Raw genomic sequence first — 68,293 nt, 5'->3', positions numbered from 1 at the left:
TGATCTGTGCTGTTTGCTGCCCAAAGGCCCTTTGAACTCTTTGTCTCCCTGCTGAATGATGCTCAGTCCCCTGGGGGTTGAGCCAGACTGGCCCATTCTGTGTGACAAGCCTCAGGTGAATGATGCCTGGAGCTGGCAGTGCCTCCTGGAGTCCGGCTGCGAGCCCAGGGTGCTGAGAAGAGTCACAGCCCCTCTGCCAGGGTTTTATCACCACATCTTCCCATGGCTCTCTGCAAAGCTCCACAGACCCACAGCAGCATGGACAGCACCCAGCCTGGTGCCAGGGGAAGAGAGTTATAGCTCTTTTTGGGAAGGCTTGGCGAGGGCTGGAGGGGTGTATGACATCACAGCCTCCCCCTCCTGGGGCTGCAGGCTTGATTTTCAGCATCTTTCAGTGCATTTTAGGTTTTAGCTGATTGGGAATCAGCCCCATGCAGCAGCTTTGCTGAGGGACTTCTGGAAGAGTTTTTCCACTCTAGTCCAGCCCTTGGAAGCACAGAACTCAGCATTGCTTAGGATATCACCCCCAGGAAACAAATCTAAAGCTGCCCCAAAGCAGCAGGACTCTTGGATCAGTTTTCAGGCAGGGAAACGCTGGAGTGCTTCCTTTACTAGCTGAGATTTTCTTCCAGGCTGTTGAAGTTGTGCTGGACGTGTTCCCCTGCCTCCCAACAGCCCCCAAGCTGGTGACATCCAGCCAGCTCCTTGCCCCAGCTCCATCCAGCTCTGGCCCAAGGGCTCAGTGTTTCCAGAGTCTTCTGCACCCCAAAAATTGCAATTTAGCACGGACCACCATCAACACACACAAAGTAACCTAGTCTGCCAGCATATTAGGGTGTTGGAAAACAATAATCCAAGAAGGAAACACATTATCTGGCCTTGTTACTTTACAAAGTAATTTAAATTAATTTTTCCCTAGAGTGGTTAGGGAGCACTGCAACTTGCCCTTGTCTATTCTCTCCGGCTAATGAAGCTTTACCAGAGGCTGCTCGTGAATTCCTATTAAGACCTCATCTTAGAGGTTACAGGGCAAAGCAATTTCTGCTCCTGGGAAAAAATGCCTATGAATTTGTAATTGTAAGTCCATGTTTGATAGGGATTAGCATCTGAAAGGGGTAGAGTGGTGGGAAGCAGAGAAAACATTATTTCAATTAGCTGAAGAAAAGCAATTTAACATCTGATTACAGTTTACACTTTTAATTTTCTCCTATTTCTCCTATATTTTTTCCTAATTTTCTGGCATCTGAGGTAATTATTTCCTGAAACTTTCCACCCTCACCAAGCCAGCCACCTTTCCCTTCTCCTCCTTTTGTCCATCATAGTTGAGATTCACATGTCAGTGGTTGGTGAGCTGGGATTTTTCCTTTCCCTTCTTCTCTCTAGATTCACTGAATTTGGGGATGGTGTAGAGGATGCTGTATCAAAATCACACTGAAATGGGATGTGATATTTCTCTTCATGCCAAGGAGGTGAAAGATGAGGAGAAGGCTTTGCTTCACATCCAGACTCATGGTCAGGCTTGTGCCCAGCAGCTTGACATGGTGCCAGTGCAGACTCTCCTAGGTAGAGCCCCAATGCCTAAAGATTCTCTCTGTGCTCAGAAATTACTTCCAATTCCCTCTTTTCCTCCCACCCCTTGGCCTCAGCCTTGAGCTCAGCTGCACTCCATCTATTTTTTCGTGGCTCCTTGGTCTCCTATTTCCTAATGACGATGCAATCAGTTTTTGGGTGGGAGATTCCTCGTGAGGAGGCTTGTTGTTGTTTAAGGAAGATCATGAAATCCATCCCTAATGAAAGGGCAGGAGAAAACCCTTCCACCAAGTTACACTGAAGCCTGAGATTATCATTTTTATGGGCTTCCAATCTTTCCTGCCTCATGTCTTATCAGCAAATGCAGCTGGAGGCTTCAAAAACCCTCCCAGCTTGCTGCTGATTTTATGGGATGAAGATTAGAGATGATCGGATAGCAAATTATTCATTCCATTCGATATCTCTGGGCAGGAGGGAATATCCAGAGCAAAGTCAGCTCCTTTCTCCCTTTCTGAGCATCACACACTGGGAACCCTCCTATCTGCCACTCCAGCAACGCAGCAGAGCTTTCCCCCCACACTCAGAGGAGATTAGGGGTGCAATATTCCCTCTGAGCAGATGGAAGAGCCAGGGGGGATCACAAATGCAGGCTCATCCCCCAACAATGAGGCAAAGAAGAGGCAGGTGGGGTTTCCTCTTGTTTCAGGGATTTTTAGTTTGATTCCTCCCACCCCAGGGTGAGGCAGGGCAGATCATGTTGGCTTTCTCAGCCTGATTTTCCAAGGCTGTGTGGCCTGAGGCTGATGTGAACGTGCTGTCAGAGCTCCTGACATCAGGGACAGAGGATCAGGGACAGAGGAGAGACCCCAGAGCTGCCCTTGGATGAAAGAGCAACAACACAGAGAGGGGAGGGCATGAATGCTGCCCAGAAATCCATCCCAAAATCAACTGGTGTAAAAAATATCACCCAGAATGTCCCATGGAATACTCATGGGCCAATACAGAAATACAGCAGTGGTGCTGCTGAGCAGAGCTTAAGGGCAAAGGAAGGCCCTTGAATGGATGACTTTTGCCAAACCATGACTGGGGTTTTCAACAGCACATCAAAAGGAGAATATATGGCAGTTTAAAGGAGTTTTTAAAGGGGAGAAGTAGGGTACAGAGCTGTGATAGATGAAAACCCAGAGCAGGAGCTGGAGCTGCCTTTTTCTGCTGCCTTTCACCCACATTGTCACACTGAGCCAAGAAAATGCCCTTTTCACACTGGCTGTAGCCCTTGGTTCTCTCCTGGCAGCATCCAGAGCAGGCAGGATCTGAAAGAAAAGTGTCAACAGGAAAAGAGAGAACTCTGGCACAAGCCAAGAATATTTGGTTTGGATGGTAGATGTCAAAAGAAACAAGAAATTATAAATTTGATTTGTGGCTTTATTTATTTATTTATTTATTTATTTATTTATTTATTTGATTTTGTGAGGGTTTTTTGGTGTGGATTTTTTAATGTTTCTTACCAGCTATTGAAATGTAATAAATTTATAATTACTTTTCTATGAAAAATACAATCTCTTCTTTAGGGAATGCTCAGGTTTGCTCTCATATAGTATTTTTTTTTTTTATTTTTATGGCTCTGTCTGGGAGGCAGGGAGGAAATGGAGAGATTGAAAAAGGGAAGGAAGGAAGGAGGGAGGAAGGAAGTGAAGGAGGTGAAGAAGAAAGAAAAGAATTTCCATTAAAACACAGAGTTCCACAATGTTTTTCAAAGAGGAACTGGCATCTGTTCTTTGAAATGTATCATCCAGGAATGTTGCTTTGAGCAGATATTAATTTTTCCTGAAAGTAATGTATTTTTTTAGGGTAAATAATCACCATATTTTGGAGTATATGAGTGTGAATCTTGAAATTCCAATCCCTGCTTTGTGTAAAATCTGTTACACAGACAACTGCTCACATGGGTCCTTGAAAGAGCATTGAGCTGGCTCTGGCTCCACTTGGCTTTGACTAAATGCTGCCAGGGTAATTTGTCCTTCTGTGTCTTGGTTTCCCTGAGCTCTAAAATGGACCAGCAGGGCTTTGTCTCACCATGGCTGGGTGATGGTGGTGTCTTAAATGAGAGAGACAGCAAGATTCCCAGCACCCTGCAGCAGAAACACACAGTTATCATTGTTTGTTTATTTATAAACAAACATAGAGAGTTTAGACTAAAATACTTGATTTTTATATCAATAAATATAAATATAAATATAAATATAAATATAAATATAAATATAAATATAAATATAAATATAAATAGAAATAGAAATAGAAATAGAAATAGAAATAGAAATAGAAATAGAAATAGAAATAGAAATAGAAATAGAAATAGAAATAGAAATAGAAATATTTTAAAATTTTTTTATATGTAAAACATAGTTTGTTATTCAGGTCCCAAGCCATGGCCAGAATGGCAAAAGGAAAACCTGGCTGGCAAATAATTTGTTGAAATTTCAGACTTTGCCCCTGCAGGGAGGCTGCTGCAGTGGTTTGCAGCTTCTCACCCCCAGGCCAGACCCAGGGATATGCAACCAAGGAGGTGCCAGGGAGCTTTGTCACAAAAGCAGGTACCTAGCTGGGGGATAAACATGCTTTGGAGCACAGGGGAGCTTTGAGATAAGCACTGAGTGATTCCCTGGCCTCACCAGTGAGCCCAAAACTACTAAACCATTGCATTGCCTAAATTTCATGTAAGTGTTGGACCATGCAGTTGGTGAAGTGTTGTTTGCTCCTCGGGATGGAGCTGACAGCAAGACCACCGTGTGGGAGGCACAGAGCCCTGCCTCCATCCCAGGGCTGCTCTGTCATGTCCTATCACCCCAACACAGCACAGCACGTGGGTGGATCCTTGATTCCTCCGTGTCCTGGGGACATCAGCCCAAAGTCCCTGGAGCTGTGCTGGGCAGAGCCTGGGGTGATAACACAGCCCAGAGAGCGTGAGAAGGAAGCTCAGCCCCAGGTGTGACAGGGGAGGGGACAGCAATGGCAGAATGTCTCAGACCTTGAATTTCCCAGGGGCAGCAGCAGGACAGGCTTCTCTAGGACTTCTGATCTGCTGATAAAACCTTCTGCTCCAAACACCCAGGCTGCTTAGGCTGGGCTTTTGCAAAAAAAAGCAGCAGGCAGGCAGCAAACACGGCAAGCTCTGCTCGCTTTCCCAGATAATGTGGAAGCAGCTCTTGGGGAACACAAAGTTCACTCTCGCTTTTACTCATCCACGGCCATTCCTTTTCCTCTGAATAGTGATTAGCTTGTTTTACAGGGCCTAATTATGGGCCCCTGTTGTGACACTTCCTTGCTGGGTGCAGTAGGAAAGTCCCCGCCTCGCAGGTCTCACAAGAAAAAATCAGCAGAGCTGGCAGTGGGGTTATCCCACATTGCAGATGGGGACCTGGCTATGGAAAGGAATTTGGGAACGAGTTGGGAACTGGCCTTTGACCTTGTACAGCTCCAAGTCAGATGTGGTTTGTCTTCAGGATAAATGATTTTATTGTAAATGCAGAGTAAAAAGCTGAGATGAAGGAGGGCAGTTCTTCTGGTGGGTGTGCATTCCTGAGGGTGCTGCACATTCCTGGACATGAATCCCATGGGCATAAAGTGCTATTTGCTTCTCAGGACAGAGCACCCAGGCAGGGTCCCTGGAGGGGAAATCACCACACTCAGAGGCCAGGGGCTCAGATGCTGCTGAGGGGCCACAAAGATGCTGTGACACATGACAAGAAGAGTGACAATGGAACCCCTGGCTCACAATTTTATAACTTCCTTCAGGAGCAACCGAAGTTTCTCAGCTGTGAAGCCAAATATCTTTTATTTTTCCTGTGGGGTGGGTTTGCCAGCCATCCAAACCTGACATGGGCTGGAAAACTGCTTAACTCAGGACCTGCAACATTCTCTGTCCTGCAGCATCTGTGCAGCCTTTGTGAAGGGCAAGCCTTGCAGCCTGCTGCAGCTCTTGGGCTGTTTCTATCACTACTGGTGTTGAAGAGATTTTGGGCTCAGCCCTGATGACTCAATAAAATGAAGGCTGGGTTTGCTCTGCATTAAACAAGATGTGGGAGGTGAGACTGGGTCTGGTCTATTAATTGATGTTTAAAAGTCAGAAATGTCACAAAAAGTCACAAAAAGTCACAAAATTCACAAAAGAGTTTTGCTGGGTTGTTAGTGACACTTGTGGAAAAGAAAAAAGCGAGGAAGAGCAGGGAAGTGAGTGGGGGTCCCACAGGGTGGGAAGGAATGTCAGAGCTGGGGCATTGCTGGACTCCCTCTTTGGGAGGGGACTTGGGGGACACCACGCTCCCCAGCACCGCAGCTTCACTGGGCAAGAGTTTTACCCATCTGGGTCTTGTTTTTCCCTCCTGGGCCGATGCAAATATTTTGTGGCTGAGTTCCCTTCCACACCCTGCCTAAGGGGACTGTCAGGTTCAAGTCACCGTGCCCCAAATTCCCCTCCGGCTCCCGCGGGAGAAGGCGAGGAGGAAGAGGCGCCTCCTTCCGCAGCGGGATTTGAATGCGCAGGTGAGAGCATCGCCTCCCCGGTTAAGGTGTTTGATAATTGACCCGGCGCTCATTCCTGCGGCAGGGCGCCGTGCCCGAGCCAGCTCCCGCTCCGCTCCACCATGCCCGGCCGCTGCCTGCTGCTCCTGGCGCTGCTGCTGCAGCTGCAGCCTGCCCTCTGCCAGCAAGGTGAGTGTGCCCGCCACCCGGGAATAGCGCGGCGAGCTGAGCCCAGCCCCGGGCAGCCGGGAGCTGCTGGGGGACACCGATGGAAGAGCCTCTTGGGAGGGAAAATACACCCCAGCTCCTGCCTGAGCTCTGAGAGACAAGCTGAGCTTGGCTCTGGATGGATGGCTGCCCGCTGGGTTGAGGGGTTTTGCTGGAGCCAGGACACTGAGACTTTCTACCTGTTTTGCTGAAGGCTGAAACTGCCACCTGAGGTTTATCTGAGCTGCTCACACAGAGATAAACTGCTCTGATTTACCTCTGGCAGGACTGTGCACTGAGATGAGTGATCTGTTTTCTTAAGGCTTTTTTTTCTTTCTTTCTTTTTTCTCACTCTTATCCTTGAGCGAGTGTTGTTCTGGGTTGCTCCCTGAGCTCTCAGATCCTCCTGTTAATCTGTAATTTTGATCATTGCTGAGGAGAGGGAACAAATATTTTCCTCAGCAAATTGACCTCCTCTTTACCTCCCAAAGACTTAACAGAGAAACTTCCTGTGCTAGGGTATTATTTTTAGGAAACTCACTGAAGGGCTTCTCTAGTGCTAGAAATAATGAGGATTAATTAAAACTCATCTGGTGCTGCCAAAGTCCTGGAAAATTCCCTCCCCCTTTCTCCTCCTGATGCCCCAGCCCTGACCGCTCTTCCTGTGTTTGTTTACCAACTTGCTGAGGATTTAACAGTCTGGGATGTCCATTGTCAGCAGGGTTGAAAGTTTTGCTTTTGCTTGGAAAGAGTAAAAAAAAAAAAAAAAAAAAATCCTTTAATGAGGATCCAGAGCCTGGTACATCTTCCTTAGAGAGTGGAAAAGACAGGCCAGCCAAAGCTTTCTGAACACTCAAGATGTACTAAAAACCAGGTCTGTGTCTTCAAATTAGCTGTTGAGTATGGAAATGGAATTGCAACAAGTGCACAGGCTTTTTTTGGCACTGCACTTCCCCTGGTCCGGGCTGTAGCTGCAGATGTGTGGAGACACAGCTGCCAGGGCTGCAGGTTCCACACTGCTTAGCTTGGCTTTGGAGATCTTCGTGGGGAAAACCCCATCTTTGACATGTGGCAACGCAGGGAGGAGGTGGCAGAGCCTGAGGGAGAGGCTGACCCAGGAGGGGCATCCCCAGTGAAGCCTTTTTCCAGGAAGATATTCCTGTTTCTGCAGGTGAGACTCATCCTTTCAGCCACCCCTCTGGCAGGGCAGCAAGGTGTGCTCGTGGGGCTACTGCCAGGCAGTGCCCCAAGGGCTGGGACCCAAATATTTGCTCCCTGAATAGATCCTATCAAGCTCTTGCTTCTGCCTGATCCCCATTCCTCCTTTCTTATGCCCCTGCAAGTTTCATTTGCCATTCCCTTACCACCCTTATCACCCCTTGCAGCCTGGCCCTATGTGGCCTCTCAAAGCCAGCACCCCTTGATTTTGGTTTGGTGTTTTCCCTTTTGGCTGTGGATGCTCAGAAATCTGGTGGAAACAGCCACAGGAGTGAGATTTCACCTCAAAAACTTCCAGTACTTCCTGAGCACGGTTGCTCCAAGGAAGTTTGCTATCTCTTCTTATCTTCCCTCCTCCTTTGCTGGAAGAGCACAAAATGCAAATTTGGCAGTTTAAGTCATTGCTGACTTCATTCCCTGGTTGCCCTTGAGCTCCTTTAACCCCAGCAGAAACCTCACCAAGGGCTGGACCTGACCCCCACCCCGCTAGGCGTAGGCTGGAAACCTGGGTCTGAGAGGAAAAATAAACTACAACTAATAAATAAATGTGGCCAGCAGCCAGGGGCAGAGTGAGGGAGGATGAGCCAAAATTCAGCCAGGAGGCAATAGGTGTGTTTGGGGCTGTATTCACAGGGGGTGGGCAGCAGGGCAGGAGCATCCTTGGCCACCAGGTAGGGCAGCAGGGACCAGCCCCGGCTCTTCCCCACTGTCACCACCCCCAGCAGCCTGTGATACAATGGTATTTCAGTCCAAACATGCTGATACAATGGGAAATTTCCTTCTGAATTCCTCCTGCTTGAGTTTCTGCCCCGGGACCTTGCAGAAACATGACAAATGTCCCTGTGTGAGAGATGCTGCTCAGGCTGTTCTCACAGCCCCTTGCACGGGAGTGCCACTGCTTTCCAGACTGGCACTGCTGGTGAGTCAGCTGGACAGGCTGATCTCACTTCCAAGAGGAAAAATCTGATTTGGGGTTTGAGGTTTTGCTCTTGTTTTATTTATTATTTTTAAATAGAAGTCTCTTGCAATAAAGACTCAAGGAGCTGGGGGTGTTACCTAAGGACAGTCCCTCTCCCCAAAACCAGAGGGAGGAGAGGAGAGCTGCCAGCAGCAGAGCCAGTGTGAAGCTGGCTGTGGGTTAGGGGTTGGCACATGTGGAGCACACAGCCTTGTCTGACTACTGCTAGTAAAGATCATTTTTTGTTTGTAGCAGAGGCTTGTCTCCTGTGAGACAGAGGAAGCGTTCAGTGTGAAGTTGCTGAGGGAGACTGAAGCACCCACTGCTCATCCTGGAGCAGCTCAGCCCTGCAGGTGTCCCTGGCAGGGGCTGGGGCTGATCAGGGGCTGGCAGGTGCCACCCTCCACCTGCCCTGCACAGGAAACACGTAGTGTGCAAGGGTTTAGATCAGCAGATGAGGAAAAGTGGGGTCTGAGTAAACAGTAACTAAATCTCAAAGGAATGTGGCTGTATGGACAAGGTGTCCCTTAGTGCTGGTGTGACAGCACTTAAGGATGGGTTTGGTGATGTCTGAATGCTCCAAACTCCACTGGGAGGCAAGGAGCAGCCATCCCAGCAAGGGCTGGGACAAGGTTTCCTCCTCTCACCCGCTGCCCTTGCACCCTGCCCACATCCAGGAATTTGTCTCACAGCCTTCCCACCCGTGGCTGGATTCCTGCTTAGGTCTGGATACAGAAAATGAACTTGTCAGTCTGTTCCATCTCTGGGGGAAATGGGGACATCCCAGTCAATTCCCAGACCCCCACCCTCCACCCCAACGCTGCTTGGGCCCATGCCAGCCCTGCCTGGACTTTGTGCTGAGGTTGTTCCTCTGAATGCATCAGCCTTCAGTTTCTGTCATAAATTGTTCACTGCTCTGGAAACTTGTTGAATGGTGCATTTTACCAGAATCCACAATGACACCTTTTTGCTGTGAGAATGACAACCAAATTTTACACTCACCCTGTTATGGAACCCTTATTTTACCAGTTAGTACTTGGGAAATATCCTGGGAATGATGCCTGTGGTATCTGGGGGTGAAGAATAAGCAGTTTGCTGAAGCACCTCTGCCTTTCTTCCTTTGGCAAACATTCTCCTTCACTCCCTTCCTCCGTGTCCCCCAGCCTTTGTCCCCCATCACAGCCACCAAGGAGCCCCCCAAGGTGCATGTTTATCTATTTGTATGTGTATGTCAGTGAATATGGGGCCCCAAAGCTGCAAGGCACCACACTCCACATGCAAACACCAATGAAAACTCTGTTAATTGTACTTTATTTCACTGTTATCACCCAGGTAAGCCTGCCTGAATCAACAGCAACATGTTCTGCTCAGATTTGTGGGATCAAGCTCTCACCTGGACCTTGCTGAAGCTGGATGGGAGAAGCTCAGTGGAAAAAGCCTGAATTTCTAACACTTTCTCTTCTCTTCTTTCCCTGCAGCCCGGGGCAACCTGCAGCCATGGGCACAAGGTGTCATTGCAGTGGTCGTATTTCTAGTCCTGGTGGCCATTGCTTTCGTGGTCAACAGGTTCTGGTGCAAGGATAAAGTGTAAGTGTGGGAGGCTGCTCTGGGTTGGGCTTGGCTGCCTTGGCAGGCATCACTTCCAGCAACCTCTGTTGCCAGGGCTGGGAACACCGTGCTTGTTGTGCTGGGAGATGGGCTGGGAGAGCAAAGACTCCCTGTGCTCACCTCCCTGTCCTTTTGTCCCTGTCCTGGTCTCTGATCCCTGTTACTGATTGCTAGGTGTGAGCCTGCACCATGCAAGTGCTGCCATGAGAAAGCACTGTGCTGGGAATGGCAAAGCCACAGCATCGTGGCTCGTGCTCAGGGGGCTGGCCCAGCCTGGTTTTCTGTGCCTTTGGGGGTGCAGTTCCCATGTGCCTTGTATCTGTGGGATAATAAACCTGGCCCAGCTTTTTTTTGCAAAGCAGACAGAGCCAAGTCGTGAGAACACACTGAGAGGAGCTGGGGAAGGGAGGTAGCCAGGCACTGGCAGTACTCTCCACCTAGAGCCCATGGCACAGGCAAATGTGGTGTCTTTATCCATCTGAAAAAGGCTCTGTGGGATGGGTTACCTCTTGCCTGATGCTGGCCAAGCAGAGTCAGTGGCTGCTTCTCCTGCTCAGCTGAGCAAGGCCAACTGGCTAAGTTGCAGTAATGTGATTTTGACCCTGAGCCCAAAGGCAAGAGGGGATGAAGACCAAAAGCACCCCACATCTTTTTCCCAGTTCCTCTGCACTGGTGGGGTTGTTTTAGGCTGGAGTCTTCTTGTACCTGTGCTTTCCTGGAGCCTCTCCAGGCTGAGGAGGTGGGGAGCTGGTATGATGATCTCTGATGATCAGCAGGTCATCTTTAGCCCCAGATGCATTTTAAGTGGGTCCCTTTGGGATGCATTAATACAACGTGTATATATATTTATATGGTCTGATCTGCCACTGTAGTCTTTGTTTCCCAGAGAGGAACCTCTGTCATCAAACTGAAGGAGCCCCCAGCCCATGGAGTGGCAGGCAGGGATGGTGTTTCACTGCTGCTCACTGGGGCTGGCTGCCTGGCTGCCTTTTCCCAGCCTGGAGGCAGAGGATGCAGAGGAGGGCTGGAGGGGGGATGGTGCCTTGTTTTAATTAATCTGGCCTTTCTTCAGAAGAGAGGGAGTGAGGCTTGGCAGGCTGGAGCCCTGCCAGCTCTGTGCTGTCACTGTGACAGCAGCTATCAGCTCGAGCCACTGCCTGTTTATGCCAGGCTGTTCCTTGGAGAAGCCTCTGAAATTGCCCTTGGGCAGGTGCTGGAGGAGGCAGGGATGTGCAGAGGGTGGACCTGCACCCACCCTCTGCTGCTAAACCTCCCTGGCACTGCTCAGGCCACAGGCTTGCTCCAGAGCTGAGTCTTGGAGTCTGGCTGAGGTTGAACACCCCATCCCTGCCCAGTGGTTCCTTCTGCAAGTGATCCAGACTCACTTTTGAGGGAGAGCAGCTCGGCTTTGCTCACAGGGATGTGCACAAGGACAGCCCTCAGCACCAGCAGAGCCTTGACTGCTCTCTCTGTGTCCCTCAGGATACACAGGGGACTATTTGCCACAGATTACATAGAAATAGACTGGAAAAACCAGTTAGGAGGAGAAAACAATCCTGTGTATTGACAATGAGTCCTGCTGACTGCCAGCACTGGGAGTCACCGCTGCAGACAGGGGTTGGCACTTGGCACAGCCTCTGCAGACCTGAGGTGAGGGTGTTCCTGCTTGTCCTTGTCCTGCTGGGAAGGACAGAATCACATCCTGGTCCCTCATTGTCTCTGTAGTGTCATCACCAGCAAGAGGCTGCTCCCCTGCACGGCTCCTTTGTTGCTCTGCCTCAGCTCCTCTCTTCTTTGCCTCCAGGGAAAGTGTTGAGAACGTGGTGAGTGTGGAGGACAAGCCAGATGCTGTCACATCCAACGGCCATGAAGTGAGATATGTATCAGCTGCAGCTGACTTCAGGTGAAGGACCTGCTCAGACTCCTCCCCATGGCTCCCAGGCTCTGCTCTGTCCCCTTGGGGACAGCTCAGACATGCAGAGCTGTGGTCTGGCCCCCTCAGGGTCTTACACGTCCCATGCACTTATTTTGGTACTTTTAACCTTTTCAAGGGCTAAGTACAAGGCAGTGAGGGAGTATTTCCTTCTCCCTCATCTCTCCTCATCCCTGCAGCTGAGCCCCACAATCTATCCACCACCTCACAACCTGCTGCACTGCATTTTTCTTATGCTACATCATAGCTTTCCAACAGAGGACACCACCAACAATGACCACAGGTCACCACGTAGATGGTGACAGTCAAAACAGCCCTCACTAAAAATTAGAGTAATTCCCACCCCACATTGGCTCAGTTGCTTTCAGGGTGACCCCTCCTGTGGTCCCCATCTCACCCCTCACCCAGTGCACAGCTGGCACCAGCAAGGGCAGGATGCCAGAGGTGGCTTTGGGGATGCTGGTCTGGCTGGGACTGAGCTCAGCACTGTGCTTGTCCCTCTTGATGCAGGTCCAAGGAGAACCAGCATGCCTATGAGAACACTGTGGAGCCTGAGGAGAAGGTGATCACCACGGCCATGTAGCAGCAGCCACCCACCACCCTCCTCTTCCTCCCGATTCTCCTCTCACTACTGTGGTGGGAATTCCATTCCTGCACTGGCACCCCTGTGAGTGCTGGGGCCCTGGCCCCTCCATGGCACCACCACCTCCTGATCTTTCCCTTTTCCACCTGTGGGACATGCTCTTGTCCCTCTGGCACCGGTGTCCACCTGGAGAGGTCTGGAGGTGCCACCTCTCCTGCCTGGTGGTCACCCCACCTGATTGGTGAAGTTCATGTCCCAAGTCCCAGGAGGGTGTTGACCTGCTCAAGACACAGAGGGGATTCCCCTGGGTGCCTCCCCACGCTCCCTGCTGCCCTCCAGGGAGCTGCTGATGGAAAACCTGTTCTTTTCTCCCCAGTTCACCCTCCTTTTTATGACCTACACCATGCATTTTAATGTCAAACAAACCTCCCCCTCTGTACATATCTTCCCAGTGAGCAATAAAGAGAATTGTTGCCCATGACAGCAAAGAGGGTCGTTCTGCTAATCAGCCAAAGGACTTTCTGGCATCTCCCAGCTCTCCCAGCCTTCAGGCTGTTGGGAGAATGAAGGACATCAGGGAATGCTCAGAGCCTCAAAGGCATGTACAGGGAGGTGAGAGCATCATTCCACTCCATTTGCCAGGTGAGATTACTGAGGCACTGAAACAATCCTGCACTTCTCAGTGCTGCTTGATGGGAAAAACAACGAGTGTTCCTAAGCTGTGGCATTTGCAGATTGAAATGAGAGACCTCTGATGCTTTGGCCATTCCTGGAGTATGAGTTACCCCAGTGGCATGAAGGGTCCTCTTCCTGACCAGAGAGGAAAGGATTAAGGGACTCTGAAACCAAGGACAGCCCAGCTGGAGCAGTGCTGTGGTGGGAGATTAATGAGGGGCATTTTTGGCAGCTCTGGTTTTGTGGGAAGCAAGGTGCTCTGCTGTGCACTTCCCACAGCTGAAGCTGCTGATGTCACCAGCAAGTGGAGACACAAAAATTCAGGCAAGTGTCTTCCAGTAATAGACCCACCTCAAAAATAATTTTCCCTAGAGCCTGGGTAGGTGAGTATTTAAAAAATGCCCTCAAAGTCTTGGCATTGAGAAATCACAGCTCCTCTTGAGAAACTGCATGGGAGTGGAAGAAAACAGGCAGAAGGGCTAGAGGGGTCAAGCCCTCAGATGTGGAGAGAGGATGGCTGCATCCCCAGCATCACATCAGAGCTGTTTCCATCTACCACCTTCCCTTGGGCAGCTGGAGGCTGAGCCAGCCCCAGGCTGTGTCCTGGACCTCGTGCCCCTGCTGGATGCTGCTCCCCTGACTTTCCTCTCACAGGTGCCAAACGTCACATGGGTTTGGAGAAAACAAGGCTCAGTGGTACTGCTGCACTCAGCAGGGTTTAAGGATTAGTCATTGCCTGCTCCTGCCATGTCAGCACTTGGGCTGGGGGTGTGGTGAGAGGAAGGGAACCCATTAATCTTTTACCTCTCGGTTGCAAAAGAAGTCAACAATGTCATCCTTATAATGAGTAACAGGAGGAGTTTATTCCCTGCCCTGAGTGCAGGGTGAATGTGTGGCAGGTGCCCGAGCTGCTCACCCTGCCATGCCTGCATGTGGGTTTGCACTGTAGGTGTGCTGAGGGCTCACTGTCCCTTCCCCACAGATCCCAGCCGTGGCTCTGAGTCTGAGCAAGGACAAGGTTTTACTGCTGGGCTTGTCCAGGAACTTCCATGCTTGGTTTTATCACAACCAGTGCCCTTTGGAGTTCACTTCCCTGGAGAAAACAGGAGCCAGTGCTCAGCAGGATCTCATCTCTGCACTGTCCAGGGTGCTGTCCTGCCTCAGTTTCCTTGTCTGTGAAGCAGCAGCTGGGGCTGACTGAAGCTGCCTTCCCGCGAGCTGTGCAGTCACTCACAGACGCTGCTCGGTGTGATCCTAAAAAGAACAAAAGGCAGCGAGCAGAAATGAAATTTATTGTTGGAAAATCTTAATTAGATTTTAAGCCCCAAAGGGAGAAAAGTGAGGTATTATCTGACACAGCTAATGAGTGTTAAGGGTCCATTGTTATATTTCTTGTTTACCTTTCTGTACTGGCTGATACAGCCCAGATCCTCGCCTGTACTGCCATAATTAGGATATCTCATCTCTGCTGATAGGGTCGGGATGCTCTTTAAAGCACAATGCTGTCTCATCCCTCCCTGCCAGGATGAGCGTGATTGGGAAGACAACTTCTGGCGTGCCAGTGCTCGTGTAATGAGCTGGGGAATGTCCTCCAGAGGAGGCTGGACCTGAGACCCCCAGGTGAGGGCCATATCCCACAGCCTCAGTGACCTCTCTGAAGGGCCCTGAGCCAACCTGCCTGAGGGCCAAATCCTCCCCATCACCTCTCTCCACACAGCACCTTCACAAGGTGTCCTTCACAAACCTCCCCACGCCCACCAGTGAAGGGTGAGGACACCACGGCTGCTCCATCCTACCCCCGTTCCATGATGCCATTATCTCTGAAGCTTCAGGAAGATGTCCGGGGCTGTGTTCTGCTGCAGACAGGGTAGCCTCCTTTGGGGCAGAAGATAGGCAGGGTGGGTTTTTTTGCATCCTCACTTTGTTACAAGTTGTATCATAACTTTTCTTTGTGACCTAGGAGGGTGCAATCCATCTCTTGAAACCCCAGGCAATCACTGGGATATCTTGTTGAAATCCACCTTTACACTGATGCTTCCCCAGTCTCTCCTGAAGCTCTTTAGCTGTGAAGGTTTGTAACTGGAGCAGTTTGGGCAGGTGGACACTTATGATATTAATTATCCCAAGACAGTTTAATTACAGACTTGCTCTATCCAGCTCTATCCCTTCACCTGGGCAAACCTGGGGTGTATATCCTGGCACTGAGCACCTTGACACCCAAGAGGTGTGATTTGGATCTCCAGAGGGAAAAAGGAGCCTGTCCCACCCTCGTGGTCCTTTGGGTGGGGAAGAAGCCCAGCCACCCAGGTGGAAGCCAGGAGCATGCCACGGAGGGGTGGCTGTGTGTGGGCAAGGGGACTGCAAAGTTTTTGGTCTCGATTCAAGCCACTGAAAGCCAGAAGTAAAATACCATCCATTGTTGGTTTATACACCCGTAGTAGCCAAACAAACATCCCCGGAGCCTGTCCTTATCACTTTATTACACCTGCTAGAGTGAATAGATTAAAGAGGATGGGGGAGGGGGGAGAAAGCTGAAGAATCCAGCAGAAAAACTGGGTTTTGGGATTGTTAATTATTCTCTGGGGTCTCTAATCTTTAACTGGCAAACAGCATCACTAACTGTCTTAAAGCCCCTCCTGGAACATCCTGATAATAAGCCATCTGCATGAAGGCACCCCGTTATCTGCCCTCCTCCAGCCGCCTGTGACATGGCTGGAGTGGGAGATAATGAATGTGTGGTGTGTAATAACGACACGTCATTCATGATTATCGGCCTGATACCCAACCTTTTAGCTCCATTGTTTGTGCTTCAAAACGAGGAAAAAGAAAAACAAAAAAGGCAAATAAAAAGGAGAAGGGAAAGAAGGGAAAGGGGAGTTTTTGGTGCTCTGGATTGTCCCGGGGTCCCCGAGGTGTCTCCCTGCCAAAGGGGCTGGCTCCGGCAGCATCTCCCGCAGGGTTTGCCGGTGCTCGGGGAGGATTGGCGGCTGCTGTAGCCATGGTGATGGAGGAGCGAGCTGAGCAGCGCAGACATGTCACAGCCTGCCAGGGAGATACTTGGGGCAGAGGCAGGCGATTAGATCTGTGTCGCTGGCTGCTGCCCGCTCCTCACCAGCTCCTCTGCTGCTCTCCCAGCCGTTTGGCACAGGAGGTTATCTCGTACAAGCTGCTGTCCAGAAACTGCCACCGCCGTTTGGAGGTGGGGGGATGTTTGTGCTGCTCAGTTTGACCTGGCTAAGCTGAAAATGGGAGGAATTTTCTCCTGGTTGCTGCTGCTTTAGGGCTTCACGGTGCATCGGTGCTGCGAGACCTTCCCCCCAACGATTTGGCCCTTCAAAGTGCAAACCTGGTTTAAGCATGGTTCTTAGCAGGAAGAGATTTTAAAGTGTTTGGCTCTGCTTACCTCAATTACTGTCATAGCTGCCTGGAATAACAATCCATATTTTGCATAAAAATGGCAGCAGTTTCCCCTTTCTTTCCCAAGCAGATTACCAAGAGCAGTTTCTCTAGAGACTCTCTGCTGGAAGTGGTTGGGGTTTGGCCATTCATAACAATCTAGCAATCAGGAGGACTCTTGGAAACCAAATGGGCAGCTTTGGTCATGGCAGTGAATGGGGTGATGGCCCCAAAACAGGGGGCGCTGTACAAGCCATGGGGTGGGCAGCAGCTGGGGGTCCTACCCCCCATTCCCAAACCAGGAGAAGCTGCAGTGACACCTTTCTGTGCCACCAGGTTTCTTTTGGAACCCACCCCCAAGGAGACTGGGATGGGTCTTTGTGGCCAAGCCCACCCAAAGCTCGTTTCTTGGACCACCTACTGCAGAGCAGATGAGCAGAGCTTCAAGGTGGTTTGGCTCTTCCCAGGTGGATGGCTGGAATGTTTGACAAACAGGATTTCTCAGTACCCAAAAGGTGTTTTGAAACCACTTCCCTCTGAAGGCCTTGGTGTGCTGGAGCTGGGGAGGAGGACAGCAGGAATCTGACCTTTCAGACCTGAGTCCACCAGCAGTGCCAGGGTGCTGGCACTGGCATCTGCACAGCCTGCACCCCGTCTTCTGTGGGTGAGAAGGGGAGCACTGGGAGAAGAGGAACTTGGTCTCTAGCTGCACCTTGTATGTAGCAATAAATAAACCTTATCATTGTGTAAATAAACACAAGGTGCACCTTGCTGGTCAATCTCAGCATCCCTGTCCCTTTTGGTACCCAGCTAGCCCAAACAAAGGTCTGGATCCAGCCTGGGGAGAATTTTGTTTCTCAAACTGAGGATGCAGCAGGCAGCAGAGATGGGGAGCAGGAGGGCTGCAGGAGCTCAGTCAGATGGGGAGATGCTCAGGTTTGACTGTCCTGATGTGGCCATGAGCAGAGAGCTGGCAGACAGACAGACAGACTGGTTTGGAAATGCTGGTGCCTGCAGTGATTCTGGTGATGCTGGTGCTGTGGGTGAAAGCTGCACAGCCTTGTCTGTCACCATGGCATGGCACACATGCAGGCCTTTGTGCCTCAGTTTCCCCTGATGCCTGCTGAGTGCCTGGCCCTTGCAGGGACAAACTTCCCCTGGGCTTTGATAATGCTACAGACACACAGGGGACCCTGACAGAGCAGGGGCTGCTCTGCTGAGGGTGGGGACAGGGATGTCCCCAGGCACAGGACGTGTCCTCTGCCTTGCTGGCCTGGCTGTGCTGCCTGCCAGGCCCAGGGGTTTCACCAGGGAGGAGTTTTCTGGGTCTGCCACTGGCCATCTAGTCGTCCACTTCACACCCTGGACCTGCAGCTCGTCTGGATGGTCCAGCAGGACTGGTGCTGGGGAAAGGCTCCCTGTACCCCACAACAAGCCCAATCCCAGGGCAGTGCTCACCTGCACCCCTTGGGCAGGCCACCCTTGAACTGAGCAGTCAGTTCTCAGCCTCTGCAGGACAGGGGCTGAGGCAGAGTCACATCTCCTCCTGTTTTATTCTGCAAGCTGAGTTTATTCTTACTACCAGCACTTTTGTGTGTGTGGTGTGTAATTCTGTTTTGCTTGTTTGACCACAGATTATTTCAGTTGTTTCCTTATCATAGAAACTCCTGGAGTCAAAGGTGAGGCGAGAGATGGTGTGGGATATATGGAAACAGGCTCAACAGTGCATGCTTGTGGCTTGAGAAAACACTGACACTCTGCACAGCTTGGGCTGCTGGGACTCCTCTTGCACCCTACTGGGCCCCCAAAAGCAAAGGAAGCCAAACCAAGCTTGGAGATCATCACCACAAGGCTTTATTCTCATTTCAGAGAGGAGAACAATGCTGATCACCTGCTGTTTCCAGAGTGCCAAGTGCTTCCTCAGGTTGGCTGGTGGCACTTTCTGTGCTGGCTGCTGAGCAGGCTCAGCTCAAGGAAGTTCAGAGCTGGGGCACAAAAGAGCTGCAGGCATTCACCTGCACAATGGTGGGCACAGTGCCAGCCCCAGGACAGGGGTGGCTGGGAGGGTGGTGATGCACTGGGGCTGCCAGGAGGAGCCCTGCTGGCCCAGGCTGCAGGCAGGGCAGGGCTCTGTGCTGGGGCAGCACCCAGCCTCCAGGCATCCCTGCAAACCCTGCCAGCTGTTCACTGCCAAGCCCAAGGGGGGAATGCGACAAATCCACAGGCAGGTGACAGGAGTCCTGTCAGGGAGTGTGTGGGGGCAGGCTGGAGATGAGGATGTGAGCAGGGCATGGAGGATGCCTGTGGAGGTGAAGGATGAGCCACAGCCACGCTGTGGAACCCCCTCAGCAGTGCTGCTGCCCTGCAGGAGGGGAACTTGACCTGCTGGGCTTGGTGTCTGTGGCTCAGTGAGCCCCTCTGGACAGCAGTGGGGCAGGGGTGAGTGTGGGAGAGGTCCAGCATGGCCACTGTGGGCCTGTTTGCTGATCCCCTCTTAAACCCCTGGCTGGAGGGGGTCCCTTGGGAGAGCTCTTGCCTCCTGCCATGGTACCCCATGGGATCACAAAACCTTCTTCAGATGCAGGTGTATCCCATTTTTGGACCTGAGGACGATCTGTGGTATCATTATGGGAATCCTGGATGGGTCTGGGTGCAGCTCGAAGCGCAGCAGGGTCAGGGCCAGGGCCACCTTCATCTCATTCATGGCAAACTGCTGCCCAATGCAGTTCCTGGGGACAAGGTGACAGTGCTCTGATTGCTGCCTTCATCCCCAGCCACCCCCAGCTGGACTCAGCCCATGTGAGAGCTGGGGGACCTCCAGTGCTGCCAGCTGAGCTTATCTAGTAAGCTCCTGATGCACCCAGCTCTGTGGTGGGGGTATTGCTATTGATTTTGTTATTAAACATGGCAAAAATATACAAGATTGAGAGAACAGGGGCTTGCTTCACTAGGAAGTGCAGTCAGGATCCAGCTAAAAGCACAGACACCTCCAAAAGGTTATTTCTGGCCCTGTGTGGTCATCCCCTTGCAAGCTACTGAGACCTCAGTATCCTGCATCTGTCTATTGGTTCAGCATGGGAACTATGGAGACTTGGCCCCCTTGGCTTTGAGGTGCACTGGGATTCACCCTAAACAAGGGAGTGGTGTTCCCAACAAGGCAACACAAAATGTAAACACCTCCACAAAGCCACAAGAAAAATGTGTGAAATCCTACAGTGACCACAGAGCATGGAAATCCTATTGCAGGAGATGCTGTAATAGGAGATTCTGCTACAGAAAACCTGCTTGAGTCGGCCAAGCCAACTTGGCTTGTGGAGACTGAGGGGAGATTAGCCTTAGGAGTTCACATCTGAGCTAGGTCTCACAAGCAAGGCTGATAGGAAGGAGAGGGATGAAGGATCTCCCACCTGGATCCAGCAGAGAAAGGCAGGAAAGCGTGGGAGTGCCTCTGTGCTGAGTTCTCTGGAGAAAACCTCAGGGGATCATAAACCTGTGGGAGCAACAAAGACCACTTGGTCAGTGTTTGGTCTGATCTAAGCAGCACCAGGCTGTGAAGCCACTGAGTGGAACTTCCCCTAGGAGATACCCAGGTCACCCACTACAACACCCAAGATGCCTGTAGGTGTTTTGTCATCCATGGCAGCAAGGATCAAGCCAGGGTCCCCCATTCCAGAGGTGCCTGATCCTTGCTCTCCAGACAGCCACTAGAGAGAGGCAGCTCTGCACCCTTCTTCAAAGTTTCCAATTATTTCTTGAAGCCTCTAAAATATAATCTGCAAATCCCACGTTGTCTTGTGGGGCTTGGGACTTCTCATACCATTCTGAGTGTGTGCAGGGCAGCTGAGAGCAGTCAGAGCATCTCTGTGTCACCATGCACAAAGAGAGACTGTTGAACAAACTTTCCCAGCACTTTGTCATGTTCAAAGCCTTTGGGGTGTTTGGTAACTCCATTGAACTAAATAGATGTGGACTGTTGGAATGACAAGGGGGGAAAATAAACATAGCAGGGAGGCACAGACTGCCTTCTTCAAGGAGAATGGATGTCCTGGCTCAGAGACTATGTTCCCTTTCTTGTTATAAAGGTGAAATACCTCGGGGTCCTCCCACACATCCCGGTTCCTGTGAATAGCAAATATGTTCACTCCAACCTGGATGTCTGTAAAAGAAAGGTGAGAAAAAGCTCATGACACCTCAGAGTGAAAAAGCAGAAGAGGTGTTTTTGGGATGCTCTCCCTCCCTGGGCTCTGCAGGGGCTGTTACAAGAGATCTGGCAGGGATCTCCTGAAAACCTCACATGTCAAAAACATAGACCTCAGAGCTGGGTCCCTTTTTTTTTTTATCAGTGCATAACTTCCACTTGGCCAGGAACAGCACTCCACAAGTCCCCTCTGAGCTCTGGATCTTGTCCCTGGACTCTGCCTGGCCACCCTTTCCAGGCTCATTGTGGTGGCAAAGCTGTGGCAGCTCTGTACAGCTACAGGAGGGAGAAGGGAGTCTGGAAGACCCTCCAAACCCTGCACACAGAGCGAGGAAGCCACTCTCGTCACAGACAGCAGCACGAAGGATGAACAAACTCAACAGACCTGCTGGCAGGCTGCGTCCATCAGAGAACGTGATGGGCTTGGCGAGCTGTCGGGACACGGAAGGGACGGGCGGGAACAGGCGCAAGCTCTCTTTGATGCACATCGTGGTGTAGGTCATCTTCCCAAGGTCCTCCCTGAAAACAAACTTGCTGAGGGTGCCCTCAATCCCTTTGTCTATGTCCTTGACAAAATGTTACTGGTCTGTCCCAATATAGACTCCTGAGGGAAAACACTGGTCACTGATCTGGACAATTGACCACCACCCGCTGGATGTCACCTTCCAAAGAGTTCCTCAACCACTGAACAGTCCACCCATCAAATCCTTATCTCTCCAATTTAGGGAAAATAATGTTGGGAAGGACTATGTCAAAAGCAGGATAAATTAAAGGAGTTCAAGATAAAGGAATAAGAAGTCCTAGCTCACCACTCAATGGAATCTCGGTCTCCCAGGATGCTCTGGATCTCCTCCCTGCAGCGTTGCTGGTGCTCAGGGTGCAGTGACATGCAGTACAAGAGCCAGGAGATGCCACTGGCTGTGGTATCGTGACCCTCAAACATGAAGGTGTCCACCTCAGCACGCAGGTCCTCGTCAGACAGTCCAACTCCATCTGCATCCTAAGAAAGAGAAGAGCATGTCATTCCTATGCACACAGGTCTTTTATTTTTATACCCAAAGGGCTTGTATGCTTTGGTGTCTCTTGTGCTTCCCTTCTTGTGCTGATGTACCCTCAGTGCCACACAGTTCTGTTTTTTGGAATTCAGCACAATCATTTCAAACATTCACCTTGCTACAAAGAAGAATGTCCAGAAAATCCAGGTGCTTCTTCTTCTGGATCTTGTCACGTTCCTTCTCATCAGAGAGCAACCTCTTTCTTTCTTGTATTACCTGATCTGCAGAGAGGAGAGATCATTCTGTGCATCCTGCCCCAGGAGAGCACCCTCACGTACTGGACTGCTCAGTCATCATCCTCTGGCCAGTCCATGCTGTAACCCCACTCTGAGCCACGCCAGGGCAAGTGGGGAGAGGTCCAGATGGGGAGAAAGGGGCAGGAATACCTGTGTGGGAATGGGCCAGCTTGCAGGCCTCCTGATACTGACGGCCACTGGGAGTGAAGTCATAGAAGACATCCTTGAAGGACATAGTCTGCAGTCTACGGCTCAGGAGGTAGCTCAGGTCAAAAACAGCTTTAATGTAATAGTGGGAGTCGCTGTAAGGAGGCCAAGGTCAAAGCTGGTGTTAGCAAAATGAGTGGTGAAACAGGAGCACTTGCTTCCCCAGGGTTTGGAAACTCAGGCACTGACCTCTGAGTCTGACAGCTGGAATCAAAACTGAAGGCACATTTCATGATGCTGTCTAGTGTCATCAAGCTGACATCTTGAAAGAGCTCCACTGACTTCCTCTCTGTGATCTTATTGTCCCATTTATCCTGGAGGGAAAGCCAGGGGTAAGGAGAGACAGACTATCATCTGTGGTCAGCTCATATTTTCCTGTCCCTCTTCCCAGATCCACTCTAATAATTGCTTCATTTTATGGAAGCAGAGGCCTTAATTCATTATTTATTCAGTGAATCTAAACTAACTTCCCACATTTCTTTTACCAGGTATAAAAGGATATGTAAGGGTATTATTGCAGTGGTTGATTTTATTGGCAAACAAAGAGAAAGAATAAGTGGAATGTCCAAAGGAAGGTGATGGGAACAATTTTAGAACTTCAAAACTACTCCAAAAGTTCAGTGAAAGTAGAAACTCTCTAAGTGCCATCTCTTTCTCTGACTTATTTTTTATTTTCACTGTTTCACAGCTGAAAGGTAAAAGCAGCAGGAGTGGGGATTCTCACCAGCATCACTTTGACTGAGTCTGACATCAGGGACACGTAAGATTTCAGCACATCGTAATGGAAGGCTGGGGTGATCATCTTCCTGTGCTGGAACCATTTGTTTCCATCCAAGACCAGCAGCCCCCTCCCTGAAGCATAGACAGCAAAGGCACAATCAGTTCCTGCAGGCTCTGATCACAGCTCTGACAGCCCTACTGCTACTTTGGACTTACCAATCCAGGGAACTATTGATCTGTAGGGTACACTACCCTTGGGATCTGTAAAATGGAACAGATAGCATAAATGTATTAATAACTAATTAGTTTAACACAACAAAAGAGAAAATTCAGGATAAATTTGCATTAGATTTTGCCCTCTAAATCACACGATAGAATTAATCTCATTTCAATATTTAAAGTACTGTACCACCAGAGGTAGAGCTTAAAAGTGATCATCTACAATTATGACCCAGTGGACTTGAAAAAACAGAGAAAGTTAGAACAGGAAAACAACCATGGCAAATTCCAAGACTGAGAACAATGGATGGGAGTTACTGGGGATGGCCATGTACATCCCACTCACATGCTCCACAGAAGGGAGCAGAGGAGACTTAAGATGCCTTCTGAGAGCCATTGCCATGACAGCTCACAGTTTTTACTGGGATTTACTGGGAAGCACAAATATTGTGGTGGTAGAAGCCACAGGAGACAATAAGACAGATGACCCTCAAACTGGGAACTGACAGGAAACTGGAAGGAACAGGCACCTGGTCTCTGTTTTGCACTGGAATACAAACTACTCCATGAAACCTGGGGCAGCCTGGGAGTTTGTAAAGAGGAGCAAAAAAAAGAATTGCAATAGCTGTGAAGGAAGCTGGCAGAGGGGATAACTGCAGGCAAGTTTCCCAGTATTTTCTTGGTAGGAAAGGGTCAAAGACTTCTCAAAACCAGAGGTAGAGACTCACCTGTTCGGCCAAGTATGCTCTTGGCATACTCAGGATGGTGGATGATTAGACTAGGCAGGAATGGCCCAAACCATCTGGGGAAGGCATAGGGATATTCTTCTCCCCATGACACCATGTTGTGTAAAACGCTTTCAGGATGTATCTGCAATGAGAATTAATCAGGGATTAATAAAGGCAGAAAAAGAAGGACAAGCAGGGAGAGCAGAGGTTAAACTTGCAGTCTTATGGAAAACACATGCAAGACATTCTCCCTTGGGAAATGTAGCACTCTACAGACTTGCCACACAGGGGCTCTTATGCTGCAGGTGGAGGAGAGGATGAGCATTGCAAAGGGACCATGCACAAGAGGCAGAGCTGCCTGAGCCCCCAAACCCCTGCAGCACAAGACAGCTCCATGGAGAGCTCCTTGCTGGGCTGGTGGCAGCTGAGACACCTTGGGATGGCCTGGGCTTGGAGCAGCTCCCTGTTGCACTTGGGAGCTACAGCAGGATGCCTGGTGGACAGGCTGTCACACCCCTGTTCCCCAATTTCAGCAGTGCAAGGCGGGCATGAAGCGTGAAAGCAAAACATCTTCACTACAGAATGATGAAAATGGCTGCATTAAAACACCCTGCTTCTGTGACCATGTCTTCTTCAGGGTAAGACACTCCTATTGTAGAAAGTTTCATGCAGCAAAGCAACACTGTATGATTGCTCATATTTAAATAACTTCGTGGAAGTCCCATAACTCTTTGTTTAAGGACATGATTGCAAAGATCATGACTCTTTTTTGGCAAGTTATGCAGACCACATATTGAGCACCCTTTCCTCCTGCCCTGCAGAAGCCTTGGCCCTCCCTGTGCAGAAGTCCTCTCCCGTAGGAGGAGACAGGAGCAGGTGACATGCACATCCCATCTAGTCCTTCTCATCCTGACTGATCCTGCTCCTTGCACAGCTGGGACAAGCCCACCCTGGCTGAGCCCAGCTCACTCCTTACCAGGTGATTGTGGCCATGGAGCCAGTGTTTTGGGGGCCCAGGGAATGCCTCCAGAGCTTTGATGTGTTTCTTCCTCTCCCAGAAGAGCTGGAGCACCTTCAGCAGCACGAAGGTTACACCAAGCAGCACAGACAGCTGCAGGATGACAGCAGAAGGTCTGGCTGCATTGTCCAGCAGAGATGCCATGCTGGTCTGGGACACTGCCTTCTCCTGCCTGTTTCTTGCCTGCTCCCCTCACACCTGAGCCAGGTGGGGAGCTCAGTGCAGGTAAAAACCCTCTCCCTCCTCCTCTGCAGGAGATGAGTCTGGTGGAGTGGAGCTGTCAGCAATTTATAGCTGCTGGTTATCACAGCAAACACTGTGTCAGCTCAGCCAGTAACCTGCGCTCCCACTCACCCCTGACCTGCTTTCTGCAGCCTATCACTGCAACCTGGAGGGCAAACAGCCTCTGAATAATTCCTGCTTTCTCTGAAACCCCAGCAACGCTGCCACACACCCCCACAGTCCTCCATGCCCAGCTGGGTGAAGCCAGGGGAGGGGGGAGGTGAGATGTAGGCAGGCTGGGGCTCTAGCTGAGCTCCATGCTGTCCTCAGAGAGCTCAGCTACAGAAGCCATTCACCTGCCCCCAGGAACACACAGGGCAGCTCTTCTCAATGAATGGGATGCCTGGATTCAGCCCCCTTCACCTGTGAAAGCAGTGCTCTGGGTGACTGCAGCATCACCCAGCTCTGCTGGGCTGTAATCCAGAGAATGGACATAACTCCAGCTGCACACAGGGGATGGGGCCCTGTTCCCCAAGGGCTCCTTCCACAGCCAAGCCAGGACACAAAACTGCTCTCCAGAGGAGTTACCATGGCCAGCAAGGAGAGGAAAAGCTGCAGAGCAGTGAAGTGAGCTGCAGCAAGGTTGAGAGCATGATGGGGAGGTGTGATGGCAAGGCCCTGTTCCCTCTACAGGCTGATGAGCCCTCCTTCTTCTGTCCACGTGGCATCTCACCTTCTCCAAACAGGCTCTGCATCTCTGCATTTTCCTCTCTAGTGCAGTGCTTGGGCCCAGGCAGAACCCTCCTTGCAATCCCTGTGCAGATCCTGCTGCTTACCTGGGTTCACACCCCATAAGCCCAGAAACCTGGAATGGCAATGTGGAGAACTGGGGCTGGGAGTATGATGTGTGTGGGGGACCTCCACAAATATTATAAAAAGCAGGATACCCAGATGGGCTGAAATAATGTCTTAGGATATTATGAGGACCATAGTCCAATAGACTACAACATGAGGGCTGCTGAACTTGGTGAGTGCTTCTTTTCAGTGTAACACATCTCTGAGACAGAGGACTTGTGATGTTTGGGCACTTCCCTTTAGTTTTTAATCTAAAATATGCCATGTCTCACATTTTCTGCTTGCAGAGTCACTTTGTTGGAAAAACCCACAGTTTATCTGATGTTGGTTGTCATTGCCCTGGAGAACACCCTGGCAGGCACTACACTGAGCAGAGTCACCTTTCAACACACTTGGCCACCTTCATTGAAAATTAGTGTATCATTTTATCCTGAGCCAGCTGGCTCTGTGTGAAAGTTCAGGGGAGAGATAAAGGCTGATCTTTAGGAGGCAGGAAGCTGTGATCAGGTTAGGCATTTCTTAGAGAGGGCTTTGGCTGTAGCTGGAGCATAAGGGACTCAGTTTGACAAGGCAAACTGTCTTGTGAAGACCTGCAGAACATTCATAAATATAATGATGCTGTGTAGCTGGGTCCCTCACAAGGTCTGCACAAGGGAAAGAGGGAGATCTGATGGTTGAGCCTTTGTTCAGTGCCAGTGGAGCTGTTTGGAATATTTGGAATATCCTGTGGTACCTACATCATTACCAGACTGACCAATCCAAATTTGGCTGGCACCTCTCAGCAATTCCCTACAAAATAACCCATAAATACCACCAAACCCACAGGTGGAGGGGTCAGGCCAGTGGATGGCATTTCTGGTTAGCTGCAGATTAAACTTTTATAACAACTCAGAAATTCTCAGTGGTAACAAAGTCCCTGGAGAGTGGGTCAATGAACACAGTCAATTTTTACCAAACTGACTTCCTTATAGTTATAAAATAACCAGTAACCAGTGTTGAGCATGAAACCCAGGAATATATGTTGCCTTGAAGGTCAGGTGAGATGCCAAGATCTGAGCTGATATGGAGGGAACATGGGGACAGAGTGGCTCAATCCACATTTATGGGTATTTGGAGCAAGAATCTGATCTTGGGTGATAGCAAATCTGAGTGCTTAATCCAACCTCTGCATTCTATATTTCACTGGTAGAGGGGAGAGAAAACATTTCTCATGTATTTTAGAGGTTTCACAGCAAGAGAAGCCATGAACACTCACAGCCTGGGGAAGAAAATTCAGGGGGTTTTGCAGGGGGAAGAAACTATGGAAGTTCAAAAGGCAAAGCGAAGTTGCTGCAGAGCTGCAAGTGGAGAAAAGTGAAAAGGGACAGTATTGGTTGATTGGTGATCACTGTAAGAACCAGAACAATCCATCAGCACCAGAAGAATCTACAGCCCTGGTGACAGAGGACTCCAGAAGATCTCAGCATGAAAAAGCAGGACAAGGGTCTTCTGACAGCCACAGCAGCCTGGGGAGGCTGGCAGGGGGAACAGAAGCTTGCCTTGACCTTCTGGACATTTGAGACCAGTGAAACTGCAGTTGGGTGTTAAAGAACACTTAGAAAGCCATCACACATTTGCAGAGAGCCTCTGGAGGGTTGGCTCAATGCAGTGGATGTGCATGTGATGGCAGCAAGGCCACAACAGTTCAGGCCATCAACATAAAATAACCCACACACACTGAAGAATTTCCATCCCATACCACAACCACAGACATAGAAGGCTGTGGAATTTGCTTTCTGGGGAATTTCTCCACTCACTTTAGACACAGAAGGAGAGGATCTTCCTCACTGATTTAACTCCCACTGTTGGAATTCATTGCAGAAAAAGTGATTTCCTGAGTAGGTGAAATTTAGGTGGCAAATGGGTACTTTGCCCCAGAGCATGACCTTGCAGCAGCTGCTCTCCCTGGTTGTGCCTGTGTTTATTCAGAAAGGAAGAAGAGTCCAGGCCCATCTGTCCCTGTGTGTTCCTGCAGCACTTAGTGATGACAGATGAAATATAGCAGTAATGCAAAAAAAAAAATAACATTTCAAACTTCCAAATGCATGATAGATGAGAAAATCATGGCAAGAGCCCAGCAAGTGTTGCAGAGTAATGCAAGCTGCCTGGATCCCATCTGACCACACATGTCTTGAGGATGAATGTATATCTGGAATCATTTAATACAGCTGTCTCACAAATATGCTGCAATACTTATTAAATTTACAGGCTGCTTCCAGTGTAAAATCCCAGAGGAGTTTAGATGGAAACTGCTGGTGCCATCTGACAGTAAATTTGCCTGGAGAGCGGCGTGTGTCCTGTGCAGGGGCTGCATTCCTGCTGCTGTGAGCCAGCTGCTCTCCCTGCTGGTCCTGCTGCTTCAAACACGCCTGGCAGCACCCAAAACAGTGCCACCCCCAAACTGAGATGGACAGACACCCTCCACATGACAAGGATGAGGCCACAGAGCACCGGTGACAATCTGTGGGGAAAGGAATAACTGCTGGAGCAGGTGACATCTTTGCCCTGCTGCTGTCGAAAACCCAAGCCACAAGAAAAACCCAAGGTGTATTTAACTGGAACAAAGACCTTTGTTACACCTGGCACAGCTACTCCTGTGAGTTTGTGCCAAAATAGTTATCTGAAGGTCTGAATCACACAGTCCAAGGTCTCCCCATCATCACCTTTGCAGTTACCCTTTCTGTGGAAAGTAGGGAAAGATTAAAGAAGGAAGGTAGATTCTCTGCAGCTGGTGCTCGACTGTCTTTATTGCAGTGAGCAATACATCCCATGTGACCTGCTCTTTTTATTATTACCATGTCTCTAGTGCCCAGGAGGGGAAAGGTAAATGCAGGGAATTGATCTCAGGAGTCACGTTCTGGAAAGATCTGACTCACTGTGGCACTGGGGCACAGTAGCTCCAGAAGCCCTGGTGCAGCTTCAGCCCTGCTCTCCAGTTCAGAAGCAGGGAAGCCAGGGAAGATCTGTGATGCAGGACATGAGATGATGCAGTATATGGGAATATGCAGGATGCAGGATATGAGATATGGGATATGGGATATGGGATATGGGATGCGAGATGCGGGATGATGCAGGATGGAGGATATGGGATGTGGGATGTGAGATGCAAGATGTGGGATGATGCAGGATGCAGGATATGGGATGTGAGATGCAGGCTGGCTGGCCTGGCATGCAGTGCTGGCCCGTGTGGCTCAGGGAAATTGTGAGCTGGGCTGCCATGTGTGGTGTTATTCAGCAGAGCGTCTCCAGCTCCTGGCCTCAGGGGGTGATAGCACCAAGGAGAGATTTGTGAGCAGATTTTATGCTGGGTTGGGTGGCTGCAAGGGAAAACAAGCTCTGCTCCTTCTCATGCAGAGAAGCCACAGGCACGACTCTGAGAGGACAGTGAGAATGCTGCAGAGCTTCTTCCCTTTTCCTCTTCGGATATGAAGAGGCAGCTTTTTAGTGAATCCTAAAAGTCACAAGGCAGACAATGACTGAACAGGATGAAGACAGGAGCAGTCAGGATTTTCCATCCCAGGGCCAGCAACATTCATGTGTTGGATGGTCCAGTTGGGACAGCACAGTGCAGCTTTTCCTGTACTCCAATTCAGTCCAAACCAAACCTTCCCCAGCCTTCCACCACATTCATTACCTCCTCTGGACTCCTGGAGTATTCAGTAAAACAGGTCACCAAATTTTAAAATCTCTGCAGATTCCCCAAATAACCCATGCCAGGGCTTTAGGAATCTTAGGGAGTTCTTGATGTTGTGCAATCCATATCTATCCAAAAGCAATTTAGCAGCTGCCATTTATTTGCATGAGGACTGGTATATCAAGTTCCCCTATTGTGATCCCCTTTAACCTACTTTCTTTCAGTGGGTACACCATGATTTCTGCCTTTGCTCTTGCTCATTAAATGCTTGTGCTTTAGTCTTCCACATTGGAATGCCAAGGTTCATCTTGGATGAACCTTTAGATGGTATTTTTTTCAAATCTTGTCTTTATAAGAAAATTGCATCCAATACAGAGATGTATGTAATTTACTTCTGGTAACTTCAGTTATTTTGATAAAAAATGTTCTCATTTTTCACTTTAGAATATGTAAGCTTGGAGTAGATGCTGTTGCTTTTATACTTAAATCTCCAAACAGGGTTGAAGGACACTGTCTCATTTCATCTGCTGAAAGAGAAATAAGTGAAAAATTTTTGAGAAATATTTGTATTTATGCTGTTTGCTGTGATTGCAACAGCAGGACATTATTGATTCATATTATCTTTTCTGTCTCTCCATGTACAAAACATCCACTGAAGAGGTTGCTCCCTGTCAGTCATTTTTTCTCTTGGTTTGTTCAATGCCTGTGCCTGCTCTTGTGCTTATGGACTCCCATCCCATTCACTGCAGCAGTTTTTCAATTTATCAAGATAATTTTGTATCCTGACATGGCCCTCCAAAGGGCTTGTGGTGTCTCATAGTTTCATAACTTCTGACGTTTTGATAAGCATACTGTGTCTCTCTCCATTGTATAATCCTGATTTCAGCTCGAGAGCTGCACCACGTGTCTGAAGAAGGGACAGGCACCTGGATTTTCTCCTGGGCTGTCCCAGAACATCCCTGCAAGCCAGACTCTGCAGGTGAAGGCTGTATGAATCAGCTGCTGTCTAACTGCAGAGCAGCCTTCTCACAGCCCTGGAACTGCAGCTGACATCACTGTGATGATAATTGCAGCAGCAGCTTTTGGGATTTCACAGTTTGATGTGTGATATTCTATCCCAGTAATGATTCCTGCAGAGGCAGAGGACAGCTCACTAGTGTCCTCCAGTGTACCTACTCTCATAACTTTATCAGTTTAAGAAAATAAAATAATACTTTAAAAAAAGAGGGACCCCCCCCACCAGACACACTTTCTACCTATCAGAACTTTGATTGAGGATTGATTATTGATCCCTGTTAAAGAGTTGCCCATGGAAGGAGATGTTGTGCTGCTTACGGGCTTCCTCTCCATCTTCCATTTCTAGAGGGGTTTTACACTCATTTGTGATGAAGCAGGCAAGCACCAGCAACATAAACAACACAGCTACTGTTGCAGGAAAAATTATTGATTTATTAAGATAAAAATTACAGAATATTTTGCCGGTTGGGCATGATTTCAGAGCCCAAACTGGAATCAGTGCTTTCAACAAAACAGAGACCCACTGAGTGTGAGAAGTGGGACTGAGGTCTGTCCCAGGCTGTCCCCACTGCAGGAGAGGAGGGCTGACCTCTAGGCACTGAGGAAGGTGCTGATGACAGAGCAGGGCAGGAGATGGTCACAGATTTGGCCAGGGCACAAGGGTAAGGCAGGATTTGGTAAGAAGGAAGTCGGTGGGACCTGCAGATGTTCCCAGGCCAGGGCAGGCCAGCTCTTATGGCAGTGTAAGGGGACAGACAGCGTGGCCATGCCTGGCTGCTCTCAGGTCAGTGCCCTGGAGCAGATGGCAGTGGGTCTGTGCAATGCCATCCCAGCCACCTGGACCTAGCCTGGAAAGGGCTTCCAGCTGGTGGACAGAGCACAGCAATCAGGAATCCTCATCCCCAAATCCTGCCCTGCACTTCTGCCCCAGAGAAACACTGTCCTGTCATCTGGTGTCTCCCTCTGGTGAAGGCGGGATGTTTTCCAGCATCAGCGGATTTTCTTTAGATGCAGGTGGATCCCATTCTTGGAGCGAAGGATGATCCGAGTGATTTTGAGGGGAGGCGTGGCAGGGTCGGGCAAGAGCTCGAAGCGCAGCAGGGTCAGAGCCAGCGCCACCTTCATCTCGTTCATGGCAAACTGCTGCCCGATGCAGTTCCTGCAGAGAAACAGCAGCTCAGCCAGCTCCACCCAGTGCCGGGCACAGCAAACCTGCACAGCCCACCCCAGCCCTCCTAAACCACTCATCCTCCCTCCCCTCGGCAGCTCACAGCCCCAGGCTGTGCTTTGGGCAGGGGCACGGCTGAGCAGGAGGAATTGAGAGGAACAATGATGTGTGGTCAACGAGCATGAAGGAGGGAGATGGGGAAGCCAAAGGAACGGGTCAGATGGGATGAGAAGCTGGGTCTCCAAGCAGGGAAGGTCTGCAAGGTGTTTGCCTTAAAGGAGCAAGGCATCACAGGGCAAAGGGAAGGATTGGGAGGGGTTGGGAAGGGGGGAATCAAAGAGCAGGAGAGTGGAGTGGGGTCTCTGCATCAAAGAGAGGAGAACAGGTGAGCTCAGAATGGTGCAGGGTCCCTTTGGGACAAACAGCTTTGGGACCCAGTTCTCTGTCCCCATAAGGGGCTTGGCAACGCTGCCTTCCCATTTTTCCTGCTGGTATCAGAACCCCTCTCACAAACACTTATATCCTCATTTATCTAGGTAATTCTGCAGGGCCAGGACTGCAGGTGGTGGTCTCTGCCCACTGGTCCTTCAGTGTTCAATTCCCTTTACCTCATTCCAGCAGAAAAAGGCAGAAAGGCATGAGAGTGCCTGCCAGAGACATTCTCTGGGGAAAAACGCAGAGGGTCAAACACCTGGAAGTGAAGAACATGCAGCAAGAAAAAGTGATTATTTGAAGAACACAGTACTGACTGGATATTGGGAAATGTGTCACCCCTTAATTTATGAAGAGCGCCAGCAGAGAGAGAATTCTTCTCTCCTGCTAACAGGCGAAGGGTACATAGGGAGAGGCACATCATAAAGGGGAAAAATTATTAGGAGATGAAAAGAAAACTCACCAAAGGATCTTTCCATACTTCAGGGTTTCTGTGAATGAGGTAAATGCTTATTGCAGCGACGGTGCCTGGAAAACAATTGAGGAGGAGAAAAGGGCTCACTGACACAGAAACAAGCCAACACCTGCAAGCCCTGCCTGAACATCCGTGCAGGGAGGATGCAGCTGAGCGCAGGGTTTGGGGGCAGGGATGGCGGTGACAGACCTTCGGGCAGGGTGCGTCCGTCGGGGAAGGAGGCGGGCTTGCTGAGCTGCCGGGACACGCCCGGCACCGGCGGGTACAGGCGCAGGCTCTCCTTGATGCACATGGTGCTGTAAGGCATCCTGCCCAGGTCCTCCCTGTTGGGAATGCCAGGCTGAGCCCACGCTCCCCCGCTGCCTGTGCTGCAGGTCCCTGCACCCATCCTGCCCCAGAGCAGGTCCCCTGCTGCAGAACAGAGGGACCCTCAATGCCCAGCCACAGCCTGCTGGAGGCTGGGGACACCTCTGAACAGCTGAACAACCACTGAGCAAGCTCAAGTGCAGAGACAGTGAAAAGTGAAAAGCACATCTATGATGTCCTGTGGTGACAAAACAGGAGAGAGCAAAGAGCAGTGCTGGTGGCCCAGACTTGGGGTGGCATCCAGAATGTCCCTTCCAGGGTGGCAGACTTAGCTGAAGGATCTGTTCCCTCCTGTGAAGTCCCTGAGCATGCAGCAACCTTTAGCACCCCAGCTTTTGAGCCTTAAAGACACTGCTCACTGAAATAGCAGTGATAGAAAAAGAGTTAACAGCAGAGAAATGGTGCAACCTTACCACTGGATTGTCTCTCGGTCCCCCAGGATGCCCTGGATCTCCTCCCTGCACAGCTGCTGGTGCTCAGGGTGCATTGCCAGGCAGTAGAAGAGCCAGGAGATGCCACTGGCTGTCGTGTCATGGCCCTCAAACATGAAGGTGTCCACCTCAGCACGCAGGTCCTCATCAGACAGTGCAGCTCCATTCTCATCCTAGCAGTCCAGAGACACTCTCAGTGACCCATATAGATAAAATTTATATATATATTACAGTAACACACACACACATATATAAAAATATGTAAATATCCCAGGAGGGGCCACTATATTCTCTCAGCTATTGCAAAAGGGGTATGATGATGCCTGTGGGATACACAGAATCAAAATCAATGTCTGTTTACACTGAATTCAGGGCCCCTTTCCCTTCACTTTTAAATCTCTTTATCTCCCCATATCAAACCACCAGGACTGTGAAGCCCCTCTGTATGTTGCATACCCAAAAAGACACTGCCAACACTTCAACAATGGAAAATTGGATCATCTTGGCCTCTCTTCAGCTGGGTGGGACTGGGCTAATTTATTTTTTTAATGGCTTATGCAGTCCTGAGGGTCTCTGGAGGTTTTTGGCACCCCTGCCAGGACTAACTTTTGCACTCTGTGCCCTGCCAGACATACAGTCCTTGCCACTCACTTTGGCACAGAGCAGAATGTCCAAGAAGTCCAAATGTCTCTTCTTCTGGATCTTCTCAAATTCCCCTTCATCTTTAAGGGATTCCTTTCGCTCGTGGATCACCTTGTCTGGGGAAGAAAGGGTTAAAGGTTCAGCAGGGTCAGGAGATGCCAAGCTGCAAAACTGTCCTTCCTTTGAATGCAAACCTCACCCAAAGAGGTGAGCACTGCTCAGCCCATGATGTTTTTGACCTGTGCTTCTGCATCCCAGGCACTTTGGCTTTTTCAGCAGCACAGCAAAAAAATACCATGGATATTGTCATACTTTTCTTCATTCACCATGGACTTCTCAGCCTACTTCACACACTCCTCATGCATTAAAATCACACCTGGATTGAAATGGAAAATCATTCCTTGCATTGGTGTTGTCTGCAGTGCCCATTCCTTGTCTCATCAGTCTCTGGCCATTTCACAGGAGCATTTCCAGAGGGCACTTCCTCCTTTACTCCAGTTTAATAACCCAGGAGCTGTCAGACCCCTTTGCTTCATGCCTAGATCAGATCACTACTGCAAGCTGATGCCCTGCCGGGATCTCAGCCCTGAGCCTGTGGGCAGGATCACTGCACAGGCAAGGAGAAAACCTGACTGCCTCTGTCCAAAGTTTTGGGAGGTGATGACAGCAGGGAATACCTGTGTGGTCATGAGCAATCCTGCAGGCCTTCCTGAACTGAAATCCATGGGGGCTGAGCCAGTAAATGATGTCATTGTGGTAGGGGAAGATGCGGAGGCGCTGGTGCACCATGTGGCAGAGGTCGTAGACAGCCTGGATGTAGGTGTTCTTCCTGGAGAGAGGGGAATAGGAAGCTTGTCAACTTGGGAGCACTGTGACAAGCAATTTGCCCATTTCCCTTCTGAGCTGCAAACTTCCTGCCAGGGTTTGGGGTAGCCAGCACTGACCTGTCAGTCTGGCAGTTGCTGTTACAGCTGAAGGCACATTTCATGATGCTATCGAGAGTCATCAAGCTGACGTGCTCAAAGAGCTCCACTGACTTCCCATCTGCTGCCAGCTTCTCCCACTTATCCTAGGGCACAAAGGAGACAGAAATGAGAAGGGCCAACTCTGCACGATCTGCAGTCATTCCCTGGTTAAATGAGTGCCAAGATGCAGATACATCCCAGAGAAATAAAAGAAAAAAAAAAGAAGGGGATCTCTTAGTTGCCAGCAAAACCCCTGAGAAGAGAAGCCAGGAGTGGGATGGTTAACAGAACTGCCTCAGGCAGCTGCTGTTCTTGGATCCTGCTGGTGTGAGCCCTGCTATCCTCTATCCTGAGGCAAGGGCACCTGGACAAGACCAGGACAGGTGCATTTCTGGGTGAAGGGGAGTTACCTAAGTCTTTCTCAGCATGTAGTGTGATTTCCTGTACAGGAGCAGCATATGCTGGCATTGGGCTTCACTGAGTGTGTTTTTGAGCACATTTGAGCTTGGTGCCCAAGATGCAAACTTTGGAGCAAGGTTTTATTCTCTGTCACACCATCTCTGTGCCAATGTGTTTTGCCAGCAAGTAATAAAGCAGCTCTTGCTCAACTCTTTGCATAGGGGATCCCTAGAGAAACCACAAATCCCGTCTCTCTTCCCCAGCAGACATGAAGTGATGATGAGTCCTCTGTCCCCTCGTGGCTTTTAAGAGGACTTAAAATCTGAGAAAGGGATGGGAGGGAGGAGCACGGTCACATCTGAGCTGCACAGCACCAAACCAGGCTCTGGGGACAGATGCATGTCCCTAGCACGTGCAACGATTGCCACCTGGTGGCACGGGCTCACAAGGAGTTTCAGACTCCCAGGCACTTGGGAACCTTGCAAAAGTTCTCCTGGTTCTCCAGCCCCGGGCTCCTGGCTGCTCCCTGGCCAGTAGGAGGAACCCAGCCAGGATCTATTTGAAGCTGGCAGGGAGGTTGGAGTGAGGGAAGTGAAGAAGGAATAGATCCAGCATCCAGACTCCTCCAGCCCACATGCACAAAGCCTGGAGCCCTTCTCCTGTAATTCCTACCAGTTTCCATGCTGCCCAGCACCAATGGATTGAAGAACAATGCATTTTCACTGTTTCACAGGTATGTTGACAGCAAATAATACCCTTTAATCTTAGATCATAGCATAGCTCTGCTCCAACCTTTATTTTTGGTGGATTTATTATGAACATTTGTTTACCTCAATTTTTTTATTTAGACAAACATCTTGTAAGAAGTTGCTGGTGGAACCGAGATCATGCACAGTTTGGGGATGGCAGTAACATGAATCCTGAAAACTCAGCCACCAACCCCAAGGCAGAACCAGACACTGTCATTGCAGGGAGGCTCAAGCTGCTCATCCCTTCCAAGGGATGCTCACCCCTTCCAGCTCAAGGGTGAGGATTTGGGGTGACTCAGAAAGATTGACCGGCAGGACACAGTGTGTCCTTACAAAGAAAACCCTGCTTCAGCATTTATCTCCTAAGCAGACAGGATGGGGAAAAGAAAAGAGGGCAGAGAGAGGAGCATCCTGAGTCCTACCAGCATCACGTTTGTGGACTCTGCCATCAGGCCCACGTACGGCTTCAGGACGTCGTAGTGAAACCCTGGAGTCAGGAGTTTGCGGTGCTGGTGCCATTTGGGCCCGTGTAAGATCAGCAGCCCATTCCCTGGGGAAACACAGGCAAGGCATGTTCTGCTGGGCACAACCAGGCTGCTCTCAGCTGCCTGCAGACACAGCCTGCAGGGAGTGTGATTAAATCTGCTGTCTGAGCTGCTGTGAGAGGGTATTTCCAAATGCTGCCACCAGCCCCAAGTTCCCAGAGCTAAGCAAAGCCCTGCTCATCAAAATGGCACAGTGATGTCTCTGGAAAGAAACACCAACACTACTGGAAAAGAGAAGTTCAGAACAGAAAATACATTTTTCACCAGTCCTTCAATGAATTTAAGCTTCTCCCATCACCAGTCTTTGCTATCTATGGACATATAAATATTTGTACGTGTCACATCTGAACTTTCCCTCCTTGAAAATGAATGGAACTACTTAGCATCTTTTCCAGTAAATGTAATAATTTCAGGAAGCTTTTAGCTATAACTCCATCAAGGAACAGGTGCAACGCTGTTTATTTATAGAGTGGTTTTGACTAACTTCAGAATCCTTCCTCAGAGGCAAAGCCCTGGGAATACATACCAATCCATGGTTCAAGGTGTTTATAGCTGATGTTATCCTTGGGATCTGTTAAAAAAAAACCAAAAAAACCAAACATAAAGAAAGAGAAAAATAAAATGGTAAATGTTTCAATAGCATGAATCCAGGTTTGCAGCTGCAAGCTCCCCCTGGGCTCTCACTTTTGGTTGGGTATGAAGCAAAATCAGTGGCATCCTTGCAAAACTCCCAGTATTTCAACACAAAACAACTTTGTCTCTGCCAGCTGCAATAAACACATATAAAAGCAGATGCTCACAGTGGAAAAATCAAGAATATTGGTAGTCCAAAGTCTGTGCAGTGTGATAAATGATTAACCCTCTCAGACATCACTGTTAAGCACTTTTTCTTCTCGATATGCTACAGATACTTCTCTGAAGTGGAAGCCAGAACTCTGAAGCTTGGAAAAAGCTCCCAGGTGTCTTCTCCTTGCTAGGATCAGACACTGAGCAGTTAAATTTTCAAGGAGCATTTGAAGAAGTCTGATTTTCCAGCAATGGATTTGGAGTCAGGTCAGCCCTGCAGCCCTGTGCCTGAAGCACCCAGGACACAGCATGAAGGAGAGGTATCTCTCCTTGCCTTTAGATGATTTCTGAAAGAAAACCTCTCTGTGAAACCCTGCCTTGCTGTAAATTTTGAGGCTGGCATGGGAAATCTGCAGGCTGGGGTTGAAGCCATAAACTCTCACCTCCTCTACCCAACAGAACCTTGGCATAGTCAGGATCAGTGACAACCAGGAATGCTGAGAAACTCCCAAACCACATAGGGTGAGCATGTGGGTACTTCTGTGCCCAGATCTCTGCCTTGTCCAGCACCTCTTCCTCCTTGAGAAACTAGTTGAAGAGAAGAAAAAAGAGAAAGAATACACAGATTTGGAAAACAAACAAACAAACGAACATCCCAAAATGATAATCTCCCAATGCATTGTCTTAAAAGTTCAGTGTCTTTCTAAGCACAAAACCAGGTAAGAATGAGCAAGTTATCCTTCCTGTGTGTTTGCAGAGCATGGGAATAGAGATGTTTGCCACTTTTAAAGCCCCTATAAAGTAATTCTTCCTTATCACTTGACCTTATGCTTAGGCACTGTGCTGGTGGCTATCAGCTCATATGTGTTATCTCCTTTTTTCATGGCCACCTCATAGAAGACTCAGATTTGCCCCAGACAGCATCTGCATTTTGTAGCATGCAACTACATTCTCACTGAATGTATGAGCAATTAGCACCCTGCAGCTGGGAGAAAACACAGCAGCCAACAGCATCACTGCTGGTCTGCCCAGGGAAACCACAGCTTCCTCCAGACATTTAGGTGGAGAAGGCCAGTATCCAGGAAAAATTCAACAGAATTAGTCCAAAGTCACTAGTAGATTGTACAGAGAAGGGAATGCTGGTTAATAACATAATATTTAGAATTCATTGATTTCTGGGAATTGAATTTTATAGACAATGAAGAGTTGGTGCTTGTAGAAAGATTTATCTCCTGTCCTTGGAATCTGCAATCTGAGGAGCAGCATGAGCACCAACTTTCACCATAGTAGCAGCAGTGGCAGGTTTACTCCTAAGTAATCATTGCTTTATTGCTTTTACAGCCTGTGTTGTTATGTACAGGCAATAGATAAAGAACAAGTGGAAAGATCCACAACCACAGGCAGAGGAAAAAAATTACACAGACAAAATCATGTAAGACTCTTTTTTCTTTGAAGAGAAACTACTCTGGGCCAATATGCAGGGGGAAGGATTTTGGTAAGCTAGGTCTGACATAGCTTCTGCAGCTTGACTTGAAGCTTGAAGATTAATTAAATCAGCATACTGGTGCAGAAATCAGCCTCAAAGTGACCCTATTGACTGTATCAAGTGAATATTTGCTCAGTTGCTCTAGTGCTGAGTTAGCTCAGCTCAGCTTTTAGTCTGGCTGGTGTAACCTAGGGCATGGCTCACATTCAAATAATCACCCACACCAAATAATCAGCCACATCCAATAATTGTCTTGGAGAGGATACTAGTGAGTCATGGGGTGTCTGCCAGGGCCAAGTCCAAGTTCAGCTCCAAGACTGAGCCCCCCTTTCCTCACAAGTTGGGGCATCCCTGCAGCACATCCCATGTGTCTCCCACATTCAGCAGAATTATGAATTACAACCAGTTATTACAGAAAGCTCAACTTTGCTTACTCAAGTTCAAGATTTTGAACTTAGTAAATAGAACCATCAATTTCTCTCACTCAGGATCAAGTTTTGGGGCAAAAGGGGCATCCCTCCTCAGCACCCACCTGTCCAGCAAATGCCAGCAGAAGCAGGGCTTGGCACAGTGCCTTTAGTTATGTGACACCTGACCTAGCTAAGTGACAGTCCCTTTGATACAGCTGCCCGTGCTTCTCCTGCTGTGAATCACAGAAACCAGAATGGGCATGCTGAGCAAGTCTCACTGGCAGAAGTCCCAATCCTAGAAGCCTTCACATGCAATCTTGTTTTGGAGCACCACCCTCGGGTTTTGCTATCAAGAACCATCTCTGTGCTGGCAGAGGGTTGGGTGGGTTTATTTGAGAGGAGAGAATACCTTCAAGGTGAGTAACCTGCTGCACCAAGCACTCGTGGAGCAGAGGAAAAGTGTAAATTCCTGTGAGCTGCAGAGTATAGAATAGAGGAATAGAAAGCTTTCATGCCTTAATGAAGAGCTCCAGCTACTCGGCTCTGTATGAAAGATCATTACTTCTTCTTCCCCTGGGGGCTTGAAAAGAAAAGTATAAACCCCACTTGGGTCTAAGAAAGAAAGGTAATTGTCTGATCTCATGCTGAAATGCAAGTTTTGAAATGGATCCAACACTAAAAGCATCTGGGAAGAGGCTTAAGGGCACTTTTAGTGACGCCACACTGATAGCAAATGAAAGAGAAAACACAGGGTCTGAAATGTGAGCATGAGGGTGTGCTGCGTGCAGCCAGAGCCGGGCTGGCTCCTCCCCACCAGGGCAGGAGTGACAAAGGGTCAGAGGGACTGACCCTGCCCGGGCCAGCAGGGCACTGACCCTGCCCTCCTCTGCTTCCCACCCACCTGCCGTGGGCAGTCCGTCTGGCCAGCTCAGGGCTGCCACTCTGGGTTTTAACTAAGCCGAACAGCTCTACACAACCTCTTCCTGGTATTTTAATGTCATTTCTACCGAGTGATTGGGATGAGCACAGACTGATACCCAGAGAATGCTTTAAAACAAAGTGATGTACTCCCAGGAGGTCCACCCAGGGCATGAAAAATACGTTTGAGATTCTAAACTGGGCTGGATCAGAACTGGGAAACAATCAGTTAAATCAGCAGAACAGGAAATGTCAGTGCTCTCCCTGAATACAGCTCACAGGTCCTCCCCGAGGTGTGTGCACACTTTGTATTCAGTGTGTGCCCAGAGCATTGCTGGTTTCTTTGCTGGCTCGATGAACTGTCAGCCTTTGGGGAATTCAGCAGCATTAATCAGCAAATTATTAAATCTTCAAAAAAGGAATCCTCAAACAAACATTGTCTGAGGTCAAAGTTGAGCCACGAACAACCTAGCCATGACTGGCACAAATGGTTAAATTCCCTTCCAGGACAAATAGTCACAGCTAACAAACAGAAGGACATACTTTATTTAATTGCAGTTTTGAAGTCTAACTGGCAGTGTAACAAAGCCCTGAACTGGCCCATCTTCATGCTCACATTGCCAAAAGACTGCTTGTCCCGTCCAGCACAGCAGAACTGGCGCTGCCATAGCACAGAGACCAGCCCTGGGAGGTCTCCCCTCGATTCCCCGGACACTTTTCAGGGTGCCAGTTATTTAATGTGCCACAGAGATGGCCACGACAGGATATCGGCAGAGCCCAGCACAGGGCAAGGTGATTTTAAGCAGCCTTTAGCACATATAGAAAAGCCTTTTGCACCAGGCAAGCTCAGTTACACCTCCTGAGGCTGCTGATGAGTCGTGAAAATCTGTTTGCCAAGGCAGCCATGGTGATCTGTGTGGGCAAGTGCATACCGCGGGGAATAGTCATCCCTGCCACAGTGACCAGAACAGGGCTCGCCTGTGTACGTGGGTTTGGTTACTCGTGACCTTAACGCAGCTGTAAGATCCACGGTCCCTGCGCTGGATGCAATGCCTGCGATGTGTTTTGTGGCTGAGACGTGGCTCAGAATGGTCAGCTGTCAGGTTCACCTGGCCGTGAGGCCGACGCGAGCTGGCAGGGGAGAGAAATTGCTTCTGGATGCTCAGCGAGCATCTGCTCAGCGCCGCAGGGAGAGCTGCAGCGGCCCTGCCCTGGCTGCCAGAGGAGCAGAGAGGGGACAGCGGAGCCTGCCCCGGGACAGAGCGGCTCTGCTGCCCGCAGCACCGATGCCGGTCACACCCCGGGATGACCTTGTCTATGACAATGCCACCCCGTGTCACCGCTCTCTTCACCAGCCACCACCCCTTCCCACCGCGCACTCTGCAGCAGGCTGCGAGAGCTCTCGCTAAGCATCACAGACAGGGAAAGCACATTGGTCTGGCTGGGAAAAGGGATGCCCACCTCTCACCCACCCAGCAATTCTCCCGGACCGCGGGGACAAACCCCACCGGCATCATTCCCGCACGCCCGCCGGGACAGCCGCTCCCCGCACTCCCGCGCTGCCGGGGCGCACACCCGGCTCGCCCCCACCTCGTGGACGTGGCCGAAGAGCCAGTGGGTCGGGTGCCCGGGGAAGTCGGCCAGCGCCCGGAGCAGCTCCCGCCGCCGGTGGAACAGCTGGATGGCTTTCAGCAGCACGCAGGTCAGGCAGAACACGGCGGCCAGGTGCAGCACCCTGGAGACATCCACGCCCAGCCACAGCAGCTTCATGGTCCCGCCGAGAGCCGCCGGCCGCTGCCCCGGTGTCCCGCAGCGCCCCGGCGGCACCGGCCGCGGCAGCCAATGCGGGGCGGAGAGGCAGGTCCAGAGTCCAAGCGGCTGCCAAATCACGGCAGCGCTTGTTGGGAGGGAAGGGAAAGGAAGGGAAGGGGAGCATCCCGCGGGAACGCTCCGCTGGCCGCCGCACCGGCTGGGAGCTGTGCCCGTCCCGAGTGCCCGCCGCCGGCACCTCAGGCTGAAGAGAGAGGCAAAGACCCTACCCTGGGATTCCTCCTCCCGAGGGCATCATCATCACATATTCCTGCCTCACGAGGTTTCACCGTCATCCCCACCCATTCCCGTCCCGCATCCCGGCTGACAGCTCCGCGCTGGCGGCACCGTGAGCAGCATCCCAGCGGACAGCATCTCCCGGCAGCGAGCGCGGGGACTCCCGCACCATGCCGTGCGCCTGCCGGGGCCGGGTACCGTGGCAGCTTTGGCACGGCTTTGGCACGGCTCGGTGGCAGGTACAGGGCAGGCAGCTGCAGGCAGGGCAACGCCGCAATCTCTGCGAGCAGCAGCCCCCTCAGGGCTTGGTGGGCGAGGGGTCGGAGCGGAGCCGCGGCGGGCGGCACCCGCCGGGGCGGGACTCGAACCCGCGGCTTGGCCCGCGCGGGGCGGTCCCGCGGCGGCCAGTGGGAGCGCGGCTTGCTGGCAGGCGGGCGCGGCGCGGCCCGAGCGGCCATGGCGCGGGCGGGGCGGGCGGCGGCCGCGGGGCCGGGCGAGCCGCCGCGGGGCCGGCGGGGGAGCAACAGCCGCGGCCCCGCGGAGCGCCTGTAGCCGCCGCCGGGCCGCAGGCCGGCGAGCCGGAGCGCGCTGGCGGCGGCCGAGGAGAAGGAGGAGGAGGAGGCAGGCGGGAGCCAGCCGCCGGCCGCGCCGCCGCCCCACAAGAGGATGAAGAAGCGGAAGGAGCTGAACGCCCTCATCGGCCTGGCCGCCGACGGCCGCAGGAAGAAGCCCGCCAAGAAGGGCTCGGGCCACCGGCTGCTGCGCACCGAGCCGCCCGCCTCCGACTCCGAGTCCAGCTCCGACGAGGACGAGTTCGCGGGGCCGCGGGGCCGCTGCGGAAAGTGAGTCCCGGCCCCGCTCGGACGGTCCTGCCCCGGGGCTGCGCTCCCTTCGGCGGGTCGCGCTCGCAGCTGGGCGGTGAGGGCGGCGTGTGAGGCTGGGGACTGCCCGGGGACACCCGGAGCTGCACCGTGTCCCACCCCGCATGCCGGTCTGGGCACAGAAGTATCATCGGGTCGCAGAATGGCTTGGGTTGGAAGGGACCCTAGAGATGATCTAGTTCCAGCCCCAACCATGCCCAGGGACAGCTCGCACTGGACCATGCCCTGTCTTTTTTATTCTTTATTTTTTCTGTTCTGTTCTCACCTTGTGGACTACACTTGGGGGCAGCTCCCGGCGATGCTGGGCACAGTTGCCCGTGTGTGTGTGTGTGCTCAGCGTGGCACTGTCCTGCGAGCTGGCGCAGTGCTGCTTTTCTCACAGCGCGCTGTGCTTTCCCCGGTAAATAAGCTTTTCAGTTAAGTAACAGCATTAATAATGGGCCTCTGTGCATACCTGAAAATAGGCATGTCTCAAAGAAACCTGGGCTTTCACAATTAGAATGCTCTAGAAGTACGTGCCGTAGCATTGTGGTAATACCTTGTCCTGAAGCGTGTTTTTCAAGCTGTCAAGGAGATGTGCCTGACATAAGTTTATGTCAGCAGAGCAGGATATTTTACTAAAGGAAACCTGACAGCTGCTTTTAAATATGCCAGGTGTGCCTACTGAGATGGGTCAGGGCTGTTACTCTCTATTCAGTCTGACTTTATCGCCTTATTTATTCCTGAAAGCGCTGTTAGCCCTTGTCGTTCAAAATGCGTGCTGTTACAACTGTGTCCCTTCCTTTGTTCGAACAGCATTTAAAATAACACTTTCCGAGGCACTGCTGTATATTCACAAGCTGTTACTTTGTTTTCTGCAGGGGAGACTACCTGCGGTGCTGCAGGTTCTGTTACCCTTTATGTGCGTTCGTCATTCTTGCTGCTTGTGTGGTCGCGTGTGTTGGCTTAGTCTGGATGCAGGTGGCTCTCAAGGAAGATTTGGATGCAATAAAGGATAAGTTTCGAACTAGTAAGTATGAATGTAACTACTATTTCACATTTTCTGTGGGCAATATGAAGAGGTTCAGTTGCTTGCCTGCTCAGTCAAAGTCTGGAAATACTGAGTAGACAAATAGCATTTGAATTGAAGGGTGCTCTGAGCCAAGAACACAGAGACTTGGTGAATCTAAGGTGAATGTTATATATTCTTGCCTGCTCTTTATCTTCTGAGGAGCAGGGACACTGGACTGGGTGGACCTGTAGCTGCTTGTATATGCATTTCTAAAATTCCTGACTTTGGTCTTCAGAGTGCTCTCTTCCAAAGAATCACCCTATTTTAAAAGTTCTGATCAGACCTGTCAAAGCAGTCTAGGGAATTCTGGAAAAAAAGTAAGAAAAGTTATATTCTTGTCTTGAACTCTTTTAAAACCTCTGATACTTGCTATGGAATTACTGCAATTTGAATGTTGCTTCAGTACTGTATTTTCTCTCTATATCCTCTGAATATTTGTCTTGCTTGCCCTGACCTGTTCTTGTTCAGTTTTTACATCAGGTTACGTGTGGTGCAGAGTTAATATGTTTAATACTTTGGAGTGTGGAGTTAAGATGAAGCAAGATGTGTTTTGGTATCTTATGTTAGTCGTGTTTCAAATCCTGTGTAGATTGAAAAAGGCAAGCAAAGGTGTTGTCTTGCTTGTGGTAAAAAAGGCATTGAGGAAGTGTGTGTAGAAATTCTTTGCTGTTGGTGTTTGGGTGTTCCTGTTCTGCCAAGGTGGAACAGGCTGGCTGGGTGTGAGAGAATTGCTGATAGATTTATTTTTGTATTAGCTGATAGTAAACTCTAGCAGTTACCTGTAGTTGTACCCACCAGTTCTGAAGGATACCTTCAATTCCAGGTGCTGCCTTGTGGCTGAGTGTTCCCAGCAGTTCTGCAGTGGCTGTTTCTGTTTCTGGGTCAGCAACTGCTGCCCTTGGTGGACTGCTCCCCTTTAAAGGTGTGCTGGTGGTAAAAGTTTTGCATGAGGACAGCATTTGTTGGCTTTGGTGTAGTTAAGTTTCATCATTCCTGTTCAACACAGACTTCTTTGTTAAAGCAGCTGTTCTCCCCTGAGTGTGTTCTCCCTGTCTGGCAGTTACAGATGGGTTTGTTTTCTTCTTAACAGCTCTAATAGAAAAGCTGTGCATTTAAAGCTTTGCATGGTGGTAAACGTGTTGGATTTCCTTGCCATCATAATACCATGCCTAGGAGTTGGATGGAAGCCTCATAATGAGGCACAGCATTTAAATACAACAACAAAAAAAGCAGGCAGCAAGAACAACCTGGTTCCCAAAGGCAGCATTTTGCCTTGGTGAAATGTGTGGGTGAAACAAAGACAGGTGACCCGTCTGTTGTACAGCAAGTTTGGAAAAGGAACCTTTCTCTGAGTATTCATCCAAACTTTTTTCCCCATAAGAGCAGATGTTTGTGGTGCTATTTGATATGTTCTGCCATTCTTTGCACAAAGTGAGCGTGGGATGAGTGCTTTTTATAAACAAGACATCTTTGCATCAAGTATGTTTGGAATAGGAGGAAGTCATGTAGTGTTTTCCCTTCAGTTGTCAGCAGTGATGCTAAGAACACATGTGGCATTTAACCTTCCTAGTGCTGCAAAAAACTCTTCAGGTGGAGTCCTACTGTTCACAGTGAGAGTGGCAAAATGGAAAATAATTTATCTACAAATGACAAAAGGCTATGAAAACATGAGATTTAGTGTGAGCTGCTTGTGTCAAATGCACAAATTAGTTCCCAGTTTGTTTTGGCTAAAATACACCTTTCCAGGTCATACCCAGAAGTGTTGTTAGGATCTTGGGTGATCCAGTGCAGATTTCTTTGCACCTAGGAAGTATTTTTAGAACTTGCTTAAAGAGAAGTGAGGTGGGTTTCTGGATATGCACAGCTTTCCGGTTTTGTGTGTTTGGGCATCCACAGGCTTCTTTTGACTGGATGGGTCACACGTGGAAATCTGCTGTGGGGTGTGCCAGCTACACATCCCACAGGTGCCACTGCTCTTGGCAGTCTGGTCTGAACAATGGCTGTTTGTTGTGGAGCTTTCCAGTGCTGCCTTACAGGGTGGGCATGCAGATTTTGGAGAACTCTGTCATCCTCATCTCAAAACCTTTGCTTATTTGTTTCTCAGACCTAGGGATTTAGGATTGCCTCACAGTGCAGCTAAACAGCTTAGTCACTGCAGATCTGGAAGAGCTGCATTTCTGAGGCTCACTGGAATTGATTTGAGCTGCATGTTTCCCCCTTCCTGTAGTATTAATGGCAGTAATAACTGACTTAGTTTCCAAGGACCTTGTTTACTGATTTGTTTACCAACAGGCATTGGTGTATAAGCTTATGCATTATTTTTTCAGTTGTTTTTCTGTCACACAGAGCTACTAATTAAATTAGTCTCCTTGGAATTCACTTCATTGTCAGCAGCCCCTCTGCAGGCTTGAAAAGGGCACTGAGGTTCATTTCACCTGCCTCCTTTGCCCTGGGACTGTTGGCAACTCTTATTCACAGGCCCATTACTATTTCATGTTCCCCTGTGGAGGTAATGCAAAATAACTGCACTAAATAAAGACCTACTGAGGTTTGCCAGAATGACAGGACTATGCAAAGTGTTAAATTTAGTGCAGTCTCTCTGGGTTCTCTCTGCAGATATTGCTACTCTTAAAACAAAAAAGAGCTGTCATTCTGAGCAAACACTGAATCCAGACTGGCAATAAACCTGTTTGTAGAAACTATTATTGCCTTCTTTCACTGTTGTAGATGTTGCTGTTTGTAATTTGGTTTGTTCCTTTTAGTGTTGTTTACTTTGATTTTTGTTTCAGTTTGCTTTTAACTGTTTTTTCATTCTTTTAGTGGAATCTAGTCAAAAGATGTCATTCCAAGAAATTCCTAAACTGAATGAAGATTTGGTGCAGAACCAAAAGCAGCTAGAACAAATTGAAACTGGAGAACTAGGGCTGAGTAAAATTTGGATAAATATCACAGAGATCAATAAACAGGTAAGAGGGGATCAATCCTTGGTTTTGAAAAATAATAAAATATTCCATTCAATTATTTTTAATGGAAATTAATTTTATCTAAGGACTTCTGTGACCATAAACGTCACAGCTTCTTTTTAAAGTTCAAATAGAGTATAAACCTCATTTTAAACAAGCAAAAAACAGCTTGAGCATGCAGCTGGGCTGGAGACTGATCACAAGAGGAGAAATTGCATAACTGGTGGAAGGAGTTCAGGCAGAATTTAAAAGAACCTGAGAACTCTGCAGTTCTTAATTTTCCTGCCAAATAGTTGTGATGTTTATGATGAGAGATTTGACATTTCAGATTTCTGAGAGTGTTTTGTAAGTGTGGAAGAGTTACCTGACTCAGAGCAAGCTGCTGTTGCTACAAACTAAGGCCTGGTGTCCTGTGAGTATAAAACCTGCTAACACACACTCAGCCTCTAAGCTGGTGTAAATCTTGGCACTGTTGATGGGGCTAGAACTAGGCCACTTACCAGAGAGCTCTCTATGAACTCACTCTTCAAATGAAGCATCCAGCAAGGCTTTTATTGAAATTTCTGCCCTGGAGGGTAAAAGTTCAGAGCTGCTCACATTGAATGGTATTGAGAGGTGTGTGTGGGGAGCTCTTCTTGACCCAGGTGCTGTGGTTTAATTTGTTAGAGTACTGAGGTGCCTGCTTAGATTGATTTTTCTTCAGTCCCATGTGGTGCTTACTGGGGCACATCTGAATTTGATTTGCTTTCTTTAGCATCTCACTGTTTTAGCCACAGTTATTCAGCTCTTTGTGAGTCTTCTAAAATGCTCTTATCTGCACCTGGCTGTTAAAGATACTTGCACGTGGTTCTTGCAGGCCCTCAGGTTACTTCAGGATCTGGTTACATTCAGTCTGAGCCAGATCTTCTGGGGATCAAAATTTTCTTGCTGTTTTTTTATCTGTGAAATGTTGGGATGTGCTGCTGGGAATAATCTCAGCCAATGTTCACAGCTGTGAGCTAGAAGAGTCTACATGCCAGCTGATTAATACTGACCTAATGTAAAATTAGGATCTTTTCCTCAGCTTGCAAAACAACTTTGTTTTTTAGCCAGAAGAAGCTGAATTTTAGTCTCTGTTCCATTGTGTAGCAGAGAGTTTGGGTGATAGGTGCAATTTCTTTGCCCATCACTCAGCTGGAGAGGCTGCATGGCTTTGCTGGGTTTTGCCAGGCAGGTTTCATTGCTAAATACAAGAGTGGGTGATGGTTTCCTCCACATGAAAACTTGTTGCACAATTTTTTAAGTATTTCTTGGGCAACAGCCTCTCTCTAAGAGGATGAATATAAAACTGGCAGAGGGTACCTTACTGAAAAGTTTTCTGTGGTTTTCATTGAGTTTTTAAAAATAGCTAAATAAAAACTTGCTCTTTTGCAAAAAGCAGAATATTTTTAATGAAGCCTGGGCTGGAATTCTAACCTAGAGACAGGGGTGGTTTTGTGTGTACATGTATGATTTTGTATTACCTTATGTCTAAATATTGCACATTAAGCCATCAGTATTGGGGTAGGTCAGAATCAGGATTATGTTGCCTAATTCCAAGTCCTCCTTTTTGGTTTTAGATATCACTATTGACCTCAACAGTAAATCATCTCAAAAACAATATAAAATCTGCTGCTGACCTGATTTCTCTTCCCCTCACAGTAGAGAAACTTCAGAAGGTAAGTACTGTGAGTGTGGCTATTACTAAATGTGTTCTGTGTGTTAAGCTGCAGCTGGTCTCTTGAGGACAGCAGTGACAGCAGGAGATACCTGAGTTGCAAGGAATATTTGTTTCTCTTGTCATAAAAAATTTGGCTTCATAAATTATATGGTCCTATGATTATGTGTGGTAGATAAAAAATTTAAAGGCCTTGTTTTTCCCTTTTGGAGATGCATTTGTTTGTATTATGCTGTCCCCATGTGTACCTTGGAGCTGATCTGTTAAGTTGCTAATCTTAATATCATGTGAGACACTTGGAAAAAGCTTCTCTGCAGTTTTATAACTGCATGCAAACAGGTGGTTTGTTTAGGTTTTATAACTGGAAAAGGAAATGCATTGCTTTCTGTTAATACAGAAAAGCATGTGTGCCTTACTGAGCATTCTTCACCAAAGAACTATCCTGTTTATTTTGGTAAAAAGAATGGCTTGTTGAAACTTGCTTGGTTCTTCCATGGCAGTTCTGTTTATTTAGCAATAAACATTTATATTGGGCTAACACCTAATGTTGGCTATAAATATTTCTGTTGGGTTAACACCTAATGTTAGTCCAGTCTTTGTGGCATTATGGGTTTCCACATCTCATTTCCTATCCCTACAAAATTAATGTATAATTAACAAGCTAATAATATGCAAAGCAAGGAGTGTGGTTTGGCTGATGAGGCTGCCAGGATTTCTTTTTCTGGGAGGAGCACAAAGCTGTTTCCTAAGCTCCTTATTTGCTGCTACAAGCAGGCTGGATTTTCACTGTGACCTGGTCAGAAGCTAGTCTGAAAACATGTTATCAGGAGTGTGGCCAGCAGCACCAGGGCAGAGATTGTCCCCCTGCACTGGGCACTGGTGAGGCCACACCTTAAATCCTGTGTCCAGTTCTGGGAAGTTCAGGAAGGACTAGAGCAAATAACCTAAAGTTGTGCCAGTGGAGGTTTAGATTGGATAATAGGAAAACATTCTCCACTGGATGGGTTGTCAGACAGTGGAGCAGGCTGCACAGGAGCTGCTGGAGTTGCCATCTCTGAAGGTATTTAAAGGACATGGATAGGAGCTTGGGGACATGGATTAATGGTGGACTTGGCAGTGCTGAGTTAACAGCTGAAGTCAGAGATCCTTGCCAACCTGAGTGATCCTATGACTGCATTTCTTTTGTGGGATTTGGTTTTCTTGAGGCTTTTTCCTTGTAGTTGCCATTCCTGGAAATAAGAATGCCTGCTGATGTTAAAATCCTGAAGGATTACTGAGGGAATTCCTTTTGGGTAGTGGCTTTTGTTCCTAGTGGTGAAGGGTGCTAGAGGGGTCCTGAGGTTGCTTTGGGTATAATTTGCAGCTTTGAGTGAAAAAAATTTCCGAATTCTTCAAACTTGTGTGCATGTTTTTGTGGCAGTCTGCCTGCAGTTTCACTAACAAAACATTGTGTTGAGCTGATTGGTACTTTGGGACAGTTTGGTACTTTGGGGAAGGCTGAGATTTCTGTCATCTTTTTTATTGCAGACTGTAGCCAACATAGGTAGCACTCTTACCAGTGTGGCTCATGATGTTGAAAATATACAGACAGCTATTGAGGAATACAAGAAATCCATAGAAATACTCCAGAATGATGTGGTAAGAAAAATGCACTGCTTTAACACTGCCTAATATTAATTTAATTATTTAGTTAATATTCTAATTGCTGTGTGACTTTTGTAAGGTACCAAGTACTTGTTTCTCTGGAGCCAGAATTGTTCCTTCCTACACTTCCTATCCTGCATATTTTTGTTTCCTGTTCCACTGATATGGGGGCTTGGGAGATGCTCATGTGTGATGCAGGATGCTTATGGTAACTGTCTGCACTGTTTTAGGTTTGGGGATGTCAGAAAATTGATATAGTTTGTTGGTTGAATTAAGGATCTGTATAAGGATGAAATTACTGTCTTCAGCAAAAACTACTTACTGTATTTATCCTGATCTCTCATTTGGGTTAACAAACTGAGCCAATAATTACAGTTTTTTGGCTAAACTGCAGTGCAAGAATTCTTGCAGATAAAATTTGAATTAGACACATAATAAAGCTTGATTCAGTCAGTGGGTGCTCTAAAAACATTGCAGATATGGCAGTGTGTATGGTAGCAGTGAAATGTGTATCATAATACATCATTAGATGGAGAAGAGTTAATTAGGAGGGTTTAATGAAAATTAATTTGGACCTTATGTGTTTGAAAGAGAGAACTATTAGCCTAGTTAAAATACTGCATGCACAGCAAATCTGAGTGACTAATTGTAGCAAAACATCCTTAGCTACAGTGTACCAGTTATTAAACACTTATTCACAGGGATTTTTTTAACACAATTTTCTACTTCATTCCTTAGAAGGAATTAAAACAGCTTCCTTCACTTTCCTCCACTGTTGTGCCAAGGACTGAGGGAAATCAGACAGAATACTGCAAAAAGGTATTTTTCTCCCTTGCATAAGAAATTTTGTACAAGTGTCATGGATATGTAACTTACCCATGTAAGTGTGCTTAAAGTATACTTTTTATCAAGATAATGCAGGTAGCATGCTTTAAAGTAAATCATAAGATGTTCCTGTGTATGTGCAGACATACCTGGTCTGAGAGTCTGTTTTGTTTTTTTTGTGTGTTCTGCCTGGGTGAGGAGTAAAAAGAGTAAAACCAATATCTGACAAATTATAGGTGTGCTTTGCTAAAGTAAATGAAAATAAGTTAAAGGCTTTTAGTGGAGTGGATTTTATGGCAGGTACTTGCTAATCTGGGCAAACTTGGGAGTGGCATGTACTGAGTCACCCTCACTGTAATGAGGTGTGGAAAGCAGTAATAGAGCAACACCAAAAAAAAAGAAAGAAAAAGTTAATGTGTAGTGTTCTATTTACTACAGTCAGTATCTTCCTCAAATATGAATCCTATATATAAATATGCCCAGTACATGCTTTCTTGGGAAAAATCATTGTTGTGCTTACAAAACTTGACCTGGAAAATGAGATGAATAGGCTTTCTGTGTTCACTGCACAGCTGAAGTGATTATATTAACAACAAAGAGGTTAGCCCTGGGGAAGAATCTCAGTTTCAGACTTTTAGAAAGTTGGAATAACTTTCTGGAAGCTTCCAGTTGGATGTTTTCAGTGGTGTCAGTGGAGAACCAGCCTGAAGTCTGCACAGTTAAACTGGGTCAGTTGTGTTGTTAATAGCAGGAGTTGCTGCAGAGGTTGGGTAAGCTGACACATGCTGTGTTTATATTTCAGGAAAGCCAGGCTCTGCATGCAGCTTTGGAGCAGCTGAATAATACTGTAGTGGTGTACCAAAAGTTGAATGACATCAAGCTTCTAAATGTGGATTCAGCCATTGGCAACCTCAGCCAGAAAATTACGCTGTTGGAAAACTCTCCCCTGGTTGTGAAAAATCTGGACAAAAGAGACAACTCATCTACCATCGTGGTAAGTTTTTGATGGCTCAGGGTGTTCTTCTTAGACTACTTACACTTCCCTTACAATGCAGGTACCACTTTTCAGACTTAACTAAAGAAAATGTCAGATGGAACATAGGTTGAGATACTTAGAAGTTCCTTTATAAAAGGATGGAATTTGTTCCTGAGCAGATAACCAACATTAAGAGTGTCTCAGAAGCAGTGTTTCATTTCTTTCCTGAAGCATCTACAGGAAAGTGTCCAAAACTGACATTTAAGAGTTGAGTGATTGCTTTATGAGGCAGGATTCACAAACTAAGCTATGTTTTAGGAATAACTCTGCGCAGATCTGTTAAGACCCACTGATGAGCTAAGTAGGACTCTGCATTTTTTCAAGAGTGGTTAAATTCTAAAAAAACCCAATAATAAAAAAAACTCCTAAATAAGTTCATGAATTTTTCCAGTGCTTTCTGTTTGCCACACTGGGGCCCATCTGTGAGAACATGTTCTATATGTTTAACAATAAAGGAACATGCTGACGTTAGTGTGGTAAATTATATAATCCATTTTTATGACTTCATGTTTATTCTACAGTGTATCTGCCCTGGTTTATCTCTGCTTAATGTCTGCCAAACTTGAAGGAAATAAACTGTTGTAGAAAATAAAAAGCACGTGAATAAACTGCTGGTTTTTTTCTGTAGGGGAATGATGCAACTACCTCTCTAAAAGTGGAAAATGAAGATCAACTTGATAGTGAAATTCAGTCAACTAAAGAACTGAAGGTAAAGTAAGGAAATACAAATTACACTGGGTTAGTAGAGCATGTAATTGTCTTTCTAAAGATGTTTTAAATGGACCTTAATTGATCAAAGGTCTGCAAGGAGGCACTAATGGAGTCAAGGACTTGCTGAAAGCCTGGCTGGGAATGAGTTTAACTGAATGGCCAAATTGTGGGCTGGGGATGGGAGGGGAGGCTGCTGAGTTTAGTTTCCATCTGATGAAAAGAAGATGGGTGAGTGAACAGGCTGCACTGTCAGTTCTGGGCTTGTACTGGTGTGAACTCAACCTGTCATCTGGAATGTACCAATGAATAGAATAAGGGAGCTGCAGATTAAAAAATATGGTGTTTTTAATTAATGGAGATGCAGTGGCTCCTGCACAAAGGTATTTATTTACTACTGCAGACAAACCTTTGGAACAATGAGGCAGTTTAATTAATGTTCACTTCAAGTATGCTTGTCTGTTTTATATTACAGCTTTCCAGTGTCTTGCTCTTTTCTGTAGGAAATTCAGAAAGTAAACATCAGATTCTTTTGAAATGAGTGGATGCAAAATAATTGCCTGTCTTTCAGATTGAGCTACTGATTTTGTTGTTCTCCTGCAGACCGTGTGAATTTATTCATTACATCTTCTTGTAGATTTTTTAAAAATTTATTTATGTCTTAAAATCTTGTTTATAATTTTAAACTTGATCAGCCTTGATACCTCTAAGTCAGTCAAAAGTGCTTGCATATTTTAAATTATTACTTTTTCTCATCTACATCTGCTGAAGGGGTGCATTTTAAGATTTTTTTTTTTTTCTGTGAGTATACAGGAAGCAGGAACTAGAGATTCTCAGGTTTCAAAACTAAAAGAGACTCTTCAGTTGATCAATGCTCTCACAGGCAAGTCAGAAAATGACAGACCCATTGAGGCATCAAGGAATGGTAAGAATGGCTGGTAACAGTAATCCATAAACCTAGAGGTTCCCTGTGTAATTCAGAGAATAACTAATTAAGGTGGATAATTTAGACTCTTCCTTAAGATTTTAATGAAGGTTTTTTTAGTTAAAGCATCAGGAACTGATGTTTCTAAAACAGAAAACTCTGTGTGACTCCAAAAGATTGAAGGTGACTTAAAATGTGTATGGCAGTATTCACGTGGATCAATAGCTGATGTTTGAAGGCATGCACTGATTAACTGTAGAACTTTATACCCAGTAACATCTGGTTTTGCTTTTTCAAAATGTAAGTGTAACAGAAAGGAAAGGTCTCTGCCTCTGCTGACTTCAGTTCTGCACTTCTGCTGAACATCAGATTATTAAATATTTCATTACAATAGAACTGTGCTGTTTGTTCATTCTAAGCAGGTCCTTGGAAACTTATACTCTGTTGTTGGGGAATACTGGTAGTGATAAGATGGGCAGATGTAATTTGCTTCATGAAGCTTCTTCAGCACCCTCAGGGTGGGGAGCAGAAAACACTCCCAAGTAATTTTTTATATGTGAGTTTATAAATACACACTTCCTAGTACAGAATGGAAGATTAAAGCTGTGTGACTGTTCCAAAACTGTTCTTTCAGTTAAAGTAAAAAGGGACAACACTGCTACATTCTGAAATATTGCAGGATTCTTATCCCATCTGTGATAAAAAAAACTGTTTTATTGCATTTTTGTTTGGTTTTGCTAGCTGTATTTCTGAGGAATCAGTAGGACTAATAGAAATTGTTTTGTAACAGTTGAAAGTAGTCAGAGTACTACAGCAAAGCCCACAGACCTTTCAAGGGTGTCTTCAAGGTCAGCTGGTGACAACACAGAGAGAAACGGGCAGCTGAGCCATCTGTCCTTACCAGGAATTTCCAGCATTGAAGGTATGTCCTTTTTAGGCTGACCTTTTCTTCTGAGTATTTCATGTAAATGTTTAGTAGAGGATAAGTATAAACATTCTGGGAGATGTGAGATCAAATTCAAAAGCTTGAGGACTACTGATGATTTTTTTTTTTTTTTTAAAGCAATTAAGAAAAAAACAGAAAAGAAAGCATAGCATGTAAAAGAAAAGAAACTGAGATTTAAGCAGGAGTGTGAATTATAATTGTTTTGAGTACCAAAGTATTACATTGAGTGCCCCAGAGACTGTGAAGACAAGTCAAGGGCAGAGTTAACATGCTGAAGGAAAAAGAAGTAGCTATGAGTGTGTATGTTCTGGGGCTTTTTTCTGTTCTGTATTTTTTTTTCACGTAAGAGAACTCTGCCTGGTCAGATGAATGGTTTCTGGATCTTGCTGTTCAATCTCTTCAGCTCCTGAAAGGGCAACTCTTTGCATCAGGAAGTGAATAGACACTTTTCCCTTTATATCATCTGTCCTGTTGTTATAGCAACAGTCATTCAGAGCTTGTTTTTGTGGGGGATAACTGCATCTGTATGCAGTTAGTGGTTGTAAAATGGGCTCGTAATTGTGGCCAGAAATAGGGATTACTTTCTTCAGATTTACTGTAATTTAATCCAGAAATGTTCATGCTTTTTTCTCCTAAACTGTTACCAGCATCTTGTGACAACATAGGAGGCAAACTCCTCACTCAGGGATGCTGTATGTGATTACTGGGTAGTAAGAGACAATGCTGTAAAACTGGGAAAGCAGCTTATAGGATATTCCTGTGTACTTAAAGGAGCTGTTTCTCAATCCTTGTTCTCTTTGCAGATCTTCAGAAACTGTTTGAAAAAGCACCTGATGGAAAACTCTCATACAGAGATCTTCAAAAGCTGCTTGGCTCCACAGTCCAGGAATCACAGAGCTTTAAGGAGTTTGACACAGATGGAGATGAGAAATACACTCTAAAAGAACTGAGATTAGCATTAGGTGTATAGAGTATATGTTTAGAAATGTGATATGGGTGGATATGGTGTTACTTGTAGCTAAAGGAAGCTACAGGACATGAAAAACTATAGCTGCACTTTCCCAGTGTTTTACTGATCTTTGGAACTAAATTACTGTACACATTGTCACCTCATATTTTCAGTTGCATTTATTGAAAAGAAATTTACAAATTTATATGTCGATGGGACATAATATTGGGACTATTATCCAGAAAATTCCCAAACTTGGAAACATTTTCCTCTCATTATTTCCTTTTCAAGGGAGTTATTGGTTATAATTTAAAATGTCTACATACTAAAATAAAACTATGGTTTTATATTTCACTGAAATTTGCCTTAAATTAGAGAGCTGCACTTTATGTAGAGCAGAAGGAAAATCTGTCTTGTGAAGATGGGCTGCTTCTGCTTGTAAATATTTGAGATAGAGTAAATTATGCATATTTAAGGAGAAGTTGTGTCAGGGGCTGTGTTGGTAGTAAGCTGTTTATAATGAGAGACTGAGCCTGGAATGGGGGTTTAAGACCTTCAGCTAAATTTCTGATTTTATTAAGTATATCCATGAATAAATTTGGCCTCAGTCAGAGGAAAGCAGGAGGGGTAAGTCATGCCCATCTATAGCAGGATGTATTTTTAAAGGGAAGAGTTGAAAGTGTTTTTATATATATCATGAGCCTACAGGAGCAATTAACTTGCCAAGTGCTTGGGTTTTCACTTCAGCGTTCTTTAGGCTTTGCTGTGTTGCATTCAGATTATATTTTGTGAGATGAGCCTGTCTATTTATTTTTTTTAAATGAACATATTTAATAGCTTTAATAGATGCTTAAGAGGTAAAAGCCTTCAGTGCAGCCTGCTGAGCAGCACCTGAGCAGTTCATGCCTCAGCAGTGCTCTGGTACACTCCAGGAGTGTGAGTGGGTGGGAAGGCCCAGAGAAGGACCTGTGAGCTCTTCCCTAACTATTGTGACCGTGATCCCTTCTTGGTACCTTTATTTTCTGTCTCCTTGCCAACAGAAGGATGTAAAAAGCTGTGTAGGCATGTGCAATGGCATCATCGTTCTGTACTGACACATGTTTTGTGAGTGAGGTTTTCTTACTAGAGGAACTTAAAGCTCTGTTGTTCATAGTAGTGAATCTAAACACAGAGTGTATTTATTACCTTCTGGAACATAGAAAAATTGCTTTTGCAGAGGGGATTCTCTCACAGGCTAGATCAGGGCCAAGTTGGGTGATTTTGCCCACAAATATCACTGATCTTGTTCAGAGTTTTTTTTTTGCATGATTAGTGAGTTGAAGTTGCCCACCTCACTGAAACATCAGCTTATGAGGAAGTCAGTTCATAATTGTTGATTTTTATATAACTTTAGACTGGATGTTTTATCAATAATTGTATTTTGGAAGTATGAATCAGCACAGGAATGTACAAAATGGAGCCCTGTTACCCATTTCCTAGGCTTCTTTCACTGTTGTTCTTCTATCCTGTTTGGGTAATGCAGATGCCACCCAGTACCAAAATGCTTTTGATGTGACATTTGAAAACACCGTATTTAAAAACAAAGCAGAACCAACCAACCTTAGCTTTAGAGAGGACAAGAAGCCAACACTTGCTTCTTGCCACTTCCCATACCCTTTTATACACTACTGTATAATTCCTTAACCAAATAAAGAAAAAAAGCAATAAAATGTAACCATTCTGATATTTTATTTGTACATACTGTATCATAGCCATATGCCAGAGTTTGCAAAATATTTTTGGAAGTTTATTTGTATGAAATTTAATTTTACCTTAAAATTTTAAAATATTATGGTACTGCCTCGTGAATCTTTTAGTGTTTTGTTTTGTTGAAGTCTGCTTTAATTTAGAAGGCTCTTCAGCAGCAGTAGTGAAAATGCCAGCTAGAGCTGATGTGTGCTGTTCCTCTGCCTGTGCCCGGGGAGCTCAGCTGGTCACTGCTGGGACACGGCTGCCCAGGGCTGCTTTTTAACTTGCATGTCGAGGGCACAGCAGTCAATTAGATAAAATCCGAGCATCCCTAAGTACAGAGGTCTCTCTGTGCTGCAGGCTGGGAGCACCGGTCCCATCCCTGCGCGGTGTCTGCTCAGCCAGGGCTGTGTCCCGCACGCTTCCCAAAGCCTGACCCCAGCTGCGGGCAGGGTTCCCCTGCCGTGTTCACTCACAGTGCAGATGAAAAGCCCTGAGTGCAGTAAATACACTCGTACAGATCCCCTCCCTGCCCCGAGTCGTGCAGCTGCTGCTGGGCCGCCAGCGGGGCGGCTGGATGCTCTGCGCAGCGAGTCCTTGAGAAAGTATCCGAGTGAAATCGAAAGCAATGAAGTTGTGAGGGCAAACTGTGACAGGAAAAGATCACAACTTGCTCTTGTGCGGTGATTCCTGGGTTCTCTTTCGGGCTGTACCTGTGGGTTTGGGTGGTCACTGTGTACCTCGACCTGCGCCGGGAGCGAGGCCGTGCCCACCGCGCTTGTTCGCTCCGCGGCGCCGCACCATGTAACGCGACTTTTGTCTCAATAAAAGCTCCTTTGCAGCTAAAGCTCCTTTCCGGCCGGTTCCTGGTAGGGGAGGTGGAACGGGGCGGGACGGGCTGAGGGGAGAGGCTGAGGCGGGCTGAGGGAGTGGCCGGGGCGGGCTGAGGGAGCGGAGCGGCGGGCGGAGCTCTCGGGGCGGGCTGAGGGAGCGGAGCGGCGGGCGGAGCTCTCGGGGCGGGCTGAGGGAGCGGAGCGGCGGGCGGAGCGTGGGGCGGGCTGAGGGAGCGGAGCCATGGCGGGCCCGCTGTGCCAGGGCTGGGGCCTGGGGGCGGCCCTGCGGAGCCGCGCCGCGCTCCGGCCGCTCGGGCTGCTGGCACCGCCGGCACGGGGAGTGCTGGGGCCGGCAGGGGGAACGGGAACCGCAGCGGGATCGGGAGAGGCGGCGCTGGAGGAGAACCCCTTCTACGGGAAGTACCGCCACAAGATCCAGGAGCTGCGGAGGTGCGCCCTGAGGGAGGCGGGCTGTGCTTTGCGGAAAGGGCGTGTCTGGGGAACCTCCTTCTTCAAGTAGAGGTGTCGTTCTGTTTTAGCTTTTCGCCCTCATAAGAAGCTCGATTAGTTTAGGCTGATTGCCTTGAAATTCACATGTCAGTGACCACGTGTCCCAACGTGGTCAGCTTGATAAGAGGTAGTTTTGCGGAAATGAAATTAAAGTTTTAAGTTAAGGACGTGAATCAGTATGATATTAAACGTTTTAAAAGGTCAAATGCTGGTAATCACCTAGCACTGCTCTCCACCTTTGTAAACCTTTGGAACAGGCAAAGAATATTCCAACTTTGAAAAACATTGGAGCAAGAAAAGAATATTCCAACTTACCATCTTCCATGTTATTATAAAGAAGGATTTGGACAGAAAATGAGTAAGCAGAAGTTGGTCTTATTTTAGGTCTGAGTCCATCTGCTGGCAAGGCCACAATCAGAACAGCCCATAGAAGAGTCATGGTTTTGAATTATCCTGATAAAGATGGATCACCTTTCTTAGCAATGTAAATCAATGAAGTAAAAAACAGACTCACTCACAAAAACACAGAATGGTTTGGGTTGGAAGGCACCTTAGAGATCAACCACTTCCAGCCCTCCTGCCATGGGCAGAGACAGCTTCCACTAGGACAGGTTGCTCAGACCCCCATCAACCTGGTCTTGTTGGAATCCAATGCCAAAAACAAATCCAAAGCTTTGGCTCATGAGAGATGTTGTGCAACAGCTTTCACAGCTTCTTAACTGTGCATTAATTTTTCCTGTTTATTGTCATAATTAAAAACTTCAGATTATTTAAAAGCAAACTGGAATGTTTTAGTTACATGGATTTAAGTCCAGTTGGACTTGGGTGATCCTTGTGGGTCTCTTCCAATTCGAGCTGTTCTATTGCTGTGTTGCACTGTTAACAGTCCCTGTTCCAATTCAGGTCCAGTCCAGATGTGTTTGAGTCCCGTATGGAAAAAAGAAGTGAGGTGAAAAGGCAGCCTGTGGGACATTCCAAACAAGGAGAGTTTATCAGATGCATGGAGGAAAAGGCAAGGCAAATTTTCTTTATAAATCACATACATTGAAGCTATAATGTTATTTTTGTGGGATCAGTGTAATGTTACAAACTTGAAGTATCCCTGTCTGTAGGAGCTCTGAAATTTCACTGTGTGATGGTTAAAAGCATTGTTCTGTACTCCTCTGTATTATTTCTAGATTGTAAATTCCCTGCTTGAAGCCTTGTTTAAGTTTAATTAGTTCCAGATTAGTTTGGCCAGAGGAATGACACAATCCTGCATTTATCATTTTTTAGTGAATGCTAGAAAACTGTTCAATAATATTGGATCCAAAATGCATAATAGTTTCCTTTTGACTAATTCTTTCTGGCCATGAAATTCACAATTCACCTTAAGTAATTAAACTTATTTGCTTCACCTAATCAATCACTTACTTTATTAAAAGTACTCTGCAGTGGTCTTCAATTATCTTGAGCTTCCACTCAGGAGTTTTTGTCAGCAGGCAGGTTATGTGTGGCAGGGAAGGCAAATTAATGGTATTAAAGCATTATCTGTAAAACTAAAGAATCTTTTCTTGCAGGCAGAAGGTTTGGGCAGCAAGACAGCAAAGGGAGGATTCACAAAGGATAAGGTAAGGGGTGTGGGGAGGGGATGTGGTGACAAGGAAAGGGTGTGGATTAACTTGTACTGCCACAGCCAGTGCTTCAGTCAAGAGCACTTTGATATAAACCTGGTGTTCCTTATGCTGCATTTGAGTATAAGATCTTGGTTTACTGCTGGGATCTCATTCAGCCTTAAAACTCCTGGCACTCTGGGTTTTTACTGCCTTGTCCTTTCTCTGGAAATTCCTTCCAGTTGGAGCATCTGTTCTGAAAATTATATGGAAAGGGTTAAGCTCCTTTTACAGCATGGGAATACATTTGCAGTGATTAGCCAGCCTAGGGACAAGAGAATTCTATTTTGCATTCTTTTATTTTGGTAAATCTTCAGTGTAAATCTGCCAAGGAGCATCTGTTCAAGATGGCTGAAGGCAAAAGGCTGCAGCTCCTCTTGAAGCTTCAGTAGAGATCTGCACAACTGTAGCAAAGCATGTGCTGTGTCCTGAAAGAATCTATTCTGTCTCAGTGTGTGAATCCACTTCTCACTGTGTTGCTGCTGTATTTTATTTGGCAATTAAAGAGACTAAGTAATGCTATAAATTGAATCAAGTTCCTCTAGGTTGATTTTGTTCTCTGTAATTGCATCCATTCATTATGGATTCTTACAAGGTCAAAGAACAGCCATCATTCCAGATTCTTTATGCTCTCTCTTGCAGACACTTGATTCAATTCTTAATGTTGAGATGGTGAAAGAAAAATCAGCAGAGGAGATAACACAGGTGATGTATTTAAATGGAATAAACTTTGCTTCACATTTGTGCTTAATAGTAATCTATGTGTAAGGATGGAAATTTCACTAAGACTGAAAAATAAAACACAGCTGTGGATGTATATGTACAAAAAGCATATTCACATGGGTATCCATAGGAGAAAATAAAATTTTCTCCAGATAGGTAAGTCCTCCTAGGAGATACAGGTACACTGGGTATTGCCATCCTGCTGTGGTGAAGAGAAAGACTGCCAGCACAATGGAGCATCATGCAAAGATTTGTCTTCTGTTGAAAATGTTTTGTATGTTCTTTATTAAAAAAAAAAAAACACCATCACAAAAAAAACAAAAAAAAACCCAACCAAAAGGCATTAGTGTGATTGTTGGGAAAATGTGAGAAGCACTTCTACTGGTTAATAAATACTGACCCACCTCTGAGCCCACTGCTGATTTCTGTTACCTGGTTGGAATCTGGCCTTTAGTACATCTGGAACCTTTGGAGAAGTATGTTGCATTAGCGGGAAAGTCAGTCAGGCTTGATTGAAAAATGACTTCCCAAAGTGCTTATAAAGGTTAGTTGATATTTTAAAGCATTTAGCATTACTGCTAAATGCTGGAGTTTAACTGTATCTCATCTTCTTTGTTTCCTGCAGATTTGGAATCAGTATTTTTCTGCAAAAGACACAGTTTATGCTGTTATTCCTGTAAGTAGCTCCTCTACAGTTTTGCACTTGAAAAGCCAGCATGCAGAGCTTTCCTTTCCAGCTGAGATTCTGCTGCTTTTAAAAGCAGTCATTAAAGGAAAGTGAGGTTTCAAGAACAAGCTTACTTTCTGGGATGAATGATTTTATTTCCCCAAACAAAGGCTTTTGTTTTCAGAAATGCATACCCCTTTTTTTCTCACTCAGAGGAGTCTCAATAAATCAAGGGCCTTTTTCTGCACACCTGGCAGGAATTTCCAGGCTTATTTTAATACAAGCATCCAACACTTTTCACAAGGCCCTAGTGTTTATTAAATAGCATTTGTATTTTTAGAGGTTTTTTTCTCAAAGTTGCTTGTTTCTTTGCCCTCTTCCCCGCAGCACAGGCAGCTGCCTCAAGGTTAATGTGGCAGTCCTAGAGCACTTGGCTGGTAACTTGCATGTGGCTAACCACTCAGAACTTACCTTCATACATTTACAATTATTGGCAGCACTGTCTTTCTTGAGATTGCAGGGTGTTTCCTGAGATAAGATCATACTTCTTACTCCTGATAACTTTTCCAGATGTTAATTGTTCTTAGTTTGCATTAGGCTGAAGGAGGCTTTTTTCACTTTAGGAATTTCTCTTTATTCTTTTCTTCAGGGTCATTCCTTGATTGCAATCTCTTAAATCTGTCTTTTCACAACTATGTGTTCCTTGAGTTCTTGAAACCTCATTTAGATCTGGGGTCTGATTTGTAATTGTATTTGGCCCTTTGAGCTGCAGCTGAATTCAGTGGGAGGCAGTATTCTGAACATGTGATGTGCTGTATGCTCTGAAAGTGGAAGTGTGGGATTTGAAGTCAAGCAGCTCCGTGTTTGTTTTCCCACCATGGATGTTTGACTTGCACTTTTACTGTAGCAGAGGGCGAAACCCAGGGGCTCCAGTTAAAATGATCTAGGTCTTTCATTAGTGGGACTGGGACTGTGCTTTGGTGCACTGTTTTAAGAGGAGTGTTGGAAGCTTTTTATGCAAACCAGATCCCAGTCACATTAGGAAGCAGTTCATGGTGTCATCGAGGGGAAAAAACCCCTTTGTCTTTTGCCAGAAGCTTTTTGTTGGCTGAAAGAAAGGCCTTGCATAATTCTCCAGTGCTCAAAAGTACACACGGAGGAGTTTCTTGTTGATGAATGGCATATGTTTTCTTTCCTGAACACCTAAGAGTAGATATTAATATAGTGCTGGGAAGCAAACAATTTAGGCAAAAGATTTGGGGAAACACAGAGAACACGGGAATGAAATTGCCAGGTTTCATCAGGGCTGAAATAAGGTTGTGGTTTTAATTTAAACCTAAGCAATAAGTATGTTATTGAGTGTATCTATGGGCTACATTTTTATACTGAAGAACAGATGACAATGATGTAAATCCACAATTTGGAGCCAGGGATGTGTTGTCTCGCTCAGCTGTTGACATTACATGATGCAGTGGAGCAATTACTGAGAGAGGATGTAATGTAAGCCTCAGGCTTGGGGCCCCCACATCCAAAGAATGAAGCTCTGCATCCAAGGATTTTGCTGCTGCATCTTAGAGACAGCCTTGTAAAAATGGGATGCTGGTGACTTTTAGGTAAATAAGAACTAAATGTGGCTTTCCACACACTCATTGCCATCTGTCCCCACAGTGGGACTTTCTCTAGATGGAAGCTGTACCCTCTAAAGGTTAATGAGGTGATTGTGAACAGCTCTGCATCCATGTTTGTGTTATGAGCATTGAACTTCTCTTTCTCCTTCCCCAAAGGCAGACAAGTTTGATTTGATGTGGAAGAGAGCCCAGAACTGTCCGTCGGTACGTACAGCAGTGTGTGGCTGGAGAGCTGTAATGCTTCTCTTCAAAGCCTGACCCATTAACTTTTGACCCTCCTGTGTTCATACCCATGGTATCAGCCTGGTTAGAAAAATCCAGGTGTTCAAACACTTGTCCTGGTGCTCAGATAAAGCAGTGCCTATTCATATGTATGAAACAGTTTGAACTAGATAGAAGAGATGGAGGGTTGAGAGAACAGGAGCACAGAATCTCCCAGGGAATGGAGACTACTGGGATGGATTAGTCCTACCTACTTCACTTGCCAAGAGCAAGATCAAATGTATCTGGCTTCCTGAGCTACTTGGAGATTGGGAAGTTATTTATAGCCTGAAGTGCATTTCTGCACAGCGCACTGGCATTCTGTCAGGTATCCTGCAAGGTTTTCTGTTCCCATGGTGTCCTTCCCTTGGTGTGGGAAAATGAGCAGGTCTGTAGCCTGTGGAGCTGTAAATGTCTAGTTAGAAGATGCTTGCTGCCTGCTCTGGGGCAGCTGATAAAATGACAGGATTAAATGCTCTGCTCCTTACCTTATATTTGACCATTTCTGCTCTTAGTTTTCTAGGTGAGAACAAAAAGGTCAGAGTCTGAATGTTCTCCACTCTCCTTTTTATGTCTCAAAATATTGGTAAAAGTATTTGTCAATATATTTGCTAATGAATTCATACTGATAGGGTAATTCTGCTTTATTGTGTGCTTTGAAGTCTGGTTCTTGCTGTCCTGTCACTTGTGGTGGGGCAAAGAAACACTTTTTTCTGTTATAGTTCTCTCACTAAAGCATTAATGCTGGAGGCCAGTGCATTTAACATTACATGATACAGACATCATTTTGTTCTATGTAAGGGAAAATTGGTTTGTTTTTTTAATCATTGCTCTGCAGTTTCTGTATGCTTTGCCAAGAAAAGAAGGTTATGAGTTCTTCGTGGGGCAGTGGTCTGGAACAGAATTACACTTCACTTCCCTGATAAATGTTCAGGTAAGTGTTGAGATAAAAAGTTTAAAATTTACTTAGGATCCAGAAATAGATAATATGTATTGCAATGTATGGTATTTACTAAATAGTTTAGGCAACAGGTTGTCTAGCTTAACTTGAAAAGAATTATCATGACAAAAGCTGTTATTAATTATGGTTTAATTGTTCATTAGTTACAGGTAAATTAGTAAAGTTGTAGGTATTAAGCATCTCTCTAGTGTAGAGGAGAATGAAGTAGAAATTCAGTAGTCTCAAACATGAGCAAGAGCCCAGCTTTTTAGAACTGTTTGTGCAAGCTACTTAAAATAGCAGTATGTGCTGTAAGATGATATATCTTCCTAAAAATTGTGGGTTCTTTTAAATGCAAAATGCTCTTTACTCAAGGAAAGAAACAACCTAACTCTGAAAATTCCTTGTTTTCTCTAAAGAATAATGAACTTCTAATTAGAACTGACCCTTAAGCTCTGGGAGGTAACTTCCTCTGTGGCAGTTAATGCTCAGAGTTTTGTAATCAAGCACCCAAATCTGCAGTGGAGTGAAGGTTTTTATGGGATACTGACAGGTTTCTTTCTCTCCTTCAGACCCAAGGTGAAACTGCTCCAAGCCAGTTGGTCTTGTACCATTATCCTGATCTGCAGAAGGAGAAAGGGATAGTACTAATGACAGCAGAAATGGACTCCAAGTTCTTGGTAAGAGAACTCTGCTCATTGGCTTCTTTCATTTATGCTGCAACTCCTCCTACAGTTTTGAATTAAAATCAAATTACAGTGAAGCCTTTCAAAGACCATTGGCCAAAGAATGGTCTCACTGTCTTTCTTTATGTACTTAAGGCTGGGGAAAGCCAGAAGGGAATCACCAGTCTGTGGTGATTTCAGTTTATGCATTCTTTTTTTTTAATATGGGTATTATATTTGATCATTGTAGAAGAACAAAGCTTCTGTTTTTATTACTAACAGAAGCAAATTTAAATGAAAGCTGTTGCTAATTGCAAACAAGTTAAAACAGTGTTTTGAAGCTTAATCCTGTTTGTTAAAGCAGGAGACTCCAGAGTTGTGTGTTCAGTTTGTGAACACCTGTGCTCTTTCCCTCTGTGTGGGCACACCATTACTGGCATAGCTGTACCAGTGCCTGGACTGGTGGTACTGGGCACTGTAGTGGAACAGGAACAGGATGATTAAAATATGCCTCTTCTAAATGACCTTCTGACACCCCTTCTGAAACAATGAGTGGAGTAATTGGTAATGCTTTTCTTTTTCCCTCTTGGATCTCAGAGCAAACTATCAATCCTTGCAAGTAGGTCAGCTGTAAGAAGGGAAAAATGAGGACTTGGTGCATGTTGGAGTGGGCAGGGATCACAAAAGACACACTTGACCTCTGAGGCAGATGCACAGCTGGAGAGTTGCTAAAAGACCTGATGCTGAAGTGTTTAAGTAGGTCAGGAGCCACAGGGAGGTGGTTTGTTAAGAGATTTGCTGAGCTAAGGTGACTTGGAGTTGAGCCAGGTGGTGAGTAGCAATGTGACATTTCTTTTCCCGTGGGACATGGCACAGCCCACACCAGTGGTAACAGCTCTGTTCTCACTCCCAGGTGGTCCATGATGCCCAGTGCTTGGCCAACCAGGTGCAGCTGTTCTATGCCACGGATCGCTCCGAGACCTACGGATTAGTGGAGACCTTCAACCACAGATCCAGTGAATTTAAATACATGTCAGTGATAGCAGAGCTTGAGCAGAGTGGGCTTGGAAAAGAACTGAGACCTGGGCAGGCTTCTGACAAGTCATAGAGCCTGGCCTGTGGTGAAAGGAGCCAGCAGCAGGCAGGGGGTCCTAGGAGGGGTGGTCCAGTGTCTTTGGATTTGGCCACAGAAAGAGTCTGCAGACATCCTGGGAGAGTGACAGTCAAGCCTGTCTGGCACTGATGCAAGATGAGGACTTGGGCCATTTGAACAACAGTAACTAATTGCCAAAACATGGAGCCCAGTACTTCAGTGTAACTTCATCAGAAAGAGCCATTTTCCTCGTCCTGTAACTTCCTGCTGCCTGCTGGATTGTGGAAATCTGAAATAAAGTGACAGAAGTGGAACTGTGTAACGGGCTGTACTGACATCAGGAAAGAGATGACAACCAATGTTTCTTCTCACTAAACGCATTTTAAGTGCCCTCCACCATTATAATTGCATGGTTCAGTGCTTTTTAATCTGTGTGGAATTCATACAGGCTTGTGCAATCCAGAAGAAAGAATAGGAGCAATGGTCTAAGACAGACACCTCTTTGTTTCTTTGTGAGGTTTCTTACAGAGATGTATATTGTGGTCTGAACTTTTCTCAGGATTAAAAAAAAATAGTCACTAGATTTGTTCTGGGAATTTTCTGCTTCTTAATTGACATATTAATTGTATCCTGTTGTGATGTTTCTGTCTTTGAGATGTTGTTTTTGAGCAGTATGAACATGGTTTAATTTTTTTAGTATATTTTTAATAGTGTAGAGGGATCATTGCCTGTTCTACAGGATTATTTTTTCTCAGGCTGGCATCTAGTCAGCCAACTCACTCTTGTTCCCACTTCAGGAAAGGCACTATCCATAACAAAGGAAAGATGGACTGGCATCATGACAAAGAGAGTCACCAGACAGCTTCTTGTTTGTCAAGTGAAAAAAATATCTTGGTATGAACATGCAGAGATGCTTTAACATAGCAGTGTTGATAAGAGCCTGGCTTTACAGACTGCAGCAGATTGGGGGTTATAAACCTGCCCCCAGCAAAAGAATCCTGCAGCTGATGCTGTGAGTTTCTCTTGTGTTCATTCCCAGCAGAGGCAGGCAGCACATCCATGGACAAGGACCCTGCAGCAGTGTGATGTGCAGCCTGTGGGGGTTACCAGCACTGCCACCACTGCACAGGGGGACACAGCACAGCCAGGAGCTTGCAGGAGCAGCAGTGAAATACTTCCCATGTCAAACCCCAGCACTAACTCATCCTTAGCACTAATTACCTCTGGGCCACATTGCACCTTGTCAGCCTGCTGGAGCTGGAGAAAGGGGGGAAAGAAGGATCTGCAGTTTGTCTCTCTGTTGGAGGGCATGGCTGGTATCAGTATCTTCATTAACCACAATCTGATATGAAGCTGTGATGAGTTGTGGAGTGT

The 68,293-nt window shown here is 47.1% G+C and overlaps 5 protein-coding genes across 5 annotated transcripts; 3 read left to right on the top strand and 2 right to left on the bottom strand.

The window, feature by feature from the left end:
- Positions 1 to 5,993: 5,993 nt before the first annotated feature.
- On the top strand, positions 5,994 to 13,039 carry PDZK1IP1 (PDZK1 interacting protein 1). The gene is made up of 4 exons (XM_056497329.1): positions 5,994 to 6,240; positions 9,913 to 10,021; positions 11,847 to 11,945; positions 12,486 to 13,039. The coding sequence occupies exons 1-4, from the start codon at positions 6,174 to 6,176 to the stop codon at positions 12,556 to 12,558; spliced, it is 348 nt and encodes a 115-aa protein (XP_056353304.1). The 5' UTR covers positions 5,994 to 6,173; the 3' UTR covers positions 12,559 to 13,039.
- Positions 13,040 to 18,460: 5,421 nt separating this feature from the next.
- On the bottom strand, positions 18,461 to 25,393 carry LOC130256058 (cytochrome P450 4B1-like). Its single transcript, XM_056497319.1, has 12 exons — positions 24,969 to 25,393; positions 23,993 to 24,134; positions 23,262 to 23,306; positions 23,050 to 23,177; positions 22,515 to 22,639; positions 22,269 to 22,420; positions 21,997 to 22,103; positions 21,637 to 21,827; positions 21,213 to 21,346; positions 20,721 to 20,785; positions 20,037 to 20,119; positions 18,461 to 19,358 (listed from the first exon to the last, which is right to left on the bottom strand). The coding sequence occupies exons 1-12, from the start codon at positions 25,152 to 25,154 to the stop codon at positions 19,190 to 19,192; spliced, it is 1,527 nt and encodes a 508-aa protein (XP_056353294.1). The 5' UTR covers positions 25,155 to 25,393; the 3' UTR covers positions 18,461 to 19,189.
- A 5,795-nt stretch (positions 25,394 to 31,188) lies between these two features.
- LOC130256059 (cytochrome P450 4B1-like) lies at positions 31,189 to 42,962 on the bottom strand. The gene is made up of 12 exons (XM_056497320.1): positions 42,140 to 42,962; positions 38,179 to 38,323; positions 37,476 to 37,520; positions 36,827 to 36,954; positions 35,236 to 35,360; positions 34,969 to 35,120; positions 34,301 to 34,407; positions 33,632 to 33,822; positions 33,042 to 33,175; positions 32,841 to 32,905; positions 32,554 to 32,636; positions 31,189 to 31,936 (listed from the first exon to the last, which is right to left on the bottom strand). The coding sequence occupies exons 1-12, from the start codon at positions 42,317 to 42,319 to the stop codon at positions 31,768 to 31,770; spliced, it is 1,524 nt and encodes a 507-aa protein (XP_056353295.1). The 5' UTR covers positions 42,320 to 42,962; the 3' UTR covers positions 31,189 to 31,767.
- Positions 42,963 to 43,116: 154 nt separating this feature from the next.
- On the top strand, positions 43,117 to 57,933 carry EFCAB14 (EF-hand calcium binding domain 14). Its single transcript, XM_056497321.1, has 11 exons — positions 43,117 to 43,437; positions 44,337 to 44,485; positions 47,348 to 47,493; positions 49,089 to 49,187; positions 50,714 to 50,824; positions 51,569 to 51,649; positions 52,458 to 52,649; positions 53,320 to 53,400; positions 54,213 to 54,324; positions 55,115 to 55,246; positions 56,074 to 57,933. The coding sequence occupies exons 1-11, from the start codon at positions 43,262 to 43,264 to the stop codon at positions 56,238 to 56,240; spliced, it is 1,446 nt and encodes a 481-aa protein (XP_056353296.1). The 5' UTR covers positions 43,117 to 43,261; the 3' UTR covers positions 56,241 to 57,933.
- An 851-nt stretch (positions 57,934 to 58,784) lies between these two features.
- On the top strand, positions 58,785 to 67,502 carry ATPAF1 (ATP synthase mitochondrial F1 complex assembly factor 1). Its single transcript, XM_056497328.1, has 9 exons — positions 58,785 to 59,230; positions 60,194 to 60,302; positions 60,850 to 60,900; positions 61,585 to 61,647; positions 62,291 to 62,341; positions 64,117 to 64,164; positions 65,060 to 65,155; positions 65,734 to 65,841; positions 66,740 to 67,502. The coding sequence occupies exons 1-9, from the start codon at positions 59,022 to 59,024 to the stop codon at positions 66,932 to 66,934; spliced, it is 930 nt and encodes a 309-aa protein (XP_056353303.1). The 5' UTR covers positions 58,785 to 59,021; the 3' UTR covers positions 66,935 to 67,502.
- Positions 67,503 to 68,293: the final 791 nt, after the last annotated feature.

Source organism: Oenanthe melanoleuca, chromosome 8 (genome assembly GCF_029582105.1).
Source record: "Oenanthe melanoleuca isolate GR-GAL-2019-014 chromosome 8, OMel1.0, whole genome shotgun sequence".
In the NCBI taxonomy this organism is placed as follows: Eukaryota; Metazoa; Chordata; class Aves; order Passeriformes; family Muscicapidae; genus Oenanthe; species Oenanthe melanoleuca.
Note: the sequence above shows the minus strand (reverse complement) of the source record. Positions and strands in the feature narration are given on the sequence as shown.

Coding starts and splice junctions, on each gene's coding strand:
- PDZK1IP1 (XM_056497329.1), top strand. CDS start 6,174: ATGCCCGGCCGCTGCCTGCTGCTCCTGGCGCTGCTGCTGCAGCTGCAG. Junction 10,022..11,846: donor TTCTGGTGCAAGGATAAAGT/GTAAGTGTGGGA, acceptor CTTTGCCTCCAG/GGAAAGTGTTGAGAACGTGG. Junction 11,946..12,485: donor TCAGCTGCAGCTGACTTCAG/GTGAAGGACCTG, acceptor CTCTTGATGCAG/GTCCAAGGAGAACCAGCATG.
- LOC130256058 (XM_056497319.1), bottom strand. CDS start 25,154: ATGGCATCTCTGCTGGACAATGCAGCCAGACCTTCTGCTGTCATCCTG. Junction 22,640..23,049: donor ACTCAGTCAAAGTGATGCTG/GTGAGAATCCCC, acceptor CTTTCCCTCCAG/GATAAATGGGACAATAAGAT. Junction 22,421..22,514: donor TCCAGCTGTCAGACTCAGAG/GTCAGTGCCTGA, acceptor GCCTCCTTACAG/CGACTCCCACTATTACATTA.
- LOC130256059 (XM_056497320.1), bottom strand. CDS start 42,319: ATGAAGCTGCTGTGGCTGGGCGTGGATGTCTCCAGGGTGCTGCACCTG. Junction 38,324..42,139: donor TCTTCGGCCACGTCCACGAG/GTGGGGGCGAGC, acceptor CTCTTCAACTAG/TTTCTCAAGGAGGAAGAGGT. Junction 32,906..33,041: donor CGGACGCACCCTGCCCGAAG/GTCTGTCACCGC, acceptor ATTGTTTTCCAG/GCACCGTCGCTGCAATAAGC.
- EFCAB14 (XM_056497321.1), top strand. CDS start 43,262: ATGAAGAAGCGGAAGGAGCTGAACGCCCTCATCGGCCTGGCCGCCGAC. Junction 43,438..44,336: donor CCGCGGGGCCGCTGCGGAAA/GTGAGTCCCGGC, acceptor TGTTTTCTGCAG/GGGAGACTACCTGCGGTGCT. Junction 54,325..55,114: donor CATTGAGGCATCAAGGAATG/GTAAGAATGGCT, acceptor GTTTTGTAACAG/TTGAAAGTAGTCAGAGTACT.
- ATPAF1 (XM_056497328.1), top strand. CDS start 59,022: ATGGCGGGCCCGCTGTGCCAGGGCTGGGGCCTGGGGGCGGCCCTGCGG. Junction 61,648..62,290: donor CAGCAGAGGAGATAACACAG/GTGATGTATTTA, acceptor TGTTTCCTGCAG/ATTTGGAATCAGTATTTTTC. Junction 65,842..66,739: donor AAATGGACTCCAAGTTCTTG/GTAAGAGAACTC, acceptor TCTCACTCCCAG/GTGGTCCATGATGCCCAGTG.